Here is a 70,174-nt window from a genome sequence, read left to right as displayed (position 1 = left end):
AAATTGTGAAGGATTTTCCAAAGCGGGCAAAAATTGAAAAAAATGACAGGGCCGGTAGTGTCGAAAAAGTCAAAAATGGGAAGGGTGGGGGATTGTCCCAAAACTTGCTACAAGGAGCCAGAGGGGCGGGCTGAATGAAAAATGTGTAAAATCAAGCACCGTGAAGGCATTGTCTGAAAATTGTGAAGGATTTTCCAAAGCGGGCAAAAATTGAAAAAAATGACAGGGCCGGTAGTGTCGAAAAAGTCAAAAATGGGAAGGGTGGGGGATTGTCCCAAAACTTGCTACAAGGGGCCAGAAGGGCGGGCTGAATGAAAAATGTGTAAAATCAAGCACCGTGAAGGCATTGTGTCAAAATTGTGAAGGATTTTCCAAAGCGGGCAAAAATTGAAAAAAATGACAGGGCCGGTAGTGTCGAAAAAGTCAAAAATGGGAAGGGTGGGGGATTGTCCCAAAACTTGCTACAAGGGGCCAGAGGGGCGGGCTGAATGAAAAATGTGTAAAATCAAGCACCGTGAAGGCATTGTGTGAAAATTGTGAAGGATTTTCCAAAGCGGGCAAAAATTGAAAAAAATGACAGGGCCGGTAGTGTCGAAAAAGTCAAAAATGGGAAGGGTGGGGGATTGTCCCAAAACTTGCTACAAGGGGCCAGAGGGGCGGGCTGAATGAAAAATGTGTAAAATCAAGCACCGTGAAGGCATTGTGTCAAAATTGTGAAGGATTTTCCAAAGCGGGCAAAAATTGAAAAAAATGACAGGGCCGGTAGTGTCAAAAAAGTCAAAAATGGGAAGGGTGGGGGATTGTCGCAAAACTTGCTACAAGGGGCCAGAGGGGCGGGCTGAATGAAAAATGTGTAAAATCAAGCACCGTGAAGGCATTGTGTCAAAATTGTGAAGGATTTTCCAAAGCGGGCAAAAATTGAAAAAAATGACAGGGCCGGTAGTGTCGAAAAAGTAAAAAATGGGAAGGGTGGGGAATTGTCCCAAAACTTGCTACAAGGGGCCAGAGGGGCGGGCTGAATGAAAAATGTGTAAAATCAAGCACCGTGAAGGCATTGTGTGAAAATTGTGAAGGATTTTCCAAAGCGGGCAAAAATTGAAAAAAATGACAGGGCCGGTAGTGTCAAAAAAGTCAAAAATGGGAAGGGTGGGGGATTGTCCCAAAACTTGCTACAAGGGGCCAGAGGGGCGGGCTGAATGAAAAATGTGTAAAATCAAGCACCGTGAAGGCATTGTGTGAAAATTGTGAAGGATTTTCCAAAGCGGGCAAAAATTGAAAAAAATGACAGGGCCGGTAGTGTCGAAAAAGTCAAAAATGGGAAGGGTGGGGGATTGTCCCAAAACTTGCTACAAGGGACCAGAGGGGCGGGCTGAATGAAAAATGTGTAAAATCAAGCACCGTGAAGGCATTGTGTCAAAATTGTGAAGGATTTTCCAAAGCGGGCAAAAATTGAAAAAAATGACAGGGCCGGTAGTGTCGAAAAAGTAAAAAATGGGAAGGGTGGGGGATTGTCCCAAAACTTGCTACAAGGGGCCAGAGGGGCGGGCTGAATGAAAAATGTGTAAAATCAAGCACCGTGAAGGCATTGTGTGAAAATTGTGAAGGATTTTCCAAAGCGGGCAAAAATTGAAAAAAATGACAGGGCCGGTAGTGTCGAAAAAGTCAAAAATAGGGAAGGGTGGGGGATTATCCCCGAACTTGCTACAAGGGGCCAGAGGGGCGGGCTGAATGAAAAATGTGTAAAATCAAGCACCGTGAAGGCATTGTGTGAAAATTGTGAAGGATTTTCCAAAGCGGGCAAAAATTGAAAAAAATGACAGGGCCGGTAGTGTCGAAAAAGTAAAAAATGGGAAGGGTGGGGGATTGTCCCAAAACTTGCTACAAGGGGCCAGAGGGGCGGGCTGAATGAAAAATGTGTAAAATCAAGCACCGTGAAGGCATTGTGTGAAAATTGTGAAGGATTTTCCAAAGCGGGCAAAAATTGAAAAAAATGACAGGGCCGGTAGTGTCGAAAAAGTAAAAAATGGGAAGGGTGGGGGATTGTCCCAAAACTTGCTACAAGGAGCCAGAGGGGCGGGCTGAATGAAAAATGTGTAAAATCAAGCACCGTGAAGGCATTGTGTGAAAATTGTGAAGGATTTTCCAAAGCGGGCAAAAATTGAAAAAAATGACAGGGCCGGTAGTGTCGAAAAGGTCAAAAATGGGAAGGGTGGGGGATTGTCCCAAAACTTGCTACAAGGGGCCAGAGGGGCGTGCTGAATGAAAAATGTGTAAAATCAAGCACCGTGAAGGCATTGTGTGAAAATTGTGAAGGATTTTCCAAAGCGGGCAAAAATTTAAAAAAATGACAGGGCCGGTAGTGTCGAAAAAGTCAAAAATGGGAAGGGTGGGGGATTGTCCCAAAACTTGCTACAAGGAGCCAGAGGGGCGGGCTGAATGAAAAATGTGTAAAATCAAGCACCGTGAAGGCATTGTGTGAAAATTGTGAAGGATTTTCCAAAGCGGGCAAAAATTGAAAAAAATGACAGGGCCGGTAGTGTCGAAAAAGTCAAAAATGGGAAGGGTGGGGGATTGTCCCAAAACTTGCTACAAGGGGCCAGAAGGGCGGGCTGAATGAAAAATGTGTAAAATCAAGCACCGTGAAGGCATTGTGTGAAAATTGTGAAGGATTTTCCAAAGCGGGCAAAAATTGAAAAAAATGACAGGGCCGGTAGTGTCGAAAAAGTCAAAAATGGGAAGGGTGGGGGATTGTCCCAAAACTTGCTACAAGGAGCCAGAGGGGCGGGCTGAATGAAAAATGTGTAAAATCAAGCACCGTGAAGGCATTGTCTGTAAATTGTGAAGGATTTTCCAAAGCGGGCAAAAATTGAAAAAAATGACAGGGCCGGTAGTGTCGAAAAAGTCAAAAATGGGAAGGGTGGGGGATTGTCCCAAAACTTGCTACAAGGGGCCAGAGGGGCGGGCTGAATGAAAAATGTGTAAAATCAAGCACCGTGAAGGCATTGTGTGAAAATTGTGAAGGATTTTCCAAAGCGGGCAAAAATTGAAAAAAATGACAGGGCCGGTAGTGTCGAAAAGGTCAAAAATGGGAAGGGTGGGGGATTGTCCCCAAACTTGCTACAAGGGGCCAGAGGGGCGGGCTGAATGAAAAATGTGTAAAATCAAGCACCGTGAAGGCATTGTGTCAAAATTGTGAAGGATTTTCCAAAGCGGGCAAAAATTGAAAAAAATGACAGGGCCGGTAGTGTCAAAAAAGTCAAAAATGGGAAGGGTGGGGGATTGTCCCAAAACTTGCTACAAGGGGCCAGAGGGGCGGGCTGAATGAAAAATGTGTAAAATCAAGCACCGTGAAGGCATTGTGTAAAAATTGTGAAGGATTTTCCAAAGCGGGCAAAAATTGAAAAAAATGACAGGGCCGGTAGTGTCGAAAAAGTCAAAAATGGGAAGGGTGGGGGATTGTCCCAAAACTTGCTACAAGGGGCCAGAAGGGCGGGCTGAATGAAAAATGTGTAAAATCAAGCACCGTGAAGGCATTGTGTGAAAATTGTGAAGGATTTTCCAAAGCGGGCAAAAATTGAAAAAAATGACAGGGCCGGTAGTGTCAAAAAAGTCAAAAATGGGAAGGGTGGGGGATTGTCCCAAAACTTGCTACAAGGGGCCAGAGGGGCGGGCTGAATGAAAAATGTGTAAAATCAAGCACCGTGAAGGCATTGTGTCAAAATTGTGAAGGATTTTCCAAAGCGGGCAAAAATTGAAAAAAATGACAGGGCCGGTAGTGTCGAAAAAGTAAAAAATGGGAAGGGTGGGGGATTGTCCCAAAACTTGCTACAAGGGGCCAGAGGGGCGGGCTGAATGAAAAATGTGTAAAATCAAGCACCGTGAAGGCATTGTGTGAAAATTGTGAAGGATTTTCCAAAGCGGGCAAAAATTGAAAAAAATGACAGGGCCGGTAGTGTCGAAAAAGTAAAAAATGGGAAGGGTGGGGGATTGTCCCAAAACTTGCTACAAGGGGCCAGAGGGGCGGGCTGAATGAAAAATGTGTAAAATCAAGCACCGTGAAGGCATTGTGTGAAAATTGTGAAGGATTTTCCAAAGCGGGCAAAAATTGAAAAAAATGACAGGGCCGGTAGTGTCGAAAAAGTCAAAAATGGGAAGGGTGGGGGATTGTCCCAAAACTTGCTACAAGGGGCCAGAGGGGCGGGCTGAATGAAAAATGTGTAAAATCAAGCACCGTGAAGGCATTGTGTGAAAATTGTGAAGGATTTTCCAAAGCGGGCAAAAATTGAAAAAAATGACAGGGCCGGTAGTGTCGAAAAAGTCAAAAATGGGAAGGGTGGGGGATTGTCCCAAAACTTGCTACAAGGGGCCAGAGGGGCGAGCTGAATGAAAAATGTGTAAAATCAAGCACCGTGAAGGCATTGTGTGAAAATTATGAAGGATTTTCCAAAGCGGGCAAAAATTGAAAAAAATGACAGGGCCGGTAGTGTCGAAAAAGTCAAAAATGGGAAGGGTGGGGGATTGTCCCCAAACTTGCTACAAGGGGCCAGAGGGGCGGGCTGAATGAAAAATGTGTAAAATCAAGCACCGTGAAGGCATTGTGTCAAAATTGTGAAGGATTTTCCAAAGCGGGCAAAAATTGAAAAAAATGACAGGGCCGGTAGTGTCGAAAAAGTAAAAAATGGGAAGGGTGGGGGATTGTCCCAAAACTTGCTACAAGGGGCCAGAGGGGCGGGCTGAATGAAAAATGTGTAAAATCAAGCACCGTGAAGGCATTGTGTGAAAATTGTGAAGGATTTTCCAAAGCGGGCAAAAATTGAAAAAAATGACAGGGCCGGTAGTGTCGAAAAAGTCAAAAATACGGAAGGATGGGGGATTATCCCCGAACTTGCTACAAGGGGCCAGAGGGGCGGGCTGAATGAAAAATGTGTAAAATCAAGCACCGTGAAGGCATTGTGTGAAAATTGTGAAGGATTTTCCAAAGCGGGCAAAAATTGAAAAAAATGACAGGGCCGGTAGTGTCGAAAAAGTCAAAAATGGGAAGGGTGGGGGATTGTCCCAAAACTTGCTACAAAGGGCCAGAGGGGCGGGCTGAATGAAAAATGTGTAAAATCAAGCACCGTGAAGGCATTGTGTGAAAATTGTGAAGGATTTTCCAAAGCGGGCAAAAATTGAAAAAAATGACAGGGCCGATAGTGTCGAAAAAGTCAAAAATGGGAAGGGTGGGGGATTGTCCCTAAACTTGCTACAAGGGGCCAGAGGGGCGGGCTGAATGAAAAATGTGTAAAATCAAGCACCGTGAAGGCATTGTGTGAAAATTGTGAAGGATTTTCCAAAGCGGGCAAAAATTGAAAAAAATGACAGGGCCGGTAGTGTCGAAAAAGTCAAAAATGGGAAGGGTGGGGGATTGTCCCAAAACTTGCTACAAGGGGCCAGAAGGGCGGGCTGAATGAAAAATGTGTAAAATCAAGCACAGTGAAGGCATTGTGTCAAAATTGTGAAGGATTTTCCAAAGCGGGCAAAAATTGAAAAAAATGACAGGGCCGGTAGTGTCAAAAAAGTCAAAAATGGGAAGGGTGGGGGATTGTCCCAAAACTTGCTACAAGGGGCCAGAGGGGCGGGCTGAATGAAAAATGTGTAAAATCAAGCACCGTGAAGGCATTGTGTCAAAATTGTGAAGGATTTTCCAAAGCGGGCAAAAATTGAAAAAAATGACAGGGCCGGTAGTGTCGAAAAAGTAAAAAATGGGAAGGGTGGGGGATTGTCCCAAAACTTGCTACAAGGGGCCAGAGGGGCGGGCTGAATGAAAAATGTGTAAAATCAAGCACCGTGAAGGCATTGTGTAAAAATTGTGAAGGATTTTCCAAAGCGGGCAAAAATTGAAAAAAATGACAGGGCCGGTAGTGTCGAAAAAGTCAAAAATGGGAAGGGTGGGGGATTGTCCCAAAACTTGCTACAAGGGGCCAGAAGGGCGGGCTGAATGAAAAATGTGTAAAATCAAGCACCGTGAAGGCATTGTGTGAAAATTGTGAAGGATTTTCCAAAGCGGGCAAAAATTGAAAAAAATGACAGGGCCGGTAGTGTCAAAAAAGTCAAAAATGGGAAGGGTGGGGGATTGTCCCAAAACTTGCTACAAGGGGCCAGAGGGGCGGGCTGAATGAAAAATGTGTAAAATCAAGCACCGTGAAGGCATTGTGTCAAAATTGTGAAGGATTTTCCAAAGCGGGCAAAAATTGAAAAAAATGACAGGGCCGGTAGTGTCGAAAAAGTAAAAAATGGGAAGGGTGGGGGATTGTCCCAAAACTTGCTACAAGGGGCCAGAGGGGCGGGCTGAATGAAAAATGTGTAAAATCAAGCACCGTGAAGGCATTGTGTGAAAATTGTGAAGGATTTTCCAAAGCGGGCAAAAATTGAAAAAAATGACAGGGCCGGTAGTGTCGAAAAGGTCAAAAATGGGAAGGGTGGGGGATTGTCCCAAAACTTGCTACAAGGGGCCAGAGGGGCGGGCTGAATGAAAAATGTGTAAAATCAAGCACCGTGAAGGCATTGTGTGAAAATTGTGAAGGATTTTCCAAAGCGGGCAAAAATTGAAAAAAATGACAGGGCCGGTAGTGTCGAAAAAGTCAAAAATGGGAAGGGTGGGGGATTGTCCCAAAACTTGCTACAAGGGGCCAGAGGGGCGGGCTGAATGAAAAATGTGTAAAATCAAGCACCGTGAAGGCATTGTGTGAAAATTGTGAAGGATTTTCCAAAGCGGGCAAAAATTGAAAAAAATGACAGGGCCGGTAGTGTCGAAAAAGTCAAAAATGGGAAGGGTGGGGGATTGTCCCAAAACTTGCTACAAGGGGCCAGAGGGGCGGGCTGAATGAAAAATGTGTAAAATCAAGCACCGTGAAGGCATTGTGTGAAAATTGTGAAGGATTTTCCAAAGCGGGCAAAAATTGAAAAAAATGACAGGGCCGGTAGTGTCGAAAAAGTCAAAAATGGGAAGGGTGGGGGATTGTCCCAAAACTTGCTACAAGGGGCCAGAGGGGCGAGCTGAATGAAAAATGTGTAAAATCAAGCACCGTGAAGGCATTGTGTGAAAATTATGAAGGATTTTCCAAAGCGGGCAAAAATTGAAAAAAATGACAGGGCCGGTAGTGTCGAAAAAGTCAAAAATACGGAAGGATGGGGGATTATCCCCGAACTTGCTACAAGGGGCCAGAGGGGCGGGCTGAATGAAAAATGTGTAAAATCAAGCACCGTGAAGGCATTGTGTGAAAATTGTGAAGGATTTTCCAAAGCGGGCAAAAATTGAAAAAAATGACAGGGCCGGTAGTGTCGAAAAAGTCAAAAATGGGAAGGGTGGGGGATTGTCCCAAAACTTGCTACAAAGGGCCAGAGGGGCGGGCTGAATGAAAAATGTGTAAAATCAAGCACCGTGAAGGCATTGTGTGAAAATTGTGAAGGATTTTCCAAAGCGGGCAAAAATTGAAAAAAATGACAGGGCCGATAGTGTCGAAAAAGTCAAAAATGGGAAGGGTGGGGGATTGTCCCTAAACTTGCTACAAGGGGCCAGAGGGGCGGGCTGAATGAAAAATGTGTAAAATCAAGCACCGTGAAGGCATTGTGTGAAAATTGTGAAGGATTTTCCAAAGCGGGCAAAAATTGAAAAAAATGACAGGGCCGGTAGTGTCGAAAAAGTCAAAAATGGGAAGGGTGGGGGATTGTCCCAAAACTTGCTACAAGGGGCCAGAAGGGCGGGCTGAATGAAAAATGTGTAAAATCAAGCACAGTGAAGGCATTGTGTCAAAATTGTGAAGGATTTTCCAAAGCGGGCAAAAATTGAAAAAAATGACAGGGCCGGTAGTGTCAAAAAAGTCAAAAATGGGAAGGGTGGGGGATTGTCCCAAAACTTGCTACAAGGGGCCAGAGGGGCGGGCTGAATGAAAAATGTGTAAAATCAAGCACCGTGAAGGCATTGTGTCAAAATTGTGAAGGATTTTCCAAAGCGGGCAAAAATTGAAAAAAATGACAGGGCCGGTAGTGTCGAAAAAGTAAAAAATGGGAAGGGTGGGGGATTGTCCCAAAACTTGCTACAAGGGGCCAGAGGGGCGGGCTGAATGAAAAATGTGTAAAATCAAGCACCGTGAAGGCATTGTGTAAAAATTGTGAAGGATTTTCCAAAGCGGGCAAAAATTGAAAAAAATGACAGGGCCGGTAGTGTCGAAAAAGTCAAAAATGGGAAGGGTGGGGGATTGTCCCAAAACTTGCTACAAGGGGCCAGAAGGGCGGGCTGAATGAAAAATGTGTAAAATCAAGCACCGTGAAGGCATTGTGTGAAAATTGTGAAGGATTTTCCAAAGCGGGCAAAAATTGAAAAAAATGACAGGGCCGGTAGTGTCAAAAAAGTCAAAAATGGGAAGGGTGGGGGATTGTCCCAAAACTTGCTACAAGGGGCCAGAGGGGCGGGCTGAATGAAAAATGTGTAAAATCAAGCACCGTGAAGGCATTGTGTCAAAATTGTGAAGGATTTTCCAAAGCGGGCAAAAATTGAAAAAAATGACAGGGCCGGTAGTGTCGAAAAAGTAAAAAATGGGAAGGGTGGGGGATTGTCCCAAAACTTGCTACAAGGGGCCAGAGGGGCGGGCTGAATGAAAAATGTGTAAAATCAAGCACCGTGAAGGCATTGTGTGAAAATTGTGAAGGATTTTCCAAAGCGGGCAAAAATTGAAAAAAATGACAGGGCCGGTAGTGTCGAAAAGGTCAAAAATGGGAAGGGTGGGGGATTGTCCCAAAACTTGCTACAAGGGGCCAGAGGGGCGGGCTGAATGAAAAATGTGTAAAATCAAGCACCGTGAAGGCATTGTGTCAAAATTGTGAAGGATTTTCCAAAGCGGGCAAAAATTGAAAAAAATGACAGGGCCGGTAGTGTCGAAAAAGTAAAAAATGGGAAGGGTGGGGGATTGTCCCAAAACTTGCTACAAGGGGCCAGAGGGGCGGGCTGAATGAAAAATGTGTAAAATCAAGCACCGTGAAGGCATTGTGTGAAAATTGTGAAGGATTTTCCAAAGCGGGCAAAAATTGAAAAAAATGACAGGGCCGGTAGTGTCGAAAAAGTCAAAAATGGGAAGGGTGGGGGATTGTCCCAAAACTTGCTACAAGGGGCCAGAGGGGCGGGCTGAATGAAAAATGTGTAAAATCAAGCACCGTGAAGGCATTGTGTGAAAATTGTGAAGGATTTTCCAAAGCGGGCAAAAATTGAAAAAAATGACAGGGCCGGTAGTGTCGAAAAAGTCAAAAATGGGAAGGGTGGGGGATTGTCCCAAAACTTGCTACAAGGGGCCAGAGGGGCGAGCTGAATGAAAAATGTGTAAAATCAAGCACCGTGAAGGCATTGTGTGAAAATTATGAAGGATTTTCCAAAGCGGGCAAAAATTGAAAAAAATGACAGGGCCGGTAGTGTCGAAAAAGTCAAAAATACGGAAGGATGGGGGATTATCCCCGAACTTGCTACAAGGGGCCAGAGGGGCGGGCTGAATGAAAAATGTGTAAAATCAAGCACCGTGAAGGCATTGTGTGAAAATTGTGAAGGATTTTCCAAAGCGGGCAAAAATTGAAAAAAATGACAGGGCCGGTAGTGTCGAAAAAGTCAAAAATGGGAAGGGTGGGGGATTGTCCCAAAACTTGCTACAAAGGGCCAGAGGGGCGGGCTGAATGAAAAATGTGTAAAATCAAGCACCGTGAAGGCATTGTGTGAAAATTGTGAAGGATTTTCCAAAGCGGGCAAAAATTGAAAAAAATGACAGGGCCGATAGTGTCGAAAAAGTCAAAAATGGGAAGGGTGGGGGATTGTCCCTAAACTTGCTACAAGGGGCCAGAGGGGCGGGCTGAATGAAAAATGTGTAAAATCAAGCACCGTGAAGGCATTGTGTGAAAATTGTGAAGGATTTTCCAAAGCGGGCAAAAATTGAAAAAAATGACAGGGCCGGTAGTGTCGAAAAAGTCAAAAATGGGAAGGGTGGGGGATTGTCCCAAAACTTGCTACAAGGGGCCAGAAGGGCGGGCTGAATGAAAAATGTGTAAAATCAAGCACAGTGAAGGCATTGTGTCAAAATTGTGAAGGATTTTCCAAAGCGGGCAAAAATTGAAAAAAATGACAGGGCCGGTAGTGTCAAAAAAGTCAAAAATGGGAAGGGTGGGGGATTGTCCCAAAACTTGCTACAAGGGGCCAGAGGGGCGGGCTGAATGAAAAATGTGTAAAATCAAGCACCGTGAAGGCATTGTGTCAAAATTGTGAAGGATTTTCCAAAGCGGGCAAAAATTGAAAAAAATGACAGGGCCGGTAGTGTCGAAAAAGTAAAAAATGGGAAGGGTGGGGGATTGTCCCAAAACTTGCTACAAGGGGCCAGAGGGGCGGGCTGAATGAAAAATGTGTAAAATCAAGCACCGTGAAGGCATTGTGTGAAAATTGTGAAGGATTTTCCAAAGCGGGCAAAAATTGAAAAAAATGACAGGGCCGGTAGTGTCGAAAAAGTCAAAAATGGGAAGGGTGGGGGATTGTCCCAAAACTTGCTACAAGGGGCCAGAGGGGCGGGCTGAATGAAAAATGTGTAAAATCAAGCACCGTGAAGGCATTGTGTGAAAATTGTGAAGGATTTTCCAAAGCGGGCAAAAATTGAAAAAAATGACAGGGCCGGTAGTGTCGAAAAAGTCAAAAATGGGAAGGGTGGGGGATTGTCCCAAAACTTGCTACAAGGGGCCAGAGGGGCGAGCTGAATGAAAAATGTGTAAAATCAAGCACCGTGAAGGCATTGTGTGAAAATTATGAAGGATTTTCCAAAGCGGGCAAAAATTGAAAAAAATGACAGGGCCGGTAGTGTCGAAAAAGTCAAAAATGGGAAGGGTGGGGGATTGTCCCCAAACTTGCTACAAGGGGCCAGAGGGGCGGGCTGAATGAAAAATGTGTAAAATCAAGCACCGTGAAGGCATTGTGTCAAAATTGTGAAGGATTTTCCAAAGCGGGCAAAAATTGAAAAAAATGACAGGGCCGGTAGTGTCGAAAAAGTCAAAAATGGGAAGGGTGGGGGATTGTCCCAAAACTTGCTACAAGGGGCCAGAGGGGCGGGCTGAATGAAAAATGTGTAAAATCAAGCACCGTAAAGGCATTGTGTGAAAATTGTGAAGGATTTTCCAAAGCGGGCAAAAATTGAAAAAAATGACAGCGCCGGTAGTGTCGAAAAAGTCAAAAATACGGAAGGATGGGGGATTATCCCCGAACTTGCTACAAGGGGCCAGAGGGGCGGGCTGAATGAAAAATGTGTAAAATCAAGCACCGTGAAGGCATTGTGTGAAAATTGTGAAGGATTTTCCAAAGCGGGCAAAAATTGAAAAAAATGACAGGGCCGATAGTGTCGAAAAAGTCAAAAATGGGAAGGGTGGGGGATTGTCCCTAAACTTGCTACAAGGGGCCAGAGGGGCGGGCTGAATGAAAAATGTGTAAAATCAAGCACCGTGAAGGCATTGTGTGAAAATTGTGAAGGATTTTCCAAAGCGGGCAAAAATTGAAAAAAATGACAGGGCCGGTAGTGTCGAAAAGGTCAAAAATGGGAAGGGTGGGGGATTGTCCCAAAACTTGCTACAAGGGGCCAGAGGGGCGTGCTGAATGAAAAATGTGTAAAATCAAGCACCGTGAAGGCATTGTGTGAAAATTGTGAAGGATTTTCCAAAGCGGGCAAAAATTGAAAAAAATGACAGGGCCGGTAGTGTCGAAAAAGTAAAAAATGGGAAGGGTGGGGGATTGTCCCAAAACTTGCTACAAGGAGCCAGAGGGGCGGGCTGAATGAAAAATGTGTAAAATCAAGCACCGTGAAGGCATTGTGTGAAAATTGTGAAGGATTTTCCAAAGCGGGCAAAAATTGAAAAAAATGACAGGGCCGGTAGTGTCGAAAAAGTAAAAAATGGGAAGGGTGGGGGATTGTCCCAAAACTTGCTACAAGGGGCCAGAAGGGCGGGCTGAATGAAAAATGTGTAAAATCAAGCACCGTGAAGGCATTGTGTCAAAATTGTGAAGGATTTTCCAAAGCGGGCAAAAATTGAAAAAAATGACAGGGCCGGTAGTGTCAAAAAAGTCAAAAATGGGAAGGGTGGGGGATTGTCCCAAAACTTGCTACAAGGGGCCAGAGGGGCGGGCTGAATGAAAAATGTGTAAAATCAAGCACCGTGAAGGCATTGTGTCAAAATTGTGAAGGATTTTCCAAAGCGGGCAAAAATTGAAAAAAATGACAGGGCCGGTAGTGTCGAAAAAGTAAAAAATGGGAAGGGTGGGGGATTGTCCCAAAACTTGCTACAAGGGGCCAGAGGGGCGGGCTGAATGAAAAATGTGTAAAATCAAGCACCGTGAAGGCATTGTGTGAAAATTGTGAAGGATTTTCCAAAGCGGGCAAAAATTGAAAAAAATGACAGGGCCGGTAGTGTCGAAAAAGTCAAAAATGGGAAGGGTGGGGGATTGTCCCAAAACTTGCTACAAGGGGCCAGAGGGGCGGGCTGAATGAAAAATGTGTAAAATCAAGCACCGTGAAGGCATTGTGTGAAAATTGTGAAGGATTTTCCAAAGCGGGCAAAAATTGAAAAAAATGACAGGGCCGGTAGTGTCGAAAAAGTCAAAAATGGGAAGGGTGGGGGATTGTCCCAAAACTTGCTACAAGGGGCCAGAGGGGCGAGCTGAATGAAAAATGTGTAAAATCAAGCACCGTGAAGGCATTGTGTGAAAATTATGAAGGATTTTCCAAAGCGGGCAAAAATTGAAAAAAATGACAGGGCCGGTAGTGTCGAAAAAGTCAAAAATGGGAAGGGTGGGGGATTGTCCCCAAACTTGCTACAAGGGGCCAGAGGGGCGGGCTGAATGAAAAATGTGTAAAATCAAGCACCGTGAAGGCATTGTGTCAAAATTGTGAAGGATTTTCCAAAGCGGGCAAAAATTGAAAAAAATGACAGGGCCGGTAGTGTCGAAAAAGTAAAAAATGGGAAGGGTGGGGGATTGTCCCAAAACTTGCTACAAGGGGCCAGAGGGGCGGGCTGAATGAAAAATGTGTAAAATCAAGCACCGTGAAGGCATTGTGTGAAAATTGTGAAGGATTTTCCAAAGCGGGCAAAAATTGAAAAAAATGACAGGGCCGGTAGTGTCGAAAAAGTCAAAAATACGGAAGGATGGGGGATTATCCCCGAACTTGCTACAAGGGGCCAGAGGGGCGGGCTGAATGAAAAATGTGTAAAATCAAGCACCGTGAAGGCATTGTGTGAAAATTGTGTAGGATTTTCCAAAGCGGGCAAAAATTGAAAAAAATGACAGGGCCGGTAGTGTCGAAAAAGTCAAAAATGGGAAGGGTGGGGGATTGTCCCAAAACTTGCTACAAAGGGCCAGAGGGGCGGGCTGAATGAAAAATGTGTAAAATCAAGCACCGTGAAGGCATTGTGTGAAAATTGTGAAGGATTTTCCAAAGCGGGCAAAAATTGAAAAAAATGACAGGGCCGATAGTGTCGAAAAAGTCAAAAATGGGAAGGGTGGGGGATTGTCCCTAAACTTGCTACAAGGGGCCAGAGGGGCGGGCTGAATGAAAAATGTGTAAAATCAAGCACCGTGAAGGCATTGTGTGAAAATTGTGAAGGATTTTCCAAAGCGGGCAAAAATTGAAAAAAATGACAGGGCCGGTAGTGTCGAAAAAGTCAAAAATGGGAAGGGTGGGGGATTGTCCCAAAACTTGCTACAAGGGGCCAGAAGGGCGGGCTGAATGAAAAATGTGTAAAATCAAGCACCGTGAAGGCATTGTGTCAAAATTGTGAAGGATTTTCCAAAGCGGGCAAAAATTGAAAAAAATGACAGGGCCGGTAGTGTCGAAAAAGTCAAAAATGGGAAGGGTGGGGGATTGTCCCAAAACTTGCTACAAGGGGCCAGAGGGGCGGGCTGAATGAAAAATGTGTAAAATCAAGCACCGTAAAGGCATTGTGTGAAAATTGTGAAGGATTTTCCAAAGCGGGCAAAAATTGAAAAAAATGACAGCGCCGGTAGTGTCGAAAAAGTCAAAAATACGGAAGGATGGGGGATTATCCCCGAACTTGCTACAAGGGGCCAGAGGGGCGGGCTGAATGAAAAATGTGTAAAATCAAGCACCGTGAAGGCATTGTGTGAAAATTGTGAAGGATTTTCCAAAGCGGGCAAAAATTGAAAAAAATGACAGGGCCGATAGTGTCGAAAAAGTCAAAAATGGGAAGGGTGGGGGATTGTCCCTAAACTTGCTACAAGGGGCCAGAGGGGCGGGCTGAATGAAAAATGTGTAAAATCAAGCACCGTGAAGGCATTGTGTGAAAATTGTGAAGGATTTTCCAAAGCGGGCAAAAATTGAAAAAAATGACAGGGCCGGTAGTGTCGAAAAGGTCAAAAATGGGAAGGGTGGGGGATTGTCCCAAAACTTGCTACAAGGGGCCAGAGGGGCGTGCTGAATGAAAAATGTGTAAAATCAAGCACCGTGAAGGCATTGTGTGAAAATTGTGAAGGATTTTCCAAAGCGGGCAAAAATTGAAAAAAATGACAGGGCCGGTAGTGTCGAAAAAGTAAAAAATGGGAAGGGTGGGGGATTGTCCCAAAACTTGCTACAAGGAGCCAGAGGGGCGGGCTGAATGAAAAATGTGTAAAATCAAGCACCGTGAAGGCATTGTGTGAAAATTGTGAAGGATTTTCCAAAGCGGGCAAAAATTGAAAAAAATGACAGGGCCGGTAGTGTCGAAAAAGTAAAAAATGGGAAGGGTGGGGGATTGTCCCAAAACTTGCTACAAGGGGCCAGAAGGGCGGGCTGAATGAAAAATGTGTAAAATCAAGCACCGTGAAGGCATTGTGTCAAAATTGTGAAGGATTTTCCAAAGCGGGCAAAAATTGAAAAAAATGACAGGGCCGGTAGTGTCAAAAAAGTCAAAAATGGGAAGGGTGGGGGATTGTCCCAAAACTTGCTACAAGGGGCCAGAGGGGCGGGCTGAATGAAAAATGTGTAAAATCAAGCACCGTGAAGGCATTGTGTCAAAATTGTGAAGGATTTTCCAAAGCGGGCAAAAATTGAAAAAAATGACAGGGCCGGTAGTGTCGAAAAAGTAAAAAATGGGAAGGGTGGGGGATTGTCCCAAAACTTGCTACAAGGGGCCAGAGGGGCGGGCTGAATGAAAAATGTGTAAAATCAAGCACCGTGAAGGCATTGTGTGAAAATTGTGAAGGATTTTCCAAAGCGGGCAAAAATTGAAAAAAATGACAGGGCCGGTAGTGTCGAAAAAGTCAAAAATGGGAAGGGTGGGGGATTGTCCCAAAACTTGCTACAAGGGGCCAGAGGGGCGGGCTGAATGAAAAATGTGTAAAATCAAGCACCGTGAAGGCATTGTGTGAAAATTGTGAAGGATTTTCCAAAGCGGGCAAAAATTGAAAAAAATGACAGGGCCGGTAGTGTCGAAAAAGTCAAAAATGGGAAGGGTGGGGGATTGTCCCAAAACTTGCTACAAGGGGCCAGAGGGGCGAGCTGAATGAAAAATGTGTAAAATCAAGCACCGTGAAGGCATTGTGTGAAAATTATGAAGGATTTTCCAAAGCGGGCAAAAATTGAAAAAAATGACAGGGCCGGTAGTGTCGAAAAAGTCAAAAATGGGAAGGGTGGGGGATTGTCCCCAAACTTGCTACAAGGGGCCAGAGGGGCGGGCTGAATGAAAAATGTGTAAAATCAAGCACCGTGAAGGCATTGTGTCAAAATTGTGAAGGATTTTCCAAAGCGGGCAAAAATTGAAAAAAATGACAGGGCCGGTAGTGTCGAAAAAGTAAAAAATGGGAAGGGTGGGGGATTGTCCCAAAACTTGCTACAAGGGGCCAGAGGGGCGGGCTGAATGAAAAATGTGTAAAATCAAGCACCGTGAAGGCATTGTGTGAAAATTGTGAAGGATTTTCCAAAGCGGGCAAAAATTGAAAAAAATGACAGGGCCGGGTAGTGTCGAAAAAGTCAAAAATACGGAAGGATGGGGGATTATCCCCGAACTTGCTACAAGGGGCCAGAGGGGCGGGCTGAATGAAAAATGTGTAAAATCAAGCACCGTGAAGGCATTGTGTGAAAATTGTGAAGGATTTTCCAAAGCGGGCAAAAATTGAAAAAAATGACAGGGCCGGTAGTGTCGAAAAAGTCAAAAATGGGAAGGGTGGGGGATTGTCCCAAAACTTGCTACAAAGGGCCAGAGGGGCGGGCTGAATGAAAAATGTGTAAAATCAAGCACCGTGAAGGCATTGTGTGAAAATTGTGAAGGATTTTCCAAAGCGGGCAAAAATTGAAAAAAATGACAGGGCCGATAGTGTCGAAAAAGTCAAAAATGGGAAGGGTGGGGGATTGTCCCTAAACTTGCTACAAGGGGCCAGAGGGGCGGGCTGAATGAAAAATGTGTAAAATCAAGCACCGTGAAGGCATTGTGTGAAAATTGTGAAGGATTTTCCAAAGCGGGCAAAAATTGAAAAAAATGACAGGGCCGGTAGTGTCGAAAAAGTCAAAAATGGGAAGGGTGGGGGATTGTCCCAAAACTTGCTACAAGGGGCCAGAAGGGCGGGCTGAATGAAAAATGTGTAAAATCAAGCACCGTGAAGGCATTGTGTCAAAATTGTGAAGGATTTTCCAAAGCGGGCAAAAATTGAAAAAAATGACAGGGCCGGTAGTGTCAAAAAAGTCAAAAATGGGAAGGGTGGGGGATTGTCCCAAAACTTGCTACAAGGGGCCAGAGGGGCGGGCTGAATGAAAAATGTGTAAAATCAAGCACCGTGAAGGCATTGTGTGAAAATTGTGAAGGATTTTCCAAAGCGGGCAAAAATTGAAAAAAATGACAGGGCCGGTAGTGTCGAAAAAGTCAAAAATGGGAAGGGTGGGGGATTGTCCCAAAACTTGCTACAAGGGGCCAGAGGGGCGGGCTGAATGAAAAATGTGTAAAATCAAGCACCGTGAAGGCATTGTGTGAAAATTGTGAAGGATTTTCCAAAGCGGGCAAAAATTGAAAAAAATGACAGGGCCGGTAGTGTCGAAAAAGTCAAAAATGGGAAGGGTGGGGGATTGTCCCAAAACTTGCTACAAGGGGCCAGAGGGGCGGGCTGAATGAAAAATGTGTAAAATCAAGCACCGTGAAGGCATTGTGTGAAAATTGTGAAGGATTTTCCAAAGCGGGCAAAAATTGAAAAAAATGACAGGGCCGGTAGTGTCGAAAAAGTCAAAAATGGGAAGGGTGGGGGATTGTCCCAAAACTTGCTACAAGGGGCCAGAGGGGCGGGCTGAATGAAAAATGTGTAAAATCAAGCACCGTGAAGGCATTGTGTGAAAATTGTGAAGGATTTTCCAAAGCGGGCAAAAATTGAAAAAAATGACAGGGCCGGTAGTGTCGAAAAAGTCAAAAATACGGAAGGATGGGGGATTATCCCCGAACTTGCTACAAGGGGCCAGAGGGGCGGGCTGAATGAAAAATGTGTAAAATCAAGCACCGTGAAGGCATTGTGTGAAAATTGTGAAGGATTTTCCAAAGCGGCCAAAAATTGAAAAAAATGACAGGGCCGGTAGTGTCGAAAAAGTCAAAAATGGGAAGGGTGGGGGATTGTCCCAAAACTTGCTACAAAGGGCCAGAGGGGCGGGCTGAATGAAAAATGTGTAAAATCAAGCACCGTGAAGGCATTGTGTGAAAATTGTGAAGGATTTTCCAAAGCGGGCAAAAATTGAAAAAAATGACAGGGCCGGTAGTGTCGAAAAAGTAAAAAATGGGAAGGGTGGGGGATTGTCCCAAAACTTGCTACAAGGGGCCAGAGGGGCGGGCTGAATGAAAAATGTGTAAAATCAAGCACCGTGAAGGCATTGTGTGAAAATTGTGAAGGATTTTCCAAAGCGGGCAAAAATTGAAAAAAATGACAGGGCCGGTAGTGTCGAAAAAGTCAAAAATGGGAAGGGTGGGGGATTGTCCCAAAACTTGCTACAAGGGGCCAGAGGGGCGGGCTGAATGAAAAATGTGTAAAATCAAGCACCGTGAAGGCATTGTGTCAAAATTGTGAAGGATTTTCCAAAGCGGGCAAAAATTGAAAAAAATGACAGGGCCGGTAGTGTCGAAAAAGTCAAAAATGGGAAGGGTGGGGGATTGTCCCAAAACTTGCTACAAGGGGCCAGAGGGGCGGGCTGAATGAAAAATGTGTAAAATCAAGCACCGTGAAGGCATTGTGTGAAAATTGTGAAGGATTTTCCAAAGCGGGCAAAAATTGAAAAAAATGACAGGGCCGGTAGTGTCGAAAAAGTCAAAAATGGGAAGGGTGGGGGATTGTCCCAAAACTTGCTACAAGGGGCCAGAGGGGCGAGCTGAATGAAAAATGTGTAAAATCAAGCACCGTGAAGGCATTGTGTGAAAATTATGAAGGATTTTCCAAAGCGGGCAAAAATTGAAAAAAATGACAGGGCCGGTAGTGTCGAAAAAGTCAAAAATGGGAAGGGTGGGGGATTGTCCCCAAACTTGCTACAAGGGGCCAGAGGGGCGGGCTGAATGAAAAATGTGTAAAATCAAGCACCGTGAAGGCATTGTGTCAAAATTGTGAAGGATTTTCCAAAGCGGGCAAAAATTGAAAAAAATGACAGGGCCGGTAGTGTCGAAAAAGTAAAAAATGGGAAGGGTGGGGGATTGTCCCAAAACTTGCTACAAGGGGCCAGAGGGGCGGGCTGAATGAAAAATGTGTAAAATCAAGCACCGTAAAGGCATTGTGTGAAAATTGTGAAGGATTTTCCAAAGCGGGCAAAAATTGAAAAAAATGACAGCGCCGGTAGTGTCGAAAAAGTCAAAAATACGGAAGGATGGGGGATTATCCCCGAACTTGCTACAAGGGGCCAGAGGGGCGGGCTGAATGAAAAATGTGTAAAATCAAGCACCGTGAAGGCATTGTGTGAAAATTGTGAAGGATTTTCCAAAGCGGGCAAAAATTGAAAAAAATGACAGGGCCGATAGTGTCGAAAAAGTCAAAAATGGGAAGGGTGGGGGATTGTCCCTAAACTTGCTACAAGGGGCCAGAGGGGCGGGCTGAATGAAAAATGTGTAAAATCAAGCACCGTGAAGGCATTGTGTGAAAATTGTGAAGGATTTTCCAAAGCGGGCAAAAATTGAAAAAAATGACAGGGCCGGTAGTGTCGAAAAGGTCAAAAATGGGAAGGGTGGGGGATTGTCCCAAAACTTGCTACAAGGGGCCAGAGGGGCGTGCTGAATGAAAAATGTGTAAAATCAAGCACCGTGAAGGCATTGTGTGAAAATTGTGAAGGATTTTCCAAAGCGGGCAAAAATTGAAAAAAATGACAGGGCCGGTAGTGTCGAAAAAGTAAAAAATGGGAAGGGTGGGGGATTGTCCCAAAACTTGCTACAAGGAGCCAGAGGGGCGGGCTGAATGAAAAATGTGTAAAATCAAGCACCGTGAAGGCATTGTGTGAAAATTGTGAAGGATTTTCCAAAGCGGGCAAAAATTGAAAAAAATGACAGGGCCGGTAGTGTCGAAAAAGTAAAAAATGGGAAGGGTGGGGGATTGTCCCAAAACTTGCTACAAGGGGCCAGAAGGGCGGGCTGAATGAAAAATGTGTAAAATCAAGCACCGTGAAGGCATTGTGTCAAAATTGTGAAGGATTTTCCAAAGCGGGCAAAAATTGAAAAAAATGACAGGGCCGGTAGTGTCAAAAAAGTCAAAAATGGGAAGGGTGGGGGATTGTCCCAAAACTTGCTACAAGGGGCCAGAGGGGCGGGCTGAATGAAAAATGTGTAAAATCAAGCACCGTGAAGGCATTGTGTCAAAATTGTGAAGGATTTTCCAAAGCGGGCAAAAATTGAAAAAAATGACAGGGCCGGTAGTGTCGAAAAAGTAAAAAATGGGAAGGGTGGGGGATTGTCCCAAAACTTGCTACAAGGGGCCAGAGGGGCGGGCTGAATGAAAAATGTGTAAAATCAAGCACCGTGAAGGCATTGTGTGAAAATTGTGAAGGATTTTCCAAAGCGGGCAAAAATTGAAAAAAATGACAGGGCCGGTAGTGTCGAAAAAGTCAAAAATGGGAAGGGTGGGGGATTGTCCCAAAACTTGCTACAAGGGGCCAGAGGGGCGGGCTGAATGAAAAATGTGTAAAATCAAGCACCGTGAAGGCATTGTGTGAAAATTGTGAAGGATTTTCCAAAGCGGGCAAAAATTGAAAAAAATGACAGGGCCGGTAGTGTCGAAAAAGTCAAAAATGGGAAGGGTGGGGGATTGTCCCAAAACTTGCTACAAGGGGCCAGAGGGGCGAGCTGAATGAAAAATGTGTAAAATCAAGCACCGTGAAGGCATTGTGTGAAAATTATGAAGGATTTTCCAAAGCGGGCAAAAATTGAAAAAAATGACAGGGCCGGTAGTGTCGAAAAAGTAAAAAATGGGAAGGGTGGGGGATTGTCCCCAAACTTGCTACAAGGGGCCAGAGGGGCGGGCTGAATGAAAAATGTGTAAAATCAAGCACCGTGAAGGCATTGTGTCAAAATTGTGAAGGATTTTCCAAAGCGGGCAAAAATTGAAAAAAATGACAGGGCCGGTAGTGTCGAAAAAGTAAAAAATGGGAAGGGTGGGGGATTGTCCCAAAACTTGCTACAAGGGGCCAGAGGGGCGGGCTGAATGAAAAATGTGTAAAATCAAGCACCGTGAAGGCATTGTGTGAAAATTGTGAAGGATTTTCCAAAGCGGGCAAAAATTGAAAAAAATGACAGGGCCGGTAGTGTCGAAAAAGTCAAAAATACGGAAGGATGGGGGATTATCCCCGAACTTGCTACAAGGGGCCAGAGGGGCGGGCTGAATGAAAAATGTGTAAAATCAAGCACCGTGAAGGCATTGTGTGAAAATTGTGAAGGATTTTCCAAAGCGGGCAAAAATTGAAAAAAATGACAGGGCCGGTAGTGTTGAAAAAGTCAAAAATGGGAAGGGTGGGGGATTGTCCCAAAACTTGCTACAAAGGGCCAGAGGGGCGGGCTGAATGAAAAATGTGTAAAATCAAGCACCGTGAAGGCATTGTGTGAAAATTGTGAAGGATTTTCCAAAGCGGGCAAAAATTGAAAAAAATGACAGGGCCGATAGTGTCGAAAAAGTCAAAAATGGGAAGGGTGGGGGATTGTCCCTAAACTTGCTACAAGGGGCCAGAGGGGCGGGCTGAATGAAAAATGTGTAAAATCAAGCACCGTGAAGGCATTGTGTGAAAATTGTGAAGGATTTTCCAAAGCGGGCAAAAATTGAAAAAAATGACAGGGCCGGTAGTGTCGAAAAAGTCAAAAATGGGAAGGGTGGGGGATTGTCCCAAAACTTGCTACAAGGGGCCAGAAGGGCGGGCTGAATGAAAAATGTGTAAAATCAAGCACCGTGAAGGCATTGTGTCAAAATTGTGAAGGATTTTCCAAAGCGGGCAAAAATTGAAAAAAATGACAGGGCCGGTAGTGTCAAAAAAGTCAAAAATGGGAAGGGTGGGGGATTGTCCCAAAACTTGCTACAAGGGGCCAGAGGGGCGGGCTGAATGAAAAATGTGTAAAATCAAGCACCGTGAAGGCATTGTGTGAAAATTGTGAAGGATTTTCCAAAGCGGGCAAAAATTGAAAAAAATGACAGGGCCGGTAGTGTCGAAAAAGTCAAAAATGGGAAGGGTGGGGGATTGTCCCAAAACTTGCTACAAGGGGCCAGAGGGGCGGGCTGAATGAAAAATGTGTAAAATCAAGCACCGTGAAGGCATTGTGTGAAAATTGTGAAGGATTTTCCAAAGCGGGCAAAAATTGAAAAAAATGACAGGGCCGGTAGTGTCGAAAAAGTCAAAAATGGGAAGGGTGGGGGATTGTCCCAAAACTTGCTACAAGGGGCCAGAGGGGCGGGCTGAATGAAAAATGTGTAAAATCAAGCACCGTGAAGGCATTGTGTGAAAATTGTGAAGGATTTTCCAAAGCGGGCAAAAATTGAAAAAAATGACAGGGCCGGTAGTGTCGAAAAAGTCAAAAATGGGAAGGGTGGGGGATTGTCCCAAAACTTGCTACAAGGGGCCAGAGGGGCGGGCTGAATGAAAAATGTGTAAAATCAAGCACCGTGAAGGCATTGTGTGAAAATTGTGAAGGATTTTCCAAAGCGGGCAAAAATTGAAAAAAATGACAGGGCCGGTAGTGTCGAAAAAGTCAAAAATACGGAAGGATGGGGGATTATCCCCGAACTTGCTACAAGGGGCCAGAGGGGCGGGCTGAATGAAAAATGTGTAAAATCAAGCACCGTGAAGGCATTGTGTGAAAATTGTGAAGGATTTTCCAAAGCGGCCAAAAATTGAAAAAAATGACAGGGCCGGTAGTGTCGAAAAAGTCAAAAATGGGAAGGGTGGGGGATTGTCCCAAAACTTGCTACAAAGGGCCAGAGGGGCGGGCTGAATGAAAAATGTGTAAAATCAAGCACCGTGAAGGCATTGTGTGAAAATTGTGAAGGATTTTCCAAAGCGGGCAAAAATTGAAAAAAATGACAGGGCCGATAGTGTCGAAAAAGTCAAAAATGGGAAGGGTGGGGGATTGTCCCTAAACTTGCTACAAGGGGCCAGAGGGGCGGGCTGAATGAAAAATGTGTAAAATCAAGCACCGTGAAGGCATTGTGTGAAAATTGTGAAGGATTTTCCAAAGCGGGCAAAAATTGAAAAAAATGACAGGGCCGGTAGTGTCGAAAAAGTCAAAAATGGGAAGGGTGGGGGATTGTCCCAAAACTTGCTACAAGGGGCCAGAGGGGCGGGCTGAATGAAAAATGTGTAAAATCAATCACCGTGAAGGCATTGTGTCAAAACTGTGAAGGATTTTCCAAAGCGGGCAAAAATTGAAAATAATGACAGGGCCAGTAGTGTCGAAAAAGTCAAAAATGGGAAGGGTGGGGGATTGTCCCTAAACTTGCTACAAGGGGCCAGAGGGGCGGGCTGAATGAAAAATGTGTAAAATCAAGCACCGTGAAGGCATTGTGTGAAAATTGTGAAGGATTTTCCAAAGCGGGCAAAAATTGAAAAAAATGACAGGGCCGGTAGTGTCGAAAAGGTCAAAAATGGGAAGGGTGGGGGATTGTCCCAAAACTTGCTACAAGGGGCCAGAGGGGCGTGCTGAATGAAAAATGTGTAAAATCAAGCACCGTGAAGGCATTGTGTGAAAATTGTGAAGGATTTTCCAAAGCGGGCAAAAATTGAAAAAAATGACAGGGCCGGTAGTGTCGAAAAAGTCAAAAATGGGAAGGGTGGGGGATTGTCCCAAAACTTGCTACAAGGAGCCAGAGGGGCGGGCTGAATGAAAAATGTGTAAAATCAAGCACCGTGAAGGCATTGTGTGAAAATTGTGAAGGATTTTCCAAAGCGGGCAAAAATTGAAAAAAATGACAGGGCCGGTAGTGTCGAAAAAGTCAAAAATGGGAAGGGTGGGGGATTGTCCCAAAACTTGCTACAAGGGGCCAGAAGGGCGGGCTGAATGAAAAATGTGTAAAATCAAGCACCGTGAAGGCATTGTGTCAAAATTGTGAAGGATTTTCCAAAGCGGGCAAAAATTGAAAAAAATGACAGGGCCGGTAGTGTCAAAAAAGTCAAAAATGGGAAGGGTGGGGGATTGTCCCAAAACTTGCTACAAGGGGCCAGAGGGGCGGGCTGAATGAAAAATGTGTAAAATCAAGCACTGTGAAGGCATTGTGTCAAAATTGTGAAGGATTTTCCAAAGCGGGCAAAAATTGAAAAAAATGACAGGGCCGGTAGTGTCGAAAAAGTAAAAAATGGGAAGGGTGGGGGATTGTCCCAAAACTTGCTACAAGGGGCCAGAGGGGCGGGCTGAATGAAAAATGTGTAAAATCAAGCACCGTGAAGGCATTGTGTGAAAATTGTGAAGGATTTTCCAAAGCGGGCAAAAATTGAAAAAAATGACAGGGCCGGTAGTGTCGAAAAAGTCAAAAATGGGAAGGGTGGGGGATTGTCCCAAAACTTGCTACAAGGGGCCAGAGGGGCGAGCTGAATGAAAAATGTGTAAAATCAAGCACCGTGAAGGCATTGTGTGAAAATTATGAAGGATTTTCCAAAGCGGGCAAAAATTGAAAAAAATGACAGGGCCGGTAGTGTCGAAAAAGTCAAAAATGGGAAGGGTGGGGGATTGTCCCCAAACTTGCTACAAGGGGCCAGAGGGGCGGGCTGAATGAAAAATGTGTAAAATCAAGCACCGTGAAGGCATTGTGTCAAAATTGTGAAGGATTTTCCAAAGCGGGCAAAAATTGAAAAAAATGACAGGGCCGGTAGTGTCGAAAAAGTAAAAAATGGGAAGGGTGGGGGATTGTCCCAAAACTTGCTACAAGGGGCCAGAGGGGCGGGCTGAATGAAAAATGTGTAAAATCAAGCACCGTGAAGGCATTGTGTGAAAATTGTGAAGGATTTTCCAAAGCGGGCAAAAATTGAAAAAAATGACAGGGCCGGTAGTGTCGAAAAAGTCAAAAATACGGAAGGATGGGGGATTATCCCCGAACTTGCTACAAGGGGCCAGAGGGGCGGGCTGAATGAAAAATGTGTAAAATCAAGCACCGTGAAGGCATTGTGTGAAAATTGTGAAGGATTTTCCAAAGCGGGCAAAAATTGAAAAAAATGACAGGGCCGGTAGTGTCGAAAAAGTCAAAAATGGGAAGGGTGGGGGATTGTCCCAAAACTTGCTACAAAGGGCCAGAGGGGCGGGCTGAATGAAAAATGTGTAAAATCAAGCACCGTGAAGGCATTGTGTGAAAATTGTGAAGGATTTTCCAAAGCGGGCAAAAATTGAAAAAAATGACAGGGCCGATAGTGTCGAAAAAGTCAAAAATGGGAAGGGTGGGGGGTTGTCCCTAAACTTGCTACAAGGGGCCAGAGGGGCGGGCTGAATGAAAAATGTGTAAAATCAAGCACCGTGAAGGCATTGTGTGAAAATTGTGAAGGATTTTCCAAAGCGGGCAAAAATTGAAAAAAATGACAGGGCCGGTAGTGTCGAAAAGGTCAAAAATGGGAAGGGTGGGGGATTGTCCCAAAACTTGCTACAAGGGGCCAGAAGGGCGGGCTGAATGAAAAATGTGTAAAATCAAGCACCGTGAAGGCATTGTGTCAAAATTGTGAAGGATTTTCCAAAGCGGGCAAAAATTGAAAAAAATGACAGGGCCGGTAGTGTCAAAAAAGTCAAAAATGGGAAGGGTGGGGGATTGTCCCAAAACTTGCTACAAGGGGCCAGAGGGGCGGGCTGAATGAAAAATGTGTAAAATCAAGCACCGTGAAGGCATTGTGTGAAAATTGTGAAGGATTTTCCAAAGCGGGCAAAAATTGAAAAAAATGACAGGGCCGGTAGTGTCGAAAAAGTCAAAAATGGGAAGGGTGGGGGATTGTCCCAAAACTTGCTACAAGGGGCCAGAGGGGCGGGCTGAATGAAAAATGTGTAAAATCAAGCACCGTGAAGGCATTGTGTGAAAATTGTGAAGGATTTTCCAAAGCGGGCAAAAATTGAAAAAAATGACAGGGCCGGTAGTGTCGAAAAAGTCAAAAATGGGAAGGGTGGGGGATTGTCCCAAAACTTGCTACAAGGGGCCAGAGGGGCGGGCTGAATGAAAAATGTGTAAAATCAAGCACCGTGAAGGCATTGTGTGAAAATTGTGAAGGATTTTCCAAAGCGGGCAAAAATTGAAAAAAATGACAGGGCCGGTAGTGTCGAAAAAGTCAAAAATGGGAAGGGTGGGGGATTGTCCCAAAACTTGCTACAAGGGGCCAGAGGGGCGGGCTGAATGAAAAATGTGTAAAATCAAGCACCGTGAAGGCATTGTGTGAAAATTGTGAAGGATTTTCCAAAGCGGGCAAAAATTGAAAAAAATGACAGGGCCGGTAGTGTCGAAAAAGTCAAAAATACGGAAGGATGGGGGATTATCCCCGAACTTGCTACAAGGGGCCAGAGGGGCGGGCTGAATGAAAAATGTGTAAAATCAAGCACCGTGAAGGCATTGTGTGAAAATTGTGAAGGATTTTCCAAAGCGGCCAAAAATTGAAAAAAATGACAGGGCCGGTAGTGTCGAAAAAGTCAAAAATGGGAAGGGTGGGGGATTGTCCCAAAACTTGCTACAAAGGGCCAGAGGGGCGGGCTGAATGAAAAATGTGTAAAATCAAGCACCGTGAAGGCATTGTGTGAAAATTGTGAAGGATTTTCCAAAGCGGGCAAAAATTGAAAAAAATGACAGGGCCGATAGTGTCGAAAAAGTCAAAAATGGGAAGGGTGGGGGATTGTCCCTAAACTTGCTACAAGGGGCCAGAGGGGCGGGCTGAATGAAAAATGTGTAAAATCAAGCACCGTGAAGGCATTGTGTGAAAATTGTGAAGGATTTTCCAAAGCGGGCAAAAATTGAAAAAAATGACAGGGCCGGTAGTGTCGAAAAAGTCAAAAATGGGAAGGGTGGGGGATTGTCCCAAAACTTGCTACAAGGGGCCAGAGGGGCGGGCTGAATGAAAAATGTGTAAAATCAATCACCGTGAAGGCATTGTGTCAAAATTGTGAAGGATTTTCCAAAGCGGGCAAAAATTGAAAATAATGACAGGGCCAGTAGTGTCGAAAAAGTAAAAAATGGGAAGGGTGGGGGATTGTCCCAAAACTTGCTACAAGGGGCCAGAGGGGCGGGCTGAATGAAAAATGTGTAAAATCAAGCACCGTGAAGGCATTGTGTGAAAATTGTGAAGGATTTTCCAAAGCGGGCAAAAATTGAAAAAAATGACAGGGCCGATAGTGTCGAAAAAGTCAAAAATGGGAAGGGTGGGGGATTGTCCCTAAACTTGCTACAAGGGGCCAGAGGGGCGGGCTGAATGAAAAATGTGTAAAATCAAGCACCGTGAAGGCATTGTGTGAAAATTGTGAAGGATTTTCCAAAGCGGGCAAAAATTGAAAAAAATGACAGGGCCGGTAGTGTCGAAAAAGTCAAAAATGGGAAGGGTGGGGGATTGTCCCAAAACTTGCTACAAGGAGCCAGAGGGGCGGGCTGAATGAAAAATGTGTAAAATCAAGCACCGTGAAGGCATTGTGTGAAAATTGTGAAGGATTTTCCAAAGCGGGCAAAAATTGAAAAAAATGACAGGGCCGGTAGTGTCGAAAAAGTCAAAAATGGGAAGGGTGGGGGATTGTCCCAAAACTTGCTACAAAGGGCCAGAGGGGCGGGCTGAATGAAAAATGTGTAAAATCAAGCACCGTGAAGGCATTGTGTGAAAATTGTGAAGGATTTTCCAAAGCGGGCAAAAATTGAAAAGAATGACAGGGCCGATAGTGTCGAAAAAGTCAAAAATGGGAAGGGTGGGGGGTTGTCCCTAAACTTGCTACAAGGGGCCAGAGGGGCGGGCTGAATGAAAAATGTGTAAAATCAAGCACCGTGAAGGCATTGTGTGAAAATTGTGAAGGATTTTCCAAAGCGGGCAAAAATTGAAAAAAATGACAGGGCCGGTAGTGTCGAAAAAGTCAAAAATGGGAAGGGTGGGGGATTGTCCCAAAACTTGCTACAAGGGGCCAGAAGGGCGGGCTGAATGAAAAATGTGTAAAATCAAGCACCGTGAAGGCATTGTGTCAAAATTGTGAAGGATTTTCCAAAGCGGGCAAAAATTGAAAAAAATGACAGGGCCGGTAGTGTCAAAAAAGTCAAAAATGGGAAGGGTGGGGGATTGTCCCAAAACTTGCTACAAGGGGCCAGAGGGGCGGGCTGAATGAAAAATGTGTAAAATCAAGCACCGTGAAGGCATTGTGTGAAAATTGTGAAGGATTTTCCAAAGCGGGCAAAAATTGAAAAAAATGACAGGGCCGGTAGTGTCGAAAAAGTCAAAAATGGGAAGGGTGGGGGATTGTCCCAAAACTTGCTACAAGGGGCCAGAGGGGCGGGCTGAATGAAAAATGTGTAAAATCAAGCACCGTGAAGGCATTGTGTGAAAATTGTGAAGGATTTTCCAAAGCGGGCAAAAATTGAAAAAAATGACAGGGCCGGTAGTGTCGAAAAAGTCAAAAATGGGAAGGGTGGGGGATTGTCCCAAAACTTGCTACAAGGGGCCAGAGGGGCGGGCTGAATGAAAAATGTGTAAAATCAAGCACCGTGAAGGCATTGTGTGAAAATTGTGAAGGATTTTCCAAAGCGGGCAAAAATTGAAAAAAATGACAGGGCCGGTAGTGTCGAAAAAGTCAAAAATACGGAAGGATGGGGGATTATCCCCGAACTTGCTACAAGGGGCCAGAGGGGCGGGCTGAATGAAAAATGTGTAAAATCAAGCACCGTGAAGGCATTGTGTGAAAATTGTGAAGGATTTTCCAAAGCGGCCAAAAATTGAAAAAAATGACAGGGCCGGTAGTGTCGAAAAAGTCAAAAATGGGAAGGGTGGGGGATTGTCCCAAAACTTGCTACAAAGGGCCAGAGGGGCGGGCTGAATGAAAAATGTGTAAAATCAAGCACCGTGAAGGCATTGTGTGAAAATTGTGAAGGATTTTCCAAAGCGGGCAAAAATTGAAAAAAATGACAGGGCCGATAGTGTCGAAAAAGTCAAAAATGGGAAGGGTGGGGGATTGTCCCTAAACTTGCTACAAGGGGCCAGAGGGGCGGGCTGAATGAAAAATGTGTAAAATCAAGCACCGTGAAGGCATTGTGTGAAAATTGTGAAGGATTTTCCAAAGCGGGCAAAAATTGAAAAAAATGACAGGGCCGGTAGTGTCGAAAAAGTCAAAAATGGGAAGGGTGGGGGATTGTCCCAAAACTTGCTACAAGGGGCCAGAGGGGCGGGCTGAATGAAAAATGTGTAAAATCAATCACCGTGAAGGCATTGTGTCAAAATTGTGAAGGATTTTCCAAAGCGGGCAAAAATTGAAAATAATGACAGGGCCAGTAGTGTCGAAAAAGTAAAAAATGGGAAGGGTGGGGGATTGTCCCAAAACTTGCTACAAGGGGCCAGAGGGGCGGGCTGAATGAAAAATGTGTAAAATCAAGCACCGTGAAGGCATTGTGTGAAAATTGTGAAGGATTTTCCAAAGCGGGCAAAAATTGAAAAAAATGACAGGGCCGATAGTGTCGAAAAAGTCAAAAATGGGAAGGGTGGGGGATTGTCCCTAAACTTGCTACAAGGGGCCAGAGGGGCGGGCTGAATGAAAAATGTGTAAAATCAAGCACCGTGAAGGCATTGTGTGAAAATTGTGAAGGATTTTCCAAAGCGGGCAAAAATTGAAAAAAATGACAGGGCCGGTAGTGTCGAAAAAGTCAAAAATGGGAAGGGTGGGGGATTGTCCCAAAACTTGCTACAAGGAGCCAGAGGGGCGGGCTGAATGAAAAATGTGTAAAATCAAGCACCGTGAAGGCATTGTGTGAAAATTGTGAAGGATTTTCCAAAGCGGGCAAAAATTGAAAAAAATGACAGGGCCGGTAGTGTCGAAAAGGTCAAAAATGGGAAGGGTGGGGGATTGTCCCAAAACTTGCTACAAGGGGCCAGAGGGGCGGGCTGAATGAAAAATGTGTAAAATCAAGCACCGTGAAGGCATTGTGTGAAAATTGTGAAGGATTTTCCAAAGCGGGCAAAAATTGAAAAAAATGACAGGGCCGGTAGTGTCGAAAAAGTCAAAAATGGGAAGGGTGGGGGATTGTCCCAAAACTTGCTACAAGGGGCCAGAGGGGCGGGCTGAATGAAAAATGTGTAAAATCAAGCACCGTGAAGGCATTGTGTGAAAATTGTGAAGGATTTTCCAAAGCGGGCAAAAATTGAAAAAAATGACAGGGCCGGTAGTGTCGAAAAGGTCAAAAATGGGAAGGGTGGGGGATTGTCCCAAAACTTGCTACAAGGGGCCAGAGGGGCGGGCTGAATGAAAAATGTGTAAAATCAAGCACCGTGAAGGCATTGTGTGAAAATTGTGAAGGATTTTCCAAAGCGGGCAAAAATTGAAAAAAATGACAGGGCCGGTAGTGTCGAAAAAGTCAAAAATGGGAAGGGTGGGGGATTGTCCCAAAACTTGCTACAAGGGGCCAGAGGGGCGAGCTGAATGAAAAATGTGTAAAATCAAGCACCGTGAAGGCATTGTGTGAAAATTGTGAAGGATTTTCCAAAGCGGGCAAAAATTGAAAAAAATGACAGGGCCGGTAGTGTCGAAAAAGTCAAAAATGGGAAGGGTGGGGGATTGTCCCCAAACTTGCTACAAGGGGCCAGAGGGGCGGGCTGAATGAAAAATGTGTAAAATCAAGCACCGTGAAGGCATTGTGTCAAAATTGTGAAGGATTTTCCAAAGCGGGCAAAAATTGAAAAAAATGACAGGGCCGGTAGTGTCGAAAAAGTAAAAAATGGGAAGGGTGGGGGATTGTCCCAAAACTTGCTACAAGGGGCCAGAGGGGCGGGCTGAATGAAAAATGTGTAAAATCAAGCACCGTGAAGGCATTGTGTGAAAATTGTGAAGGATTTTCCAAAGCGGGCAAAAATTGAAAAAAATGACAGGGCCGGTAGTGTCGAAAAAGTCAAAAATAGGGAAGGGTGGGGGATTATCCCCGAACTTGCTACAAGGGGCCAGAGGGGCGGGCTGAATGAAAAATGTGTAAAATCAAGCACCGTGAAGGCATTGTGTCAAAATTGTGAAGGATTTTCCAAAGCGGGCAAAAATTGAAAAAAATGACAGGGCCGGTAGTGTCGAAAAAGTAAAAAATGGGAAGGGTGGGGGATTGTCCCAAAACTTGCTACAAGGGGCCAGAGGGGCGGGCTGAATGAAAAATGTGTAAAATCAAGCACCGTGAAGGCATTGTGTGAAAATTGTGAAGGATTTTCCAAAGCGGGCAAAAATTGAAAAAAATGACAGGGCCGATAGTGTCGAAAAAGTCAAAAATGGGAAGGGTGGGGGATTGTCCCTAAACTTGCTACAAGGGGCCAGAGGGGCGGCCTGAATGAAAAATGTGTAAAATCAAGCACCGTGAAGGCATTGTGTGAAAATTGTGAAGGATTTTCCAAAGCGGGCAAAAATTGAAAAAAATGACAGGGCCGATAGTGTCGAAAAAGTCAAAAATGGGAAGGGTGGGGGATTGTCCCTAAACTTGCTACAAGGGGCCAGAGGGGCGGGCTGAATGAAAAATGTGTAAAATCAAGCACCGTGAAGGCATTGTGTGAAAATTGTGAAGGATTTTCCAAAGCGGGCAAAAATTGAAAAAAATGACAGGGCCGGTAGTGTCGAAAAAGTCAAAAATGGGAAGGGTGGGGGATTGTCCCAAAACTTGCTACAAGGAGCCAGAGGGGCGGGCTGAATGAAAAATGTGTAAAATCAAGCACCGTGAAGGCATTGTGTGAAAATTGTGAAGGATTTTCCAAAGCGGGCAAAAATTGAAAAAAATGACAGGGCCGGTAGTGTCGAAAAAGTCAAAAATGGGAAGGGTGGGGGATTGTCCCAAAACTTGCTACAAGGGGCCAGAGGGGCGGGCTGAATGAAAAATGTGTAAAATCAAGCACCGTGAAGGCATTGTGTGAAAATTGTGAAGGATTTTCCAAAGCGGGCAAAAATTGAAAAAAATGACAGGGCCGGTAGTGTCGAAAAGGTCAAAAATGGGAAGGGTGGGGGATTGTCCCAAAACTTGCTACAAGGGGCCAGAGGGGCGTGCTGAATGAAAAATGTGTAAAATCAATCACCGTGAAGGCATTGTGTGAAAATTGTGAAGGATTTTCCAAAGCGGGCAAAAATTGAAAAAAATGACAGGGCCGGTAGTGTCGAAAAAGTAAAAAATGGGAAGGGTGGGGGATTGTCCCAAAACTTGCTACAAGGAGCCAGAGGGGCGGGCTGAATGAAAAATGTGTAAAATCAAGCACCGTGAAGGCATTGTGTGAAAATTGTGAAGGATTTTCCAAAGCGGGCAAAAATTGAAAAAAATGACAGGGCCGGTAGTGTCGAAAAAGTAAAAAATGGGAAGGGTGGGGGATTGTCCCAAAACTTGCTACAAGGGGCCAGAAGGGCGGGCTGAATGAAAAATGTGTAAAATCAAGCACCGTGAAGGCATTGTGTCAAAATTGTGAAGGATTTTCCAAAGCGGGCAAAAATTGAAAAAAATGACAGGGCCGGTAGTGTCGAAAAAGTAAAAAATGGGAAGGGTGGGGGATTGTCCCAAAACTTGCTACAAGGGGCCAGAGGGGCGGGCTGAATGAAAAATGTGTAAAATCAAGCACCGTGAAGGCATTGTGTGAAAATTGTGAAGGATTTTCCAAAGCGGGCAAAAATTGAAAAAAATGACAGGGCCGGTAGTGTCGAAAAAGTCAAAAATGGGAAGGGTGGGGGATTGTCCCAAAACTTGCTACAAAGGGCCAGAGGGGCGGGCTGAATGAAAAATGTGTAAAATCAAGCACCGTGAAGGCATTGTGTGAAAATTGTGAAGGATTTTCCAAAGCGGGCAAAAATTGAAAAAAATGACAGGGCCGGTAGTGTCGAAAAAGTCAAAAATGGGAAGGGTGGGGGATTGTCCCAAAACTTGCTACAAGGGGCCAGAGGGGCGAGCTGAATGAAAAATGTGTAAAATCAAGCACCGTGAAGGCATTGTGTGAAAATTATGAAGGATTTTCCAAAGCGGGCAAAAATTGAAAAAAATGACAGGGCCGGTAGTGTCGAAAAAGTCAAAAATGGGAAGGGTGGGGGATTGTCCCCAAACTTGCTACAAGGGGCCAGAGGGGCGGGCTGAATGAAAAATGTGTAAAATCAAGCACCGTGAAGGCATTGTGTCAAAATTGTGAAGGATTTTCCAAAGCGGGCAAAAATTGAAAAAAATGACAGGGCCGGTAGTGTCGAAAAAGTAAAAAATGGGAAGGGTGGGGGATTGTCCCAAAACTTGCTACAAGGGGCCAGAGGGGCGGGCTGAATGAAAAATGTGTAAAATCAAGCACCGTGAAGGCATTGTGTGAAAATTGTGAAGGATTTTCCAAAGCGGGCAAAAATTGAAAAAAATGACAGGGCCGGTAGTGTCGAAAAAGTCAAAAATACGGAAGGATGGGGGATTATCCCCGAACTTGCTACAAGGGGCCAGAGGGGCGGGCTGAATGAAAAATGTGTAAAATCAAGCACCGTGAAGGCATTGTGTGAAAATTGTGAAGGATTTTCCAAAGCGGGCAAAAATTGAAAAAAATGACAGGGCCGGTAGTGTCGAAAAAGTCAAAAATGGGAAGGGTGGGGGATTGTCCCAAAACTTGCTACAAAGGGCCAGAGGGGCGGGCTGAATGAAAAATGTGTAAAATCAAGCACCGTGAAGGCATTGTGTGAAAATTGTGAAGGATTTTCCAAAGCGGGCAAAAATTGAAAAAAATGACAGGGCCGATAGTGTCGAAAAAGTCAAAAATGGGAAGGGTGGGGGATTGTCCCTAAACTTGCTACAAGGGGCCAGAGGGGCGGGCTGAATGAAAAATGTGTAAAATCAAGCACCGTGAAGGCATTGTGTGAAAATTGTGAAGGATTTTCCAAAGCGGGCAAAAATTGAAAAAAATGACAGGGCCGGTAGTGTCGAAAAAGTCAAAAATGGGAAGGGTGGGGGATTGTCCCAAAACTTGCTACAAGGGGCCAGAAGGGCGGGCTGAATGAAAAATGTGTAAAATCAAGCACCGTGAAGGCATTGTGTCAAAATTGTGAAGGATTTTCCAAAGCGGGCAAAAATTGAAAAAAATGACAGGGCCGGTAGTGTCAAAAAAGTCAAAAATGGGAAGGGTGGGGGATTGTCCCAAAACTTGCTACAAGGGGCCAGAGGGGCGGGCTGAATGAAAAATGTGTAAAATCAAGCACCGTGAAGGCATTGTGTGAAAATTGTGAAGGATTTTCCAAAGCGGGCAAAAATTGAAAAAAATGACAGGGCCGGTAGTGTCGAAAAAGTCAAAAATGGGAAGGGTGGGGGATTGTCCCAAAACTTGCTACAAGGGGCCAGAGGGGCGGGCTGAATGAAAAATGTGTAAAATCAAGCACCGTGAAGGCATTGTGTGAAAATTGTGAAGGATTTTCCAAAGCGGGCAAAAATTGAAAAAAATGACAGGGCCGGTAGTGTCGAAAAAGTCAAAAATGGGAAGGGTGGGGGATTGTCCCAAAACTTGCTACAAGGGGCCAGAGGGGCGGGCTGAATGAAAAATGTGTAAAATCAAGCACCGTGAAGGCATTGTGTGAAAATTGTGAAGGATTTTCCAAAGCGGGCAAAAATTGAAAAAAATGACAGGGCCGGTAGTGTCGAAAAAGTCAAAAATGGGAAGGGTGGGGGATTGTCCCAAAACTTGCTACAAGGGGCCAGAGGGGCGGGCTGAATGAAAAATGTGTAAAATCAAGCACCGTGAAGGCATTGTGTGAAAATTGTGAAGGATTTTCCAAAGCGGGCAAAAATTGAAAAAAATGACAGGGCCGGTAGTGTCGAAAAAGTCAAAAATACGGAAGGATGGGGGATTATCCCCGAACTTGCTACAAGGGGCCAGAGGGGCGGGCTGAATGAAAAATGTGTAAAATCAAGCACCGTGAAGGCATTGTGTGAAAATTGTGAAGGATTTTCCAAAGCGGCCAAAAATTGAAAAAAATGACAGGGCCGGTAGTGTCGAAAAAGTCAAAAATGGGAAGGGTGGGGGATTGTCCCAAAACTTGCTACAAAGGGCCAGAGGGGCGGGCTGAATGAAAAATGTGTAAAATCAAGCACCGTGAAGGCATTGTGTGAAAATTGTGAAGGATTTTCCAAAGCGGGCAAAAATTGAAAAAAATGACAGGGCCGATAGTGTCGAAAAAGTCAAAAATGGGAAGGGTGGGGGATTGTCCCTAAACTTGCTACAAGGGGCCAGAGGGGCGGGCTGAATGAAAAATGTGTAAAATCAAGCACCGTGAAGGCATTGTGTGAAAATTGTGAAGGATTTTCCAAAGCGGGCAAAAATTGAAAAAAATGACAGGGCCGGTAGTGTCGAAAAAGTCAAAAATGGGAAGGGTGGGGGATTGTCCCAAAACTTGCTACAAGGGGCCAGAGGGGCGGGCTGAATGAAAAATGTGTAAAATCAATCACCGTGAAGGCATTGTGTCAAAATTGTGAAGGATTTTCCAAAGCGGGCAAAAATTGAAAATAATGACAGGGCCAGTAGTGTCGAAAAAGTAAAAAATGGGAAGGGTGGGGGATTGTCCCAAAACTTGCTACAAGGGGCCAGAGGGGCGGGCTGAATGAAAAATGTGTAAAATCAAGCACCGTGAAGGCATTGTGTGAAAATTGTGAAGGATTTTCCAAAGCGGGCAAAAATTGAAAAAAATGACAGGGCCGATAGTGTCGAAAAAGTCAAAAATGGGAAGGGTGGGGGATTGTCCCTAAACTTGCTACAAGGGGCCAGAGGGGCGGGCTGAATGAAAAATGTGTAAAATCAAGCACCGTGAAGGCATTGTGTGAAAATTGTGAAGGATTTTCCAAAGCGGGCAAAAATTGAAAAAAATGACAGGGCCGGTAGTGTCGAAAAAGTCAAAAATGGGAAGGGTGGGGGATTGTCCCAAAACTTGCTACAAGGGGCCAGAGGGGCGGGCTGAATGAAAAATGTGTAAAATCAAGCACCGTGAAGGCATTGTGTGAAAATTGTGAAGGATTTTCCAAAGCGGGCAAAAATTGAAAAAAATGACAGGGCCGGTAGTGTCGAAAAGGTCAAAAATGGGAAGGGTGGGGGATTGTCCCAAAACTTGCTACAAGGGGCCAGAGGGGCGGGCTGAATGAAAAATGTGTAAAATCAAGCACCGTGAAGGCATTGTGTGAAAATTGTGAAGGATTTTCCAAAGCGGGCAAAAATTGAAAAAAATGACAGGGCCGGTAGTGTCGAAAAAGTCAAAAATGGGAAGGGTGGGGGATTGTCCCAAAACTTGCTACAAGGGGCCAGAGGGGCGAGCTGAATGAAAAATGTGTAAAATCAAGCACCGTGAAGGCATTGTGTGAAAATTGTGAAGGATTTTCCAAAGCGGGCAAAAATTGAAAAAAATGACAGGGCCGGTAGTGTCGAAAAAGTCAAAAATGGGAAGGGTGGGGGATTGTCCCCAAACTTGCTACAAGGGGCCAGAGGGGCGGGCTGAATGAAAAATGTGTAAAATCAAGCACCGTGAAGGCATTGTGTCAAAATTGTGAAGGATTTTCCAAAGCGGGCAAAAATTGAAAAAAATGACAGGGCCGGTAGTGTCGAAAAAGTAAAAAATGGGAAGGGTGGGGGATTGTCCCAAAACTTGCTACAAGGGGCCAGAGGGGCGGGCTGAATGAAAAATGTGTAAAATCAAGCACCGTGAAGGCATTGTGTGAAAATTGTGAAGGATTTTCCAAAGCGGGCAAAAATTGAAAAAAATGACAGGGCCGGTAGTGTCGAAAAAGTCAAAAATAGGGAAGGGTGGGGGATTATTCCCGAACTTGCTACAAGGGGCCAGAGGGGCGGGCTGAATGAAAAATGTGTAAAATCAAGCACCGTGAAGGCATTGTGTCAAAATTGTGAAGGATTTTCCAAAGCGGGCAAAAATTGAAAAAAATGACAGGGCCGGTAGTGTCGAAAAAGTAAAAAATGGGAAGGGTGGGGGATTGTCCCAAAACTTGCTACAAGGGGCCAGAGGGGCGGGCTGAATGAAAAATGTGTAAAATCAAGCACCGTGAAGGCATTGTGTGAAAATTGTGAAGGATTTTCCAAAGCGGGCAAAAATTGAAAAAAATGACAGGGCCGATAGTGTCGAAAAAGTCAAAAATGGGAAGGGTGGGGGATTGTCCCTAAACTTGCTACAAGGGGCCAGAGGGGCGGGCTGAATGAAAAATGTGTAAAATCAAGCACCGTGAAGGCATTGTGTGAAAATTGTGAAGGATTTTCCAAAGCGGGCAAAAATTGAAAAAAATGACAGGGCCGGTAGTGTCGAAAAAGTCAAAAATGGGAAGGGTGGGGGATTGTCCCAAAACTTGCTACAAGGAGCCAGAGGGGCGGGCTGAATGAAAAATGTGTAAAATCAAGCACCGTGAAGGCATTGTGTGAAAATTGTGAAGGATTTTCCAAAGCGGGCAAAAATTGAAAAAAATGACAGGGCCGGTAGTGTCGAAAAACTCAAAAATGGGAAGGGTGGGGGATTGTCCCAAAACTTGCTACAAGGGGCCAGAGGGGCGGGCTGAATGAAAAATGTGTAAAATCAAGCACCGTGAAGGCATTGTGTGAAAATTGTGAAGGATTTTCCAAAGCGGGCAAAAATTGAAAAAAATGACAGGGCCGGTAGTGTCGAAAAGGTCAAAAATGGGAAGGGTGGGGGATTGTCCCAAAACTTGCTACAAGGGGCCAGAGGGGCGTGCTGAATGAAAAATGTGTAAAATCAAGCACCGTGAAGGCATTGTGTGAAAATTGTGAAGGATTTTCCAAAGCGGGCAAAAATTGAAAAAAATGACAGGGCCGGTAGTGTCGAAAAAGTCAAAAATGGGAAGGGTGGGGGATTGTCCCAAAACTTGCTACAAGGAGCCAGAGGGGCGGGCTGAATGAAAAATGTGTAAAATCAAGCACCGTGAAGGCATTGTGTGAAAATTGTGAAGGATTTTCCAAAGCGGGCAAAAATTGAAAAAAATGACAGCGCCGGTAGTGTCGAAAAAGTCAAAAATACGGAAGGATGGGGGATTATCCCCGAACTTGCTACAAGGGGCCAGAGGGGCGGGCTGAATGAAAAATGTGTAAAATCAAGCACCGTGAAGGCATTGTGTGAAAATTGTGAAGGATTTTCCAAAGCGGGCAAAAATTGAAAAAAATGACAGGGCCGATAGTGTCGAAAAAGTCAAAAATGGGAAGGGTGGGGGATTGTCCCTAAACTTGCTACAAGGGGCCAGAGGGGCGGGCTGAATGAAAAATGTGTAAAATCAAGCACCGTGAAGGCATTGTGTGAAAATTGTGAAGGATTTTCCAAAGCGGGCAAAAATTGAAAAAAATGACAGGGCCGGTAGTGTCGAAAAGGTCAAAAATGGGAAGGGTGGGGGATTGTCCCAAAACTTGCTACAAGGGGCCAGAGGGGCGTGCTGAATGAAAAATGTGTAAAATCAAGCACCGTGAAGGCATTGTGTGAAAATTGTGAAGGATTTTCCAAAGCGGGCAAAAATTGAAAAAAATGACAGGGCCGGTAGTGTCGAAAAAGTAAAAAATGGGAAGGGTGGGGGATTGTCCCAAAACTTGCTACAAGGAGCCAGAGGGGCGGGCTGAATGAAAAATGTGTAAAATCAAGCACCGTGAAGGCATTGTGTGAAAATTGTGAAGGATTTTCCAAAGCGGGCAAAAATTGAAAAAAATGACAGGGCCGGTAGTGTCGAAAAAGTAAAAAATGGGAAGGGTGGGGGATTGTCCCAAAACTTGCTACAAGGGGCCAGAAGGGCGGGCTGAATGAAAAATGTGTAAAATCAAGCACCGTGAAGGCATTGTGTCAAAATTGTGAAGGATTTTCCAAAGCGGGCAAAAATTGAAAAAAATGACAGGGCCGGTAGTGTCAAAAAAGTCAAAAATGGGAAGGGTGGGGGATTGTCCCAAAACTTGCTACAAGGGGCCAGAGGGGCGGGCTGAATGAAAAATGTGTAAAATCAAGCACCGTGAAGGCATTGTGTCAAAATTGTGAAGGATTTTCCAAAGCGGGCAAAAATTGAAAAAAATGACAGGGCCGGTAGTGTCGAAAAAGTAAAAAATGGGAAGGGTGGGGGATTGTCCCAAAACTTGCTACAAGGGGCCAGAGGGGCGGGCTGAATGAAAAATGTGTAAAATCAAGCACCGTGAAGGCATTGTGTGAAAATTGTGAAGGATTTTCCAAAGCGGGCAAAAATTGAAAAAAATGACAGGGCCGGTAGTGTCGAAAAAGTCAAAAATGGGAAGGGTGGGGGATTGTCCCAAAACTTGCTACAAGGGGCCAGAGGGGCGAGCTGAATGAAAAATGTGTAAAATCAAGCACCGTGAAGGCATTGTGTGAAAATTATGAAGGATTTTCCAAAGCGGGCAAAAATTGAAAAAAATGACAGGGCCGGTAGTGTCGAAAAAGTCAAAAATGGGAAGGGTGGGGGATTGTCCCCAAACTTGCTACAAGGGGCCAGAGGGGCGGGCTGAATGAAAAATGTGTAAAATCAAGCACCGTGAAGGCATTGTGTCAAAATTGTGAAGGATTTTCCAAAGCGGGCAAAAATTGAAAAAAATGACAGGGCCGGTAGTGTCGAAAAAGTAAAAAATGGGAAGGGTGGGGGATTGTCCCAAAACTTGCTACAAGGGGCCAGAGGGGCGGGCTGAATGAAAAATGTGTAAAATCAAGCACCGTGAAGGCATTGTGTGAAAATTGTGAAGGATTTTCCAAAGCGGGCAAAAATTGAAAAAAATGACAGGGCCGGTAGTGTCGAAAAAGTCAAAAATACGGAAGGATGGGGGATTATCCCCGAACTTGCTACAAGGGGCCAGAGGGGCGGGCTGAATGAAAAATGTGTAAAATCAAGCACCGTGAAGGCATTGTGTGAAAATTGTGAAGGATTTTCCAAAGCGGGCAAAAATTGAAAAAAATGACAGGGCCGGTAGTGTCGAAAAAGTCAAAAATGGGAAGGGTGGGGGATTGTCCCAAAACTTGCTACAAAGGGCCAGAGGGGCGGGCTGAATGAAAAATGTGTAAAATCAAGCACCGTGAAGGCATTGTGTGAAAATTGTGAAGGATTTTCCAAAGCGGGCAAAAATTGAAAAAAATGACAGGGCCGATAGTGTCGAAAAAGTCAAAAATGGGAAGGGTGGGGGATTGTCCCTAAACTTGCTACAAGGGGCCAGAGGGGCGGGCTGAATGAAAAATGTGTAAAATCAAGCACCGTGAAGGCATTGTGTGAAAATTGTGAAGGATTTTCCAAAGCGGGCAAAAATTGAAAAAAATGACAGGGCCGGTAGTGTCGAAAAAGTCAAAAATGGGAAGGGTGGGGGATTGTCCCAAAACTTGCTACAAGGGGCCAGAAGGGCGGGCTGAATGAAAAATGTGTAAAATCAAGCACCGTGAAGGCATTGTGTCAAAATTGTGAAGGATTTTCCAAAGCGGGCAAAAATTGAAAAAAATGACAGGGCCGGTAGTGTCAAAAAAGTCAAAAATGGGAAGGGTGGGGGATTGTCCCAAAACTTGCTACAAGGGGCCAGAGGGGCGGGCTGAATGAAAAATGTGTAAAATCAAGCACCGTGAAGGCATTGTGTGAAAATTGTGAAGGATTTTCCAAAGCGGGCAAAAATTGAAAAAAATGACAGGGCCGGTAGTGTCGAAAAAGTCAAAAATGGGATGGGTGGGGGATTGTCCCAAAACTTGCTACAAGGGGCCAGAGGGGCGGGCTGAATGAAAAATGTGTAAAATCAAGCACCGTGAAGGCATTGTGTGAAAATTGTGAAGGATTTTCCAAAGCGGGCAAAAATTGAAAAAAATGACAGGGCCGGTAGTGTCGAAAAAGTCAAAAATGGGAAGGGTGGGGGATTGTCCCAAAACTTGCTACAAGGGGCCAGAGGGGCGGGCTGAATGAAAAATGTGTAAAATCAAGCACCGTGAAGGCATTGTGTGAAAATTGTGAAGGATTTTCCAAAGCGGGCAAAAATTGAAAAAAATGACAGGGCCGGTAGTGTCGAAAAAGTCAAAAATGGGAAGGGTGGGGGATTGTCCCAAAACTTGCTACAAGGGGCCAGAGGGGCGGGCTGAATGAAAAATGTGTAAAATCAAGCACCGTGAAGGCATTGTGTGAAAATTGTGAAGGATTTTCCAAAGCGGGCAAAAATTGAAAAAAATGACAGGGCCGGTAGTGTCGAAAAAGTCAAAAATACGGAAGGATGGGGGATTATCCCCGAACTTGCTACAAGGGGCCAGAGGGGCGGGCTGAATGAAAAATGTGTAAAATCAAGCACCGTGAAGGCATTGTGTGAAAATTGTGAAGGATTTTCCAAAGCGGCCAAAAATTGAAAAAAATGACAGGGCCGGTAGTGTCGAAAAAGTCAAAAATGGGAAGGGTGGGGGATTGTCCCAAAACTTGCTACAAAGGGCCAGAGGGGCGGGCTGAATGAAAAATGTGTAAAATCAAGCACCGTGAAGGCATTGTGTGAAAATTGTGAAGGATTTTCCAAAGCGGGCAAAAATTGAAAAAAATGACAGGGCCGGTAGTGTCGAAAAAGTAAAAAATGGGAAGGGTGGGGGATTGTCCCAAAACTTGCTACAAGGGGCCAGAGGGGCGGGCTGAATGAAAAATGTGTAAAATCAAGCACCGTGAAGGCATTGTGTGAAAATTGTGAAGGATTTTCCAAAGCGGGCAAAAATTGAAAAAAATGACAGGGCCGGTAGTGTCGAAAAAGTCAAAAATGGGAAGGGTGGGGGATTGTCCCAAAACTTGCTACAAGGGGCCAGAGGGGCGGGCTGAATGAAAAATGTGTAAAATCAAGCACCGTGAAGGCATTGTGTGAAAATTGTGAAGGATTTTCCAAAGCGGGCAAAAATTGAAAAAAATGACAGGGCCGGTAGTGTCGAAAAAGTCAAAAATGGGAAGGGTGGGGGATTGTCCCAAAACTTGCTACAAGGGGCCAGAGGGGCGAGCTGAATGAAAAATGTGTAAAATCAAGCACCGTGAAGGCATTGTGTGAAAATTATGAAGGATTTTCCAAAGCGGGCAAAAATTGAAAAAAATGACAGGGCCGATAGTGTCGAAAAAGTCAAAAATGGGAAGGGTGGGGGATTGTCCCTAAACTTGCTACAAGGGGCCAGAGGGGCGGGCTGAATGAAAAATGTGTAAAATCAAGCACCGTGAAGGCATTGTGTGAAAATTGTGAAGGATTTTCCAAAGCGGGCAAAAATTGAAAAAAATGACAGGGCCGGTAGTGTCGAAAAGGTCAAAAATGGGAAGGGTGGGGGATTGTCCCAAAACTTGCTACAAGGGGCCAGAGGGGCGTGCTGAATGAAAAATGTGTAAAATCAAGCACCGTGAAGGCATTGTGTGAAAATTGTGAAGGATTTTCCAAAGCGGGCAAAAATTGAAAAAAATGACAGGGCCGGTAGTGTCGAAAAAGTAAAAAATGGGAAGGGTGGGGGATTGTCCCAAAACTTGCTACAAGGAGCCAGAGGGGCGGGCTGAATGAAAAATGTGTAAAATCAAGCACCGTGAAGGCATTGTGTGAAAATTGTGAAGGATTTTCCAAAGCGGGCAAAAATTGAAAAAAATGACAGGGCCGGTAGTGTCGAAAAAGTAAAAAATGGGAAGGGTGGGGGATTGTCCCAAAACTTGCTACAAGGGGCCAGAAGGGCGGGCTGAATGAAAAATGTGTAAAATCAAGCACCGTGAAGGCATTGTGTCAAAATTGTGAAGGATTTTCCAAAGCGGGCAAAAATTGAAAAAAATGACAGGGCCGGTAGTGTCAAAAAAGTCAAAAATGGGAAGGGTGGGGGATTGTCCCAAAACTTGCTACAAGGGGCCAGAGGGGCGGGCTGAATGAAAAATGTGTAAAATCAAGCACCGTGAAGGCATTGTGTCAAAATTGTGAAGGATTTTCCAAAGCGGGCAAAAATTGAAAAAAATGACAGGGCCGGTAGTGTCGAAAAAGTAAAAAATGGGAAGGGTGGGGGATTGTCCCAAAACTTGCTACAAGGGGCCAGAGGGGCGGGCTGAATGAAAAATGTGTAAAATCAAGCACCGTGAAGGCATTGTGTGAAAATTGTGAAGGATTTTCCAAAGCGGGCAAAAATTGAAAAAAATGACAGGGCCGGTAGTGTCGAAAAAGTCAAAAATGGGAAGGGTGGGGGATTGTCCCAAAACTTGCTACAAGGGGCCAGAGGGGCGAGCTGAATGAAAAATGTGTAAAATCAAGCACCGTGAAGGCATTGTGTGAAAATTATGAAGGATTTTCCAAAGCGGGCAAAAATTGAAAAAAATGACAGGGCCGGTAGTGTCGAAAAAGTCAAAAATGGGAAGGGTGGGGGATTGTCCCCAAACTTGCTACAAGGGGCCAGAGGGGCGGGCTGAATGAAAAATGTGTAAAATCAAGCACCGTGAAGGCATTGTGTCAAAATTGTGAAGGATTTTCCAAAGCGGGCAAAAATTGAAAAAAATGACAGGGCCGGTAGTGTCGAAAAAGTAAAAAATGGGAAGGGTGGGGGATTGTCCCAAAACTTGCTACAAGGGGCCAGAGGGGCGGGCTGAATGAAAAATGTGTAAAATCAAGCACCGTGAAGGCATTGTGTGAAAATTGTGAAGGATTTTCCAAAGCGGGCAAAAATTGAAAAAAATGACAGGGCCGGTAGTGTCGAAAAAGTCAAAAATACGGAAGGATGGGGGATTATCCCCGAACTTGCTACAAGGGGCCAGAGGGGCGGGCTGAATGAAAAATGTGTAAAATCAAGCACCGTGAAGGCATTGTGTGAAAATTGTGAAGGATTTTCCAAAGCGGGCAAAAATTGAAAAAAATGACAGGGCCGGTAGTGTCGAAAAAGTAAAAAATGGGAAGGGTGGGGGATTGTCCCAAAACTTGCTACAAAGGGCCAGAGGGGCGGGCTGAATGAAAAATGTGTAAAATCAAGCACCGTGAAGGCATTGTGTGAAAATTGTGAAGGATTTTCCAAAGCGGGCAAAAATTGAAAAAAATGACAGGGCCGATAGTGTCGAAAAAGTCAAAAATGGGAAGGGTGGGGGATTGTCCCTAAACTTGCTACAAGGGGCCAGAGGGGCGGGCTGAATGAAAAATGTGTAAAATCAAGCACCGTGAAGGCATTGTGTGAAAATTGTGAAGGATTTTCCAAAGCGGGCAAAAATTGAAAAAAATGACAGGGCCGGTAGTGTCGAAAAAGTCAAAAATGGGAAGGGTGGGGGATTGTCCCAAAACTTGCTACAAGGGGCCAGAAGGGCGGGCTGAATGAAAAATGTGTAAAATCAAGCACCGTGAAGGCATTGTGTCAAAATTGTGAAGGATTTTCCAAAGCGGGCAAAAATTGAAAAAAATGACAGGGCCGGTAGTGTCAAAAAAGTCAAAAATGGGAAGGGTGGGGGATTGTCCCAAAACTTGCTACAAGGGGCCAGAGGGGCGGGCTGAATGAAAAATGTGTAAAATCAAGCACCGTGAAGGCATTGTGTGAAAATTGTGAAGGATTTTCCAAAGCGGGCAAAAATTGAAAAAAATGACAGGGCCGGTAGTGTCGAAAAAGTCAAAAATGGGAAGGGTGGGGGATTGTCCCAAAACTTGCTACAAGGGGCCAGAGGGGCGGGCTGAATGAAAAATGTGTAAAATCAAGCACCGTGAAGGCATTGTGTGAAAATTGTGAAGGATTTTCCAAAGCGGGCAAAAATTGAAAAAAATGACAGGGCCGGTAGTGTCGAAAAAGTCAAAAATGGGAAGGGTGGGGGATTGTCCCAAAACTTGCTACAAGGGGCCAGAGGGGCGGGCTGAATGAAAAATGTGTAAAATCAAGCACCGTGAAGGCATTGTGTGAAAATTGTGAAGGATTTTCCAAAGCGGGCAAAAATTGAAAAAAATGACAGGGCCGGTAGTGTCGAAAAAGTCAAAAATGGGAAGGGTGGGGGATTGTCCCAAAACTTGCTACAAGGGGCCAGAGGGGCGGGCTGAATGAAAAATGTGTAAAATCAAGCACCGTGAAGGCATTGTGTGAAAATTGTGAAGGATTTTCCAAAGCGGGCAAAAATTGAAAAAAATGACAGGGCCGGTAGTGTCGAAAAAGTCAAAAATACGGAAGGATGGGGGATTATCCCCGAACTTGCTACAAGGGGCCAGAGGGGCGGGCTGAATGAAAAATGTGTAAAATCAAGCACCGTGAAGGCATTGTGTGAAAATTGTGAAGGATTTTCCAAAGCGGCCAAAAATTGAAAAAAATGACAGGGCCGGTAGTGTCGAAAAAGTCAAAAATGGGAAGGGTGGGGGATTGTCCCAAAACTTGCTACAAAGGGCCAGAGGGGCGGGCTGAATGAAAAATGTGTAAAATCAAGCACCGTGAAGGCATTGTGTGAAAATTGTGAAGGATTTTCCAAAGCGGGCAAAAATTGAAAAAAATGACAGGGCCGGTAGTGTCGAAAAGGTCAAAAATGGGAAGGGTGGGGGATTGTCCCAAAACTTGCTACAAGGGGCCAGAGGGGCGTGCTGAATGAAAAATGTGTAAAATCAAGCACCGTGAAGGCATTGTGTGAAAATTGTGAAGGATTTTCCAAAGCGGGCAAAAATTGAAAAAAATGACAGGGCCGGTAGTGTCGAAAAAGTAAAAAATGGGAAGGGTGGGGGATTGTCCCAAAACTTGCTACAAGGAGCCAGAGGGGCGGGCTGAATGAAAAATGTGTAAAATCAAGCACCGTGAAGGCATTGTGTGAAAATTGTGAAGGATTTTCCAAAGCGGGCAAAAATTGAAAAAAATGACAGGGCCGGTAGTGTCGAAAAAGTAAAAAATGGGAAGGGTGGGGGATTGTCCCAAAACTTGCTACAAGGGGCCAGAAGGGCGGGCTGAATGAAAAATGTGTAAAATCAAGCACCGTGAAGGCATTGTGTCAAAATTGTGAAGGATTTTCCAAAGCGGGCAAAAATTGAAAAAAATGACAGGGCCGGTAGTGTCAAAAAAGTCAAAAATGGGAAGGGTGGGGGATTGTCCCAAAACTTGCTACAAGGGGCCAGAGGGGCGGGCTGAATGAAAAATGTGTAAAATCAAGCACTGTGAAGGCATTGTGTCAAAATTGTGAAGGATTTTCCAAAGCGGGCAAAAATTGAAAAAAATGACAGGGCCGGTAGTGTCGAAAAAGTAAAAAATGGGAAGGGTGGGGGATTGTCCCAAAACTTGCTACAAGGGGCCAGAGGGGCGGGCTGAATGAAAAATGTGTAAAATCAAGCACCGTGAAGGCATTGTGTGAAAATTGTGAAGGATTTTCCAAAGCGGGCAAAAATTGAAAAAAATGACAGGGCCGGTAGTGTCGAAAAAGTCAAAAATGGGAAGGGTGGGGGATTGTCCCAAAACTTGCTACAAGGGGCCAGAGGGGCGAGCTGAATGAAAAATGTGTAAAATCAAGCACCGTGAAGGCATTGTGTGAAAATTATGAAGGATTTTCCAAAGCGGGCAAAAATTGAAAAAAATGACAGGGCCGGTAGTGTCGAAAAAGTCAAAAATGGGAAGGGTGGGGGATTGTCCCCAAACTTGCTACAAGGGGCCAGAGGGGCGGGCTGAATGAAAAATGTGTAAAATCAAGCACCGTGAAGGCATTGTGTCAAAATTGTGAAGGATTTTCCAAAGCGGGCAAAAATTGAAAAAAATGACAGGGCCGGTAGTGTCGAAAAAGTAAAAAATGGGAAGGGTGGGGGATTGTCCCAAAACTTGCTACAAGGGGCCAGAGGGGCGGGCTGAATGAAAAATGTGTAAAATCAAGCACCGTGAAGGCATTGTGTGAAAATTGTGAAGGATTTTCCAAAGCGGGCAAAAATTGAAAAAAATGACAGGGCCGGTAGTGTCGAAAAAGTCAAAAATACGGAAGGATGGGGGATTATCCCCGAACTTGCTACAAGGGGCCAGAGGGGCGGGCTGAATGAAAAATGTGTAAAATCAAGCACCGTGAAGGCATTGTGTGAAAATTGTGAAGGATTTTCCAAAGCGGGCAAAAATTGAAAAAAATGACAGGGCCGGTAGTGTCGAAAAAGTCAAAAATGGGAAGGGTGGGGGATTGTCCCAAAACTTGCTACAAAGGGCCAGAGGGGCGGGCTGAATGAAAAATGTGTAAAATCAAGCACCGTGAAGGCATTGTGTGAAAATTGTGAAGGATTTTCCAAAGCGGGCAAAAATTGAAAAAAATGACAGGGCCGATAGTGTCGAAAAAGTCAAAAATGGGAAGGGTGGGGGATTGTCCCAAAACTTGCTACAAGGGGCCAGAAGGGCGGGCTGAATGAAAAATGTGTAAAATCAAGCACCGTGAAGGCATTGTGTCAAAATTGTGAAGGATTTTCCAAAGCGGGCAAAAATTGAAAAAAATGACAGGGCCGGTAGTGTCAAAAAAGTCAAAAATGGGAAGGGTGGGGGATTGTCCCAAAACTTGCTACAAGGGGCCAGAGGGGCGGGCTGAATGAAAAATGTGTAAAATCAAGCACCGTGAAGGCATTGTGTGAAAATTGTGAAGGATTTTCCAAAGCGGGCAAAAATTGAAAAAAATGACAGGGCCGGTAGTGTCGAAAAAGTCAAAAATGGGAAGGGTGGGGGATTGTCCCAAAACTTGCTACAAGGGGCCAGAGGGGCGGGCTGAATGAAAAATGTGTAAAATCAAGCACCGTGAAGGCATTGTGTGAAAATTGTGAAGGATTTTCCAAAGCGGGCAAAAATTGAAAAAAATGACAGGGCCGGTAGTGTCGAAAAAGTCAAAAATGGGAAGGGTGGGGGATTGTCCCAAAACTTGCTACAAGGGGCCAGAGGGGCGGGCTGAATGAAAAATGTGTAAAATCAAGCACCGTGAAGGCATTGTGTGAAAATTGTGAAGGATTTTCCAAAGCGGGCAAAAATTGAAAAAAATGACAGGGCCGGTAGTGTCGAAAAAGTCAAAAATGGGAAGGGTGGGGGATTGTCCCAAAACTTGCTACAAGGGGCCAGAGGGGCGGGCTGAATGAAAAATGTGTAAAATCAAGCACCGTGAAGGCATTGTGTGAAAATTGTGAAGGATTTTCCAAAGCGGGCAAAAATTGAAAAAAATGACAGGGCCGGTAGTGTCGAAAAAGTCAAAAATACGGAAGGATGGGGGATTATCCCCGAACTTGCTACAAGGGGCCAGAGGGGCGGGCTGAATGAAAAATGTGTAAAATCAAGCACCGTGAAGGCATTGTGTGAAAATTGTGAAGGATTTTCCAAAGCGGCCAAAAATTGAAAAAAATGACAGGGCCGGTAGTGTCGAAAAAGTCAAAAATGGGAAGGGTGGGGGATTGTCCCAAAACTTGCTACAAAGGGCCAGAGGGGCGGGCTGAATGAAAAATGTGTAAAATCAAGCACCGTGAAGGCATTGTGTGAAAATTGTGAAGGATTTTCCAAAGCGGGCAAAAATTGAAAAAAATGACAGGGCCGGTAGTGTCGAAAAGGTCAAAAATGGGAAGGGTGGGGGATTGTCCCAAAACTTGCTACAAGGGGCCAGAGGGGCGTGCTGAATGAAAAATGTGTAAAATCAAGCACCGTGAAGGCATTGTGTGAAAATTGTGAAGGATTTTCCAAAGCGGGCAAAAATTGAAAAAAATGACAGGGCCGGTAGTGTCGAAAAAGTAAAAAATGGGAAGGGTGGGGGATTGTCCCAAAACTTGCTACAAGGAGCCAGAGGGGCGGGCTGAATGAAAAATGTGTAAAATCAAGCACCGTGAAGGCATTGTGTGAAAATTGTGAAGGATTTTCCAAAGCGGGCAAAAATTGAAAAAAATGACAGGGCCGGTAGTGTCGAAAAAGTAAAAAATGGGAAGGGTGGGGGATTGTCCCAAAACTTGCTACAAGGGGCCAGAAGGGCGGGCTGAATGAAAAATGTGTAAAATCAAGCACCGTGAAGGCATTGTGTCAAAATTGTGAAGGATTTTCCAAAGCGGGCAAAAATTGAAAAAAATGACAGGGCCGGTAGTGTCAAAAAAGTCAAAAATGGGAAGGGTGGGGGATTGTCCCAAAACTTGCTACAAGGGGCCAGAGGGGCGGGCTGAATGAAAAATGTGTAAAATCAAGCACTGTGAAGGCATTGTGTCAAAATTGTGAAGGATTTTCCAAAGCGGGCAAAAATTGAAAAAAATGACAGGGCCGGTAGTGTCGAAAAAGTAAAAAATGGGAAGGGTGGGGGATTGTCCCAAAACTTGCTACAAGGGGCCAGAGGGGCGGGCTGAATGAAAAATGTGTAAAATCAAGCACCGTGAAGGCATTGTGTGAAAATTGTGAAGGATTTTCCAAAGCGGGCAAAAATTGAAAAAAATGACAGGGCCGGTAGTGTCGAAAAAGTCAAAAATGGGAAGGGTGGGGGATTGTCCCAAAACTTGCTACAAGGGGCCAGAGGGGCGAGCTGAATGAAAAATGTGTAAAATCAAGCACCGTGAAGGCATTGTGTGAAAATTATGAAGGATTTTCCAAAGCGGGCAAAAATTGAAAAAAATGACAGGGCCGGTAGTGTCGAAAAAGTCAAAAATGGGAAGGGTGGGGGATTGTCCCCAAACTTGCTACAAGGGGCCAGAGGGGCGGGCTGAATGAAAAATGTGTAAAATCAAGCACCGTGAAGGCATTGTGTCAAAATTGTGAAGGATTTTCCAAAGCGGGCAAAAATTGAAAAAAATGACAGGGCCGGTAGTGTCGAAAAAGTAAAAAATGGGAAGGGTGGGGGATTGTCCCAAAACTTGCTACAAGGGGCCAGAGGGGCGGGCTGAATGAAAAATGTGTAAAATCAAGCACCGTGAAGGCATTGTGTGAAAATTGTGAAGGATTTTCCAAAGCGGGCAAAAATTGAAAAAAATGACAGGGCCGGTAGTGTCGAAAAAGTCAAAAATACGGAAGGATGGGGGATTATCCCCGAACTTGCTACAAGGGGCCAGAGGGGCGGGCTGAATGAAAAATGTGTAAAATCAAGCACCGTGAAGGCATTGTGTGAAAATTGTGAAGGATTTTCCAAAGCGGGCAAAAATTGAAAAAAATGACAGGGCCGGTAGTGTCGAAAAAGTCAAAAATGGGAAGGGTGGGGGATTGTCCCAAAACTTGCTACAAAGGGCCAGAGGGGCGGGCTGAATGAAAAATGTGTAAAATCAAGCACCGTGAAGGCATTGTGTGAAAATTGTGAAGGATTTTCCAAAGCGGGCAAAAATTGAAAAAAATGACAGGGCCGATAGTGTCGAAAAAGTCAAAAATGGGAAGGGTGGGGGATTGTCCCTAAACTTGCTACAAGGGGCCAGAGGGGCGGGCTGAATGAAAAATGTGTAAAATCAAGCACCGTGAAGGCATTGTGTGAAAATTGTGAAGGATTTTCCAAAGCGGGCAAAAATTGAAAAAAATGACAGGGCCGGTAGTGTCGAAAAAGTCAAAAATGGGAAGGGTGGGGGATTGTCCCAAAACTTGCTACAAGGGGCCAGAAGGGCGGGCTGAATGAAAAATGTGTAAAATCAAGCACCGTGAAGGCATTGTGTCAAAATTGTGAAGGATTTTCCAAAGCGGGCAAAAATTGAAAAAAATGACAGGGCCGGTAGTGTCAAAAAAGTCAAAAATGGGAAGGGTGGGGGATTGTCCCAAAACTTGCTACAAGGGGCCAGAGGGGCGGGCTGAATGAAAAATGTGTAAAATCAAGCACCGTGAAGGCATTGTGTGAAAATTGTGAAGGATTTTCCAAAGCGGGCAAAAATTGAAAAAAATGACAGGGCCGGTAGTGTCGAAAAAGTCAAAAATGGGAAGGGTGGGGGATTGTCCCAAAACTTGCTACAAGGGGCCAGAGGGGCGGGCTGAATGAAAAATGTGTAAAATCAAGCACCGTGAAGGCATTGTGTGAAAATTGTGAAGGATTTTCCAAAGCGGGCAAAAATTGAAAAAAATGACAGGGCCGGTAGTGTCGAAAAAGTCAAAAATGGGAAGGGTGGGGGATTGTCCCAAAACTTGCTACAAGGGGCCAGAGGGGCGGGCTGAATGAAAAATGTGTAAAATCAAGCACCGTGAAGGCATTGTGTGAAAATTGTGAAGGATTTTCCAAAGCGGGCAAAAATTGAAAAAAATGACAGGGCCGGTAGTGTCGAAAAAGTCAAAAATGGGAAGGGTGGGGGATTGTCCCAAAACTTGCTACAAGGGGCCAGAGGGGCGGGCTGAATGAAAAATGTGTAAAATCAAGCACCGTGAAGGCATTGCGTGAAAATTGTGAAGGATTTTCCAAAGCGGGCAAAAATTGAAAAAAATGACAGGGCCGGTAGTGTCGAAAAAGTCAAAAATACGGAAGGATGGGGGATTATCCCCGAACTTGCTACAAGGGGCCAGAGGGGCGGGCTGAATGAAAAATGTGTAAAATCAAGCACCGTGAAGGCATTGTGTGAAAATTGTGAAGGATTTTCCAAAGCGGCCAAAAATTGAAAAAAATGACAGGGCCGGTAGTGTCGAAAAAGTCAAAAATGGGAAGGGTGGGGGATTGTCCCAAAACTTGCTACAAAGGGCCAGAGGGGCGGGCTGAATGAAAAATGTGTAAAATCAAGCACCGTGAAGGCATTGTGTGAAAATTGTGAAGGATTTTCCAAAGCGGGCAAAAATTGAAAAAAATGACAGGGCCGATAGTGTCGAAAAAGTCAAAAATGGGAAGGGTGGGGGATTGTCCCTAAACTTGCTACAAGGGGCCAGAGGGGCGGGCTGAATGAAAAATGTGTAAAATCAAGCACCGTGAAGGCATTGTGTGAAAATTGTGAAGGATTTTCCAAAGCGGGCAAAAATTGAAAAAAATGACAGGGCCGGTAGTGTCGAAAAAGTCAAAAATGGGAAGGGTGGGGGATTGTCCCAAAACTTGCTACAAGGGGCCAGAGGGGCGGGCTGAATGAAAAATGTGTAAAATCAATCACCGTGAAGGCATTGTGTCAAAATTGTGAAGGATTTTCCAAAGCGGGCAAAAATTGAAAATAATGACAGGGCCAGTAGTGTCGAAAAAGTAAAAAATGGGAAGGGTGGGGGATTGTCCCAAAACTTGCTACAAGGGGCCAGAGGGGCGGGCTGAATGAAAAATGTGTAAAATCAAGCACCGTGAAGGCATTGTGTGAAAATTGTGAAGGATTTTCCAAAGCGGGCAAAAATTGAAAAAAATGACAGGGCCGATAGTGTCGAAAAAGTCAAAAATGGGAAGGGTGGGGGATTGTCCCTAAACTTGCTACAAGGGGCCAGAGGGGCGGGCTGAATGAAAAATGTGTAAAATCAAGCACCGTGAAGGCATTGTGTGAAAATTGTGAAGGATTTTCCAAAGCGGGCAAAAATTGAAAAAAATGACAGGGCCGGTAGTGTCGAAAAAGTCAAAAATGGGAAGGGTGGGGGATTGTCCCAAAACTTGCTACAAGGAGCCAGAGGGGCGGGCTGAATGAAAAATGTGTAAAATCAAGCACCGTGAAGGCATTGTGTGAAAATTGTGAAGGATTTTCCAAAGCGGGCAAAAATTGAAAAAAATGACAGGGCCGGTAGTGTCGAAAAGGTCAAAAATGGGAAGGGTGGGGGATTGTCCCAAAACTTGCTACAAGGGGCCAGAGGGGCGGGCTGAATGAAAAATGTGTAAAATCAAGCACCGTGAAGGCATTGTGTGAAAATTGTGAAGGATTTTCCAAAGCGGGCAAAAATTGAAAAAAATGACAGGGCCGGTAGTGTCGAAAAAGTCAAAAATGGGAAGGGTGGGGGATTGTCCCAAAACTTGCTACAAGGGGCCAGAGGGGCGGGCTGAATGAAAAATGTGTAAAATCAAGCACCGTGAAGGCATTGTGTGAAAATTGTGAAGGATTTTCCAAAGCGGGCAAAAATTGAAAAAAATGACAGGGCCGGTAGTGTCGAAAAGGTCAAAAATGGGAAGGGTGGGGGATTGTCCCAAAACTTGCTACAAGGGGCCAGAGGGGCGGGCTGAATGAAAAATGTGTAAAATCAAGCACCGTGAAGGCATTGTGTGAAAATTGTGAAGGATTTTCCAAAGCGGGCAAAAATTGAAAAAAATGACAGGGCCGGTAGTGTCGAAAAAGTCAAAAATGGGAAGGGTGGGGGATTGTCCCAAAACTTGCTACAAGGGGCCAGAGGGGCGAGCTGAATGAAAAATGTGTAAAATCAAGCACCGTGAAGGCATTGTGTGAAAATTGTGAAGGATTTTCCAAAGCGGGCAAAAATTGAAAAAAATGACAGGGCCGGTAGTGTCGAAAAAGTCAAAAATGGGAAGGGTGGGGGATTGTCCCCAAACTTGCTACAAGGGGCCAGAGGGGCGGGCTGAATGAAAAATGTGTAAAATCAAGCACCGTGAAGGCATTGTGTCAAAATTGTGAAGGATTTTCCAAAGCGGGCAAAAATTGAAAAAAATGACAGGGCCGGTAGTGTCGAAAAAGTAAAAAATGGGAAGGGTGGGGGATTGTCCCAAAACTTGCTACAAGGGGCCAGAGGGGCGGGCTGAATGAAAAATGTGTAAAATCAAGCACCGTGAAGGCATTGTGTGAAAATTGTGAAGGATTTTCCAAAGCGGGCAAAAATTGAAAAAAATGACAGGGCCGGTAGTGTCGAAAAAGTCAAAAATAGGGAAGGGTGGGGGATTATCCCCGAACTTGCTACAAGGGGCCAGAGGGGCGGGCTGAATGAAAAATGTGTAAAATCAAGCACCGTGAAGGCATTGTGTCAAAATTGTGAAGGATTTTCCAAAGCGGGCAAAAATTGAAAAAAATGACAGGGCCGGTAGTGTCGAAAAAGTAAAAAATGGGAAGGGTGGGGGATTGTCCCAAAACTTGCTACAAGGGGCCAGAGGGGCGGGCTGAATGAAAAATGTGTAAAATCAAGCACCGTGAAGGCATTGTGTGAAAATTGTGAAGGATTTTCCAAAGCGGGCAAAAATTGAAAAAAATGACAGGGCCGATAGTGTCGAAAAAGTCAAAAATGGGAAGGGTGGGGGATTGTCCCTAAACTTGCTACAAGGGGCCAGAGGGGCGGCCTGAATGAAAAATGTGTAAAATCAAGCACCGTGAAGGCATTGTGTGAAAATTGTGAAGGATTTTCCAAAGCGGGCAAAAATTGAAAAAAATGACAGGGCCGATAGTGTCGAAAAAGTCAAAAATGGGAAGGGTGGGGGATTGTCCCTAAACTTGCTACAAGGGGCCAGAGGGGCGGGCTGAATGAAAAATGTGTAAAATCAAGCACCGTGAAGGCATTGTGTGAAAATTGTGAAGGATTTTCCAAAGCGGGCAAAAATTGAAAAAAATGACAGGGCCGGTAGTGTCGAAAAAGTCAAAAATGGGAAGGGTGGGGGATTGTCCCAAAACTTGCTACAAGGAGCCAGAGGGGCGGGCTGAATGAAAAATGTGTAAAATCAAGCACCGTGAAGGCATTGTGTGAAAATTGTGAAGGATTTTCCAAAGCGGGCAAAAATTGAAAAAAATGACAGGGCCGGTAGTGTCGAAAAACTCAAAAATGGGAAGGGTGGGGGATTGTCCCAAAACTTGCTACAAGGGGCCAGAGGGGCGGGCTGAATGAAAAATGTGTAAAATCAAGCACCGTGAAGGCATTGTGTGAAAATTGTGAAGGATTTTCCAAAGCGGGCAAAAATTGAAAAAAATGACAGGGCCGGTAGTGTCGAAAAGGTCAAAAATGGGAAGGGTGGGGGATTGTCCCAAAACTTGCTACAAGGGGCCAGAGGGGCGTGCTGAATGAAAAATGTGTAAAATCAAGCACCGTGAAGGCATTGTGTGAAAATTGTGAAGGATTTTCCAAAGCGGGCAAAAATTGAAAAAAATGACAGGGCCGGTAGTGTCGAAAAAGTCAAAAATGGGAAGGGTGGGGGATTGTCCCAAAACTTGCTACAAGGAGCCAGAGGGGCGGGCTGAATGAAAAATGTGTAAAATCAAGCACCGTGAAGGCATTGTGTGAAAATTGTGAAGGATTTTCCAAAGCAGGCAAAAATTGAAAAAAATGACAGGGCCGGTAGTGTCCAAAAAGTCAAAAATGGGAAGGGTGGGGGATTGTCCCCAAACTTGCTACAAGGGGCCAGAGGGGCGGGCTGAATGAAAAATGTGTAAAATCAAGCACCGTGAAGGCATTGTGTGAAAATTGTGAAGGATTTTCCAAAGCGGGCAAAAATTGAAAAAAATGACAGGGCCGGTAGTGTCGAAAAAGTCAAAAATGGGAAGGGTGGGGGATTGTCCCAAAACTTGCTACAAGGGGCCAGAAGGGCAGGCTGAATGAAAAATGTGTAAAATCAAGCACCGTGAAGGCATTGTGTCAAAATTGTGAAGGATTTTCCAAAGCGGGCAAAAATTGAAAAAAATGACAGGGCCGGTAGTGTCAAAAAAGTCAAAAATGGGAAGGGTGGGGGATTGTCCCAAAACTTGCTACAAGGGGCCAGAGGGGCGGGCTGAATGAAAAATGTGTAAAATCAAGCACCGTGAAGGCATTGTGTCAAAATTGTGAAGGATTTTCCAAAGCGGGCAAAAATTGAAAAAAATGACAGGGCCGGTAGTGTCGAAAAAGTCAAAAATGGGAAGGGTGGGGGATTGTCCCAAAACTTGCTACAAGGGGCCAGAGGGGCGGGCTGAATGAAAAATGTGTAAAATCAAGCACCGTGAAGGCATTGTGTGAAAATTGTGAAGGATTTTCCAAAGCGGGCAAAAATTGAAAAAAATGACAGGGCCGGTAGTGTCGAAAAGGTCAAAAATGGGAAGGGTGGGGGATTGTCCCAAAACTTGCTACAAGGGGCCAGAGGGGCGGGCTGAATGAAAAATGTGTAAAATCAAGCACCGTGAAGGCATTGTGTGAAAATTGTGAAGGATTTTCCAAAGCGGGCAAAAATTGAAAAAAATGACAGGGCCGGTAGTGTCGAAAAAGTCAAAAATGGGAAGGGTGGGGGATTGTCCCCAAACTTGCTACAAGGGGCCAGAGGGGCGGGCTGAATGAAAAATGTGTAAAATCAAGCACCGTGAAGGCATTGTGTCAAAATTGTGAAGGATTTTCCAAAGCGGGCAAAAATTGAAAAAAATGACAGGGCCGGTAGTGTCGAAAAAGTAAAAAATGGGAAGGGTGGGGGATTGTCCCAAAACTTGCTACAAGGGGCCAGAGGGGCGGGCTGAATGAAAAATGTGTAAAATCAAGCACCGTGAAGGCATTGTGTGAAAATTGTGAAGGATTTTCCAAAGCGGGCAAAAATTGAAAAAAATGACAGGGCCGGTAGTGTCGAAAAGGTCAAAAATGGGAAGGGTGGGGGATTGTCCCAAAACTTGCTACAAGGGGCCAGAGGGGCGAGCTGAATGAAAAATGTGTAAAATCAAGCACCGTGAAGGCATTGTGTGAAAATTGTGAAGGATTTTCCAAAGCGGGCAAAAATTGAAAAAAATGACAGGGCCGGTAGTGTCGAAAAAGTCAAAAATGGGAAGGGTGGGGGATTGTCCCAAAACTTGCTACAAGGGGCCAGAGGGGCGGGCTGAATGAAAAATGTGTAAAATCAAGCACCGTGAAGGCATTGTGTCAAAATTGTGAAGGATTTTCCAAAGCGGGCAAAAATTGAAAAAAATGACAGGGCCGGTAGTGTCGAAAAAGTAAAAAATGGGAAGGGTGGGGGATTGTCCCAAAACTTGCTACAAGGGGCCAGAGGGGCGGGCTGAATGAAAAATGTGTAAAATCAAGCACCGTGAGGGCATTGTGTGAAAATTGTGAAGGATTTTCCAAAGCGGGCAAAAATTGAAAAAAATGACAGGGCCGGTAGTGTCGAAAAGGTCAAAAATGGGAAGGGTGGGGGATTGTCCCAAAACTTGCTACAAGGGGCCAGAGGGGCGGGCTGAATGAAAAATGTGTAAAATCAAGCACCGTGAAGGCATTGTGTGAAAATTGTGAAGGATTTTCCAAAGCGGGCAAAAATTGAAAAAAATGACAGGGCCGGTAGTGTCGAAAAAGTCAAAAATGGGAAGGGTGGGGGATTGTCCCAAAACTTGCTACAAGGGGCCAGAGGGGCGGGCTGAATGAAAAATGTGTAAAATCAAGCACCGTGAAGGCATTGTGTCAAAATTGTGAAGGATTTTCCAAAGCGGGCAAAAATTGAAAAAAATGACAGGGCTGGTAGTGTCGAAAAAGTAAAAAATGGGAAGGGTGGGGGATTGTCCCAAAACTTGCTACAAGGGGCCAGAGGGGCGGGCTGAATGAAAAATGTGTAAAATCAAGCACCGTGAAGGCATTGTGTGAAAATTGTGAAGGATTTTCCAAAGCGGGCAAAAATTGAAAAAAATGACAGGGCCGGTAGTGTCGAAAAGGTCAAAAATGGGAAGGGTGGGGGATTGTCCCAAAACTTGCTACAAGGGGCCAGAGGGGCGAGCTGAATGAAAAATGTGTAAAATCAAGCACCGTGAAGGCATTGTGTGAAAATTGTGAAGGATTTTCCAAAGCGGGCAAAAATTGAAAAAAATGACAGGGCCGGTAGTGTCGAAAAAGTCAAAAATGGGAAGGGTGGGGGATTGTCCCAAAACTTGCTACAAGGGGCCAGAGGGGCGGGCTGAATGAAAAATGTGTAAAATCAAGCACCGTGAAGGCATTGTGTCAAAATTGTGAAGGATTTTCCAAAGTGGGCAAAAATTGAAAAAAATGACAGGGCCGGTAGTGTCGAAAAAGTAAAAAATGGGAAGGGTGGGGGATTGTCCCAAAACTTGCTACAAGGGGCCAGAGGGGCGGGCTGAATGAAAAATGTGTAAAATCAAGCACCGTGAGGGCATTGTGTGAAAATTGTGAAAGATTTTCCAAAGCGGGCAAAAATTGAAAAAAATGACAGGGCCGGTAGTGTCGAAAAGGTCAAAAATGGGAAGGGTGGGGGATTGTCCCAAAACTTGCTACAAGGGGCCAGAGGGGCGGGCTGAATGAAAAATGTGTAAAATCAAGCACCGTGAAGGCATTGTGTGAAAATTGTGAAGGATTTTCCAAAGCGGGCAAAAATTGAAAAAAATGACAGGGCCGGTAGTGTCGAAAAAGTAAAAAATGGGAAGGGTGGGGGATTGTCCCAAAACTTGCTACAAGGGGCCAGAGGGGCGGGCTGAATGAAAAATGTGTAAAATCAAGCACCGTGAAGGCATTGTGTGAAAATTGTGAAGGATTTTCCAAAGCGGGCAAAAATTGAAAAAAATGACAGGGCCGGTAGTGTCGAAAAAGTCAAAAATGGGAAGGGTGGGGGATTGTCCCAAAACTTGCTACAAGGGGCCAGAGGGGCGGGCTGAATGAAAAATGTGTAAAATCAAGCACCGTGAAGGCATTGTGTGAAAATTGTGAAGGATTTTCCAAAGCGGGCAAAAATTGAAAAAAATGACAGGGCCGGTAGTGTCGAAAAGGTCAAAAATGGGAAGGGTGGGGGATTGTCCCAAAACTTGCTACAAGGGGCCAGAGGGGCGAGCTGAATGAAAAATGTGTAAAATCAAGCACCGTGAAGGCATTGTGTGAAAATTGTGAAGGATTTTCCAAAGCGGGCAAAAATTGAAAAAAATGACAGGGCCGGTAGTGTCGAAAAAGTCAAAAATGGGAAGGGTGGGGGATTGTCCCAAAACTTGCTACAAGGGGCCAGAGGGGCGGGCTGAATGAAAAATGTGTAAAATCAAGCACCGTGAAGGCATTGTGTCAAAATTGTGAAGGATTTTCCAAAGCGGGCAAAAATTGAAAAAAATGACAGGGCCGGTAGTGTCGAAAAAGTAAAAAATGGGAAGGGTGGGGGATTGTCCCAAAACTTGCTACAAGGGGCCAGAGGGGCGGGCTGAATGAAAAATGTGTAAAATCAAGCACCGTGAGGGCATTGTGTGAAAATTGTGAAAGATTTTCCAAAGCGGGCAAAAATTGAAAAAAATGACAGGGCCGGTAGTGTCGAAAAGGTCAAAAATGGGAAGGGTGGGGGATTGTCCCAAAACTTGCTACAAGGGGCCAGAGGGGCGGGCTGAATGAAAAATGTGTAAAATCAAGCACCGTGAAGGCATTGTGTGAAAATTGTGAAGGATTTTCCAAAGCGGGCAAAAATTGAAAAAAATGACAGGGCCGGTAGTGTCGAAAAAGTAAAAAATGGGAAGGGTGGGGGATTGTCCCAAAACTTGCTACAAGGGGCCAGAGGGGCGGGCTGAATGAAAAATGTGTAAAATCAAGCACCGTGAAGGCATTGTGTGAAAATTGTGAAGGATTTTCCAAAGCGGGCAAAAATTGAAAAAAATGACAGGGCCGGTAGTGTCGAAAAAGTAAAAAATGGGAAGGGTGGGGGATTGTCCCAAAACTTGCTACAAGGGGCCAGAGGGGCGGGCTGAATGAAAAATGTGTAAAATCAAGCACCGTGAAGGCATTGTGTGAAAATTGTGAAGGATTTTCCAAAGCGGGCAAAAATTGAAAAAAATGACAGGGCCGGTAGTGTCGAAAAGGTCAAAAATGGGAAGGGTGGGGGATTGTCCCAAAACTTGCTACAAGGGGCCAGAGGGGCGAGCTGAATGAAAAATGTGTAAAATCAAGCACCGTGAAGGCATTGTGTGAAAATTGTGAAGGATTTTCCAAAGCGGGCAAAAATTGAAAAAAATGACAGGGCCGGTAGTGTCGAAAAAGTCAAAAATGGGAAGGGTGGGGGATTGTCCCAAAACTTGCTACAAGGGGCCAGAGGGGCGGGCTGAATGAAAAATGTGTAAAATCAAGCACCGTGAAGGCATTGTGTGAAAATTGTGAAGGATTTTCCAAAGCAGGCAAAAATTGAAAAAAATGACAGGGCCGGTAGTGTCGAAAAAGTCAAAAATAGGGAAGGGTGGGGGATTATCCCCGAACTTGCTACAAGGGGCCAGAGGGGCGGGCTGAATGAAAAATGTGTAAAATCAAGCACCGTGAAGGCATTGTGTCAAAATTGTGAAGGATTTTCCAAAGCGGGCAAAAATTGAAAAAAATGACAGGGCCGGTAGTGTCGAAAAAGTAAAAAATGGGAAGGGTGGGGGATTGTCCCAAAACTTGCTACAAGGGGCCAGAGGGGCGGGCTGAATGAAAAATGTGTAAAATCAAGCACCGTGAAGGCATTGTGTGAAAATTGTGAAGGATTTTCCAAAGCGGGCAAAAATTGAAAAAAATGACAGGGCCGGTAGTGTCGAAAAAGTCAAAAATGGGAAGGGTGGGGGATTGTCCCTAAACTTGCTACAAGGGGCCAGAGGGGCGGGCTGAATGAAAAATGTGTAAAATCAAGCACCGTGAAGGCATTGTGTGAAAATTGTGAAGGATTTTCCAAAGCGGGCAAAAATTGAAAAAAATGACAGGGCCGGTAGTGTCGAAAAAGTCAAAAATGGGAAGGGTGGGGGATTGTCCCAAAACTTGCTACAAGGAGCCAGAGGGGCGGGCTGAATGAAAAATGTGTAAAATCAAGCACCGTGAAGGCATTGTGTGAAAATTGTGAAGGATTTTCCAAAGCGGGCAAAAATTGAAAAAAAATGACAGGGCCGGTAGTGTCGAAAAACTCAAAAATGGGAAGGGTGGGGGATTGTCCCAAAACTTGCTACAAGGGGCCAGAGGGGCGGGCTGAATGAAAAATGTGTAAAATCAAGCACCGTGAAGGCATTGTGTGAAAATTGTGAAGGATTTTCCAAAGCGGGCAAAAATTGAAAAAAATGACAGGGCCGGTAGTGTCGAAAAAGTCAAAAATGGGAAGGGTGGGGGATTGTCCCAAAAATTGCTACAAGGAGCCAGAGGGGCGGGCTGAATGAAAAATGTGTAAAATCAAGCACCGTGAAGGCATTGTGTGAAAATTGTGAAGGATTTTCCAAAGCAGGCAAAAATTGAAAAAAATGACAGGGCCGGTAGTGTCAAAAAAGTCAAAAATGGGAAGGGTGGGGGATTGTCCCCAAACTTGCTACAAGGGGCCAGAGGGGCGGGCTGAATGAAAAATGTGTAAAATCAAGCACCGTGAAGGCATTGTGTGAAAATTGTGAAGGATTTTCCAAAGCGGGCAAAAATTGAAAAAAATGACAGGGCCGGTAGTGTCGAAAAAGTCAAAAATGGGAAGGGTGGGGGATTGTCCCAAAACTTGCTACAAGGGGCCAGAAGGGCAGGCTGAATGAAAAATGTGTAAAATCAAGCACCGTGAAGGCATTGTGTCAAAATTGTGAAGGATTTTCCAAAGCGGGCAAAAATTGAAAAAAATGACAGGGCCGGTAGTGTCAAAAAAGTCAAAAATGGGAAGGGTGGGGGATTGTCCCAAAACTTGCTACAAGGGGCCAGAGGGGCGGGCTGAATGAAAAATGTGTAAAATCAAGCACCGTGAAGGCACTGTGTCAAAATTGTGAAGGATTTTCCAAAGCGGGCAAAAATTGAAAAAAATGACAGGGCCGGTAGTGTCAAAAAAGTCAAAAATGGGAAGGGTGGGGGATTGTCCCAAAACTTGCTACAAGGGGCCAGAGGGGCGGGCTGAATGAAAAATGTGTAAAATCAAGCACCGTGAAGGCATTGTGTGAAAATTGTGAAGGATTTTCCAAAGCGGGCAAAAATTGAAAAAAATGACAGGGCCGGTAGTGTCGAAAAAGTCAAAAATGGGAAGGGTGGGGGATTGTCCCCAAACTTGCTACAAGGGGCCAGAGGGGCGGGCTGAATGAAAAATGTGTAAAATCAAGCACCGTGAAGGCATTGTGTCAAAATTGTGAAGGATTTTCCAAAGCGGGCAAAAATTGAAAAAAATGACAGGGCCGGTAGTGTCGAAAAGGTCAAAAATGGGAAGGGTGGGGATTGTCCCAAAACTTGCTACAAGGGGCCAGAGGGGCGAGCTGAATGAAAAATGTGTAAAATCAAGCACCGTGAAGGCATTGTGTGAAAATTGTGAAGGATTTTCCAAAGCGGGCAAAAATTGAAAAAAATGACAGGGCCGGTAGTGTCGAAAAAGTCAAAAATGGGAAGGGTGGGGGATTGTCCCAAAACTTGCTACAAGGGGCCAGAGGGGCGGGCTGAATGAAAAATGTGTAAAATCAAGCACCGTGAAGGCATTGTGTCAAAATTGTGAAGGATTTTCCAAAGCGGGCAAAAATTGAAAAAAATGACAGGGCCGGTAGTGTCGAAAAGGTCAAAAATGGGAAGGGTGGGGGATTGTCCCAAAACTTGCTACAAGGGGCCAGAGGGGCGAGCTGAATGAAAAATGTGTAAAATCAAGCACCGTGAAGGCATTGTGTGAAAATTGTGAAGGATTTTCCAAAGCGGGCAAAAATTGAAAAAAATGACAGGGCCGGTAGTGTCGAAAAAGTCAAAAATGGGAAGGGTGGGGGATTGTCCCAAAACTTGCTACAAGGGGCCAGAGGGGCGAGCTGAATGAAAAATGTGTAAAATCAAGCACCGTGAAGGCATTGTGTGAAAATTGTGAAGGATTTTCCAAAGCGGGCAAAAATTGAAAAAAATGACAGGGCCGGTAGTGTCGAAAAAGTCAAAAATGGGAAGGGTGGGGGATTGTCCCAAAACTTGCTACAAGGGGCCAGAGGGGCGGGCTGAATGAAAAATGTGTAAAATCAAGCACCGTGAAGGCATTGTGTCAAAATTGTGAAGGATTTTCCAAAGCGGGCAAAAATTGAAAAAAATGACAGGGCCGGGTAGTGTCGAAAAGGTCAAAAATGGGAAGGGTGGGGGATTGTCCCAAAACTTGCTACAAGGGGCCAGAGGGGCGGGCTGAATGAAAAATGTGTAAAATCAAGCACCGTGAAGGCATTGTGTGAAAATTGTGAAGGATTTTCCAAAGCGGGCAAAAATTGAAAAAAATGACAGGGCCGGTAGTGTCGAAAAAGTCAAAAATGGGAAGGGTGGGGGATTGTCCCCAAACTTGCTACAAGGGGCCAGAGGGGCGGGCTGAATGAAAAATGTGTAAAATCAAGCACCGTGAAGGCATTGTGTGAAAATTGTGAAGGATTTTCCAAAGCGGGCAAAAATTGAAAAAAATGACAGGGCCGGTAGTGTCGAAAAAGTAAAAAATGGGAAGGGTGGGGGATTGTCCCAAAACTTGCTACAAGGGGCCAGAGGGGCGGGCTGAATGAAAAATGTGTAAAATCAAGCACCGTGAAGGCATTGTGTGAAAATTGTGAAGGATTTTCCAAAGCGGGCAAAAATTGAAAAAAATGACAGGGCCGGTAGTGTCGAAAAGGTCAAAAATGGGAAGGGTGGGGGATTGTCCCAAAACTTGCTACAAGGGGCCAGAGGGGCGAGCTGAATGAAAAATGTGTAAAATCAAGCACCGTGAAGGCATTGTGTGAAAATTGTGAAGGATTTTCCAAAGCGGGCAAAAATTGAAAAAAATGACAGGGCCGGTAGTGTCGAAAAAGTCAAAAATGGGAAGGGTGGGGGATTGTCCCAAAACTTGCTACAAGGGGCCAGAGGGGCGGGCTGAATGAAAAATGTGTAAAATCAAGCACCGTGAAGGCATTGTGTGAAAATTGTGAAGGATTTTCCAAAGCGGGCAAAAATTGAAAAAAATGACAGGGCCGGTAGTGTCGAAAAGGTCAAAAATGGGAAGGGTGGGGGATTGTCCCAAAACTTGCTACAAGGGGCCAGAGGGGCGAGCTGAATGAAAAATGTGTAAAATCAAGCACCGTGAAGGCATTGTGTGAAAATTGTGAAGGATTTTCCAAAGCGGGCAAAAATTGAAAAAAATGACAGGGCCGGTAGTGTCGAAAAAGTCAAAAATGGGAAGGGTGGGGGATTGTCCCAAAACTTGCTACAAGGGGCCAGAGGGGCGGGCTGAATGAAAAATGTGTAAAATCAAGCACCGTGAAGGCATTGTGTCAAAATTGTGAAGGATTTTCCAAAGCGGGCAAAAATTGAAAAAAATGACAGGGCCGGTAGTGTCGAAAAAGTAAAAAATGGGAAGGGTGGGGGATTGTCCCAAAACTTGCTACAAGGGGCCAGAGGGGCGGGCTGAATGAAAAATGTGTAAAATCAAGCACCGTGAGGCATTGTGTGAAAATTGTGAAGGATTTTCCAAAGCGGGCAAAAATTGAAAAAAATGACAGGGCCGGTAGTGTCGAAAAGGTCAAAAATGGGAAGGGTGGGGGATTGTCCCAAAACTTGCTACAAGGGGCCAGAGGGGCGGGCTGAATGAAAAATGTGTAAAATCAAGCACCGTGAGGGCATTGTGTGAAAATTGTGAAGGATTTTCCAAAGCGGGCAAAAATTGAAAAAAATGACAGGGCCGGTAGTGTCGAAAAGGTCAAAAATGGGAAGGGTGGGGGATTGTCCCAAAACTTGCTACAAGGGGCCAGAGGGGCGGGCTGAATGAAAAATGTGTAAAATCAAGCACCGTGAAGGCATTGTGTCAAAATTGTGAAGGATTTTCCAAAGCGGGCAAAAATTGAAAAAAATGACAGGGCCGGTAGTGTCGAAAAAGTAAAAAATGGGAAGGGTGGGGGATTGTCCCAAAACTTGCTACAAGGGGCCAGAGGGGCGGGCTGAATGAAAAATGTGTAAAATCAAGCACCGTGAAGGCATTGTGTGAAAATTGTGAAGGATTTTCCAAAGCGGGCAAAAATTGAAAAAAATGACAGGGCCGGTAGTGTCGAAAAGGTCAAAAATGGGAAGGGTGGGGGATTGTCCCAAAACTTGCTACAAGGGGCCAGAGGGGCGAGCTGAATGAAAAATGTGTAAAATCAAGCACCGTGAAGGCATTGTGTGAAAATTGTGAAGGATTTTCCAAAGCGGGCAAAAATTGAAAAAAATGACAGGGCCGGTAGTGTCGAAAAGGTCAAAAATGGGAAGGGTGGGGGATTGTCCCAAAACTTGCTACAAGGGGCCAGAGGGGCGAGCTGAATGAAAAATGTGTAAAATCAAGCACCGTGAAGGCATTGTGTGAAAATTGTGAAGGATTTTCCAAAGCGGGCAAAAATTGAAAAAAATGACAGGGCCGGTAGTGTCGAAAAAGTCAAAAATGGGAAGGGTGGGGGATTGTCCCAAAACTTGCTACAAGGGGCCAGAGGGGCGGGCTGAATGAAAAATGTGTAAAATCAAGCACCGTGAAGGCATTGTGTCAAAATTGTGAAGGATTTTCCAAAGCGGGCAAAAATTGAAAAAATGACAGGGCCGGTAGTGTCGAAAAAGTAAAAAATGGGAAGGGTGGGGGATTGTCCCAAAACTTGCTACAAGGGGCCAGAGGGGCGGGCTGAATGAAAAATGTGTAAAATCAAGCACCGTGAGGGCATTGTGTGAAAATTGTGAAGGATTTTCCAAAGCGGGCAAAAATTGAAAAAAATGACAGGGCCGGTAGTGTCGAAAAGGTCAAAAATGGGAAGGGTGGGGGATTGTCCCAAAACTTGCTACAAGGGGCCAGAGGGGCGGGCTGAATGAAAAATGTGTAAAATCAAGCACCGTGAAGGCATTGTGTCAAAATTGTGAAGGATTTTCCAAAGCGGGCAAAAATTGAAAAAAATGACAGGGCCGGTAGTGTCGAAAAAGTAAAAAATGGGAAGGGTGGGGGATTGTCCCAAAACTTGCTACAAGGGGCCAGAGGGGCGGGCTGAATGAAAAATGTGTAAAATCAAGCACCGTGAAGGCATTGTGTGAAAATTGTGAAGGATTTTCCAAAGCGGGCAAAAATTGAAAAAATGACAGGGCCGGTAGTGTCGAAAAGGTCAAAAATGGGAAGGGTGGGGGATTGTCCCAAAACTTGCTACAAGGGGCCAGAGGGGCGAGCTGAATGAAAAATGTGTAAAATCAAGCACCGTGAAGGCATTGTGTGAAAATTGTGAAGGATTTTCCAAAGCGGGCAAAAATTGAAAAAAATGACAGGGCCGGTAGTGTCGAAAAAGTCAAAAATGGGAAGGGTGGGGGATTGTCCCAAAACTTGCTACAAGGGGCCAGAGGGGCGGGCTGAATGAAAAATGTGTAAAATCAAGCACCGTGAAGGCATTGTGTGAAAATTGTGAAGGATTTTCCAAAGCGGGCAAAAATTGAAAAAAATGACAGGGCCGGTAGTGTCGAAAAGGTCAAAAATGGGAAGGGTGGGGGATTTTCCCATAACTTGCTACAAGGGGCCAGAGGGGCGAGCTGAATGAAAAATGTGTAAAATCAAGCACCGTGAAGGCATTGTGTGAAAATTGTGAAGGATTTTCCAAAGCGGGCAAAAATTGAAAAAAATGACAGGGCCGGTAGTGTCGAAAAAGTCAAAAATGGGAAGGGTGGGGGATTGTCCCAAAACTTGCTACAAGGGGCCAGAGGGGCGGGCTGAATGAAAAATGTGTAAAATCAAGCACCGTGAAGGCATTGTGTCAAAATTGTGAAGGATTTTCCAAAGCGGGCAAAAATTGAAAAAAATGACAGGGCCGGTAGTGTCGAAAAAGTAAAAAATGGGAAGGGTGGGGGATTGTCCCAAAACTTGCTACAAGGGGCCAGAGGGGCGGGCTGAATGAAAAATGTGTAAAATCAAGCACCGTGAGGCATTGTGTGAAAATTGTGAAGGATTTTCCAAAGCGGGCAAAAATTGAAAAAAATGACAGGGCCGGTAGTGTCGAAAAGGTCAAAAATGGGAAGGGTGGGGGATTGTCCCAAAACTTGCTACAAGGGGCCAGAGGGGCGGGCTGAATGAAAAATGTGTAAAATCAAGCACCGTGAAGGCATTGTGTGCAAAATTGTGAAGGATTTTCCAAAGCGGGCAAAAATTGAAAAAAATGACAGGGCCGGTAGTGTCGAAAAAGTCAAAAATGGGAAGGGTGGGGGATTGTCCCAAAACTTGCTACAAGGGGCCAGAGGGGCGGGCTGAATGAAAAATGTGTAAAATCAAGCACCGTGAAGGCATTGTGTGAAAATTGTGAAGGATTTTCCAAAGCGGGCAAAAATTGAAAAAATGACAGGGCCGGTAGTGTCGAAAAGGTCAAAAATGGGAAGGGTGGGGGATTGTCCCAAAACTTGCTACAAGGGGCCAGAGGGGCGAGCTGAATGAAAAATGTGTAAAATCAAGCACCGTGAAGGCATTGTGTGAAAATTGTGAAGGATTTTCCAAAGCGGGCAAAAATTGAAAAAAATGACAGGGCCGGTAGTGTCGAAAAAGTCAAAAATGGGAAGGGTGGGGGATTGTCCCAAAACTTGCTACAAGGGGCCAGAGGGGCGGGCTGAATGAAAAATGTGTAAAATCAAGCACCGTGAAGGCATTGTGTGAAAATTGTGAAGGATTTTCCAAAGCGGGCAAAAATTGAAAAAAATGACAGGGCCGGTAGTGTCGAAAAGGTCAAAAATGGGAAGGGTGGGGGATTGTCCCAAAACTTGCTACAAGGGGCCAGAGGGGCGAGCTGAATGAAAAATGTGTAAAATCAAGCACCGTGAAGGCATTGTGTGAAAATTGTGAAGGATTTTCCAAAGCGGGCAAAAATTGAAAAAAATGACAGGGCCGGTAGTGTCGAAAAAGTCAAAAATGGGAAGGGTGGGGGATTGTCCCAAAACTTGCTACAAGGGGCCAGAGGGGCGGGCTGAATGAAAAATGTGTAAAATCAAGCACCGTGAAGGCATTGTGTGAAAATTGTGAAGGATTTTCCAAAGCGGGCAAAAATTGAAAAAAATGACAGGGCCGGTAGTGTCGAAAAGGTCAAAAATGGGAAGGGTGGGGGATTGTCCCAAAACTTGCTACAAGGGGCCAGAGGGGCGAGCTGAATGAAAAATGTGTAAAATCAAGCACCGTGAAGGCATTGTGTGAAAATTGTGAAGGATTTTCCAAAGCGGGCAAAAATTGAAAAAAATGACAGGGCCGGTAGTGTCGAAAAAGTCAAAAATGGGAAGGGTGGGGGATTGTCCCAAAACTTGCTACAAGGGGCCAGAGGGGCGGGCTGAATGAAAAATGTGTAAAATCAAGCACCGTGAAGGCATTGTGTGAAAATTGTGAAGGATTTTCCAAAGCGGGCAAAAATTGAAAAAAATGACAGGGCCGGTAGTGTCGAAAAGGTCAAAAATGGGAAGGGTGGGGGATTGTCCCAAAACTTGCTACAAGGGGCCAGAGGGGCGGGCTGAATGAAAAATGTGTAAAATCAAGCACCGTGAAGGCATTGTGTGAAAATTGTGAAGGATTTTCCAAAGCGGGCAAAAATTGAAAAAAATGACAGGGCCGGTAGTGTCGAAAAAGTCAAAAATGGGAAGGGTGGGGGATTGTCCCAAAACTTGCTACAAGGGGCCAGAGGGGCGGGCTGAATGAAAAATGTGTAAAATCAAGCACCGTGAAGGCATTGTGTGAAAATTGTGAAGGATTTTCCAAAGCGGGCAAAAATTGAAAAAAATGACAGGGCCGGTAGTGTCGAAAAGGTCAAAAATGGGAAGGGTGGGGGATTGTCCCAAAACTTGCTACAAGGGGCCAGAGGGGCGAGCTGAATGAAAAATGTGTAAAATCAAGCACCGTGAAGGCATTGTGTGAAAATTGTGAAGGATTTTCCAAAGCGGGCAAAAATTGAAAAAAATGACAGGGCCGGTAGTGTCGAAAAAGTCAAAAATGGGAAGGGTGGGGGATTGTCCCAAAACTTGCTACAAGGGGCCAGAGGGGCGGGCTGAATGAAAAATGTGTAAAATCAAGCACCGTGAAGGCATTGTGTGAAAATTGTGAAGGATTTTCCAAAGCGGGCAAAAATTGAAAAAAATGACAGGGCCGGTAGTGTCGAAAAGGTCAAAAATGGGAAGGGTGGGGGATTGTCCCAAAACTTGCTACAAGGGGCCAGAGGGGCGAGCTGAATGAAAAATGTGTAAAATCAAGCACCGTGAAGGCATTGTGTGAAAATTGTGAAGGATTTTCCAAAGCGGGCAAAAATTGAAAAAAATGACAGGGCCGGTAGTGTCGAAAAAGTCAAAAATGGGAAGGGTGGGGGATTGTCCCAAAACTTGCTACAAGGGGCCAGAGGGGCGGGCTGAATGAAAAATGTGTAAAATCAAGCACCGTGAGGCATTGTGTGAAAATTGTGAAGGATTTTCCAAAGCGGGCAAAAATTGAAAAAAATGACAGGGCCGGTAGTGTCGAAAAGGTCAAAAATGGGAAGGGTGGGGGATTGTCCCAAAACTTGCTACAAGGGGCCAGAGGGGCGGGCTGAATGAAAAATGTGTAAAATCAAGCACCGTGAAGGCATTGTGTGAAAATTGTGAAGGATTTTCCAAAGCGGGCAAAAATTGAAAAAAATGACAGGGCCGGTAGTGTCGAAAAAGTCAAAAATGGGAAGGGTGGGGGATTGTCCCAAAACTTGCTACAAGGGGCCAGAGGGGCGGGCTGAATGAAAAATGTGTAAAATCAAGCACCGTGAAGGCATTGTGTGAAAATTGTGAAGGATTTTCCAAAGCGGGCAAAAATTGAAAAAAATGACAGGGCCGGTAGTGTCGAAAAGGTCAAAAATGGGAAGGGTGGGGGATTGTCCCAAAACTTGCTACAAGGGGCCAGAGGGGCGGGCTGAATGAAAAATGTGTAAAATCAAGCACCGTGAAGGCATTGTGTGAAAATTGTGAAGGATTTTCCAAAGCGGGCAAAAATTGAAAAAAATGACAGGGCCGGTAGTGTCGAAAAAGTCAAAAATGGGAAGGGTGGGGGATTGTCCCAAAACTTGCTACAAGGGGCCAGAGGGGCGGGCTGAATGAAAAATGTGTAAAATCAAGCACCGTGAAGGCATTGTGTGCAAAATTGTGAAGGATTTTCCAAAGCGGGCAAAAATTGAAAAAAATGACAGGGCCGGTAGTGTCGAAAAAGTCAAAAATGGGAAGGGTGGGGGATTGTCCCAAAACTTGCTACAAGGGGCCAGAGGGGCGGGCTGAATGAAAAATGTGTAAAATCAAGCACCGTGAAGGCATTGTGTGAAAATTGTGAAGGATTTTCCAAAGCGGGCAAAAATTGAAAAAAATGACAGGGCCGGTAGTGTCGAAAAGGTCAAAAATGGGAAGGGTGGGGGATTGTCCCAAAACTTGCTACAAGGGGCCAGAGGGGCGGGCTGAATGAAAAATGTGTAAAATCAAGCACCGTGAAGGCATTGTGTGAAAATTGTGAAGGATTTTCCAAAGCGGGCAAAAATTGAAAAAAATGACAGGGCCGGTAGTGTCGAAAAGGTCAAAAATGGGAAGGGTGGGGGATTGTCCCAAAACTTGCTACAAGGGGCCAGAGGGGCGGGCTGAATGAAAAATGTGTAAAATCAAGCACCGTGAAGGCATTGTGTGAAAATTGTGAAGGATTTTCCAAAGCGGGCAAAAATTGAAAAAAATGACAGGGCCGGTAGTGTCGAAAAGGTCAAAAATGGGAAGGGTGGGGGATTGTCCCAAAACTTGCTACAAGGGGCCAGAGGGGCGAGCTGAATGAAAAATGTGTAAAATCAAGCACCGTGAAGGCATTGTGTGAAAATTGTGAAGGATTTTCCAAAGCGGGCAAAAATTGAAAAAAATGACAGGGCCGGTAGTGTCGAAAAGGTCAAAAATGGGAAGGGTGGGGATTGTCCCAAAACTTGCTACAAGGGGCCAGAGGGGCGAGCTGAATGAAAAATGTGTAAAATCAAGCACCGTGAAGGCATTGTGTGAAAATTGTGAAGGATTTTCCAAAGCGGGCAAAAATTGAAAAAAATGACAGGGCCGG

This window comes from Scomber japonicus, chromosome 3 (genome assembly GCF_027409825.1).
Source record: "Scomber japonicus isolate fScoJap1 chromosome 3, fScoJap1.pri, whole genome shotgun sequence".
NCBI classification, from domain to species: domain Eukaryota; kingdom Metazoa; phylum Chordata; class Actinopteri; order Scombriformes; family Scombridae; genus Scomber; species Scomber japonicus.
This window is presented reverse-complemented; position numbering follows the sequence as displayed.